Here is a 72,089-nt window from a genome sequence, read left to right on the forward strand (position 1 = left end):
TCTCAATTTACACGGTAGCATTTTGGTCATGGTATAAATGTTAAGGAAAATTCTACGGAAAATACTTTCATCTAAAGCGGGCCTTGTGCTTCCAATGTTGACAAGCGCCCATATTAAACATTGCTGTACCGACATAAACACAAGTTACTGGTTGTTGTTACAAATGTTTCAGCTACACATCTCAACCTGGTGGTGATAATTTGAACCATTTTCTTTTTCAACAGAATTATCTTTCCCATTGTCTTCATAGCTTCTATACCAAGTTTCAGTGCAATCCGTTGCATCGATCATGCTCTAGAACGCTCTGAGCCTAAAATGACATTTTGAAATCTTGCCATCAACTTCAGAAACAATGCTACTTTAAGATTTTCTGTTATTGAAAAGAAAATGAAAAGAAAATAATTTTAACTAATTTAATTAGTTGTGAGGGATATTATTTTAGAAAACTGTTTAGTTTGCTCATTAAATCACTTCTGACAAATAGTAATGCACACTCCATGGATACCGGGTCAAAATTTTTCATATATGACTCGCTTAAAGCGATTATCTGTTGCCAAACTGCTCTTTGACTCGTCAGCTGATAGTGAGTGCTCTTTTTGTGAGCTTGGAACCTTGAAATGAAAAATTGTAAAGAATTTTCGTAAATACGAACCGTAAATCAACTGATTTATCACAATATAACTATTTCTGTACTCTTTTTTCATATGTGAACACTGCAACACTTCCATGCAAGTTTTCGGGGGTTAGGTTCACACGATCCCAATTTACGTCATCACATCACATGCCATTTGAGTAAATACGCAGATGACTCATCCTTATATAATTCTAATAAGCTTGACTTGAATTCGTTAAATTCGGCGTTGGAGACTGTGATATTGCTTCTGCAAGGGTTCCCAGGATTCAACAAGAGAAAGAGATCATTTGAAAACATGCAAGCCCTGCTGAATATTTTGGTGTATTTAGTGCAGTTCTTCTACAACATGGCAGAGGCCATTGCGCTGTTCTTTGTGCCAAGGAGCTGCAGATACAAGAGCGTGGAGGGAGATATTGTTCTTGTGACTGGTGGCGGAAGTGGTATAGGGAGGCAGCTGGCGTTCAAATTCTCCAAACTAGGAGCAAAGATTGTGATATGGGATGTCAACGAGGAAGGTAAAGTATGGCTGTACGTACACAGTATAAGAATTAACCCTCACTGTCTCTCTTTCCGGGTGTGTGATTTTAACGTCGTTATTTATCAATGATTGTTTTGTCAACACTCTCCCTCTGTCTAGCTGAGTTTCAAACCTTCCTCTTTTACTTCACGATTATGTTTTCAGTGTTAGTAAGATATTCGAGCCGCTAGGGTGGGTTCTTTGAAGCCCATTGCTGTCTGAATCCATGCGCGACTATAGGCGTACCTAATTTATTAATGAAAATCCGATATGCCGGTCGATGCCCGATTAACTAAGAGTGCCTTTTTATAATTTTATAGAATTTCAATTTTTGTAGTTTTATAGAATCTCAATTGTTGAAGGAAAAATTCTAATCGTAAAAATTGAAGATTTGGTGTTTTAGACCACTAATTTGGCATACTTTTAAAAACCGGTCCGGGCCCGTAGCCAGGCAGGTAGCAGGGGGGCTGAGCGCCCCTAGAACTACCGTCAGCCCCACCCTCTGGCACTGAGGTCAGCCCCCTCGACATTAGGTAAAACTATTTTGTGTAATTTGTTTACAGTGAAAAGTGAAAATGTAGACAGCAGATATTGTTTTCCTCACAACTTTGGTGAAGGATAAATTCAGGGAGCATGAACAGCAGCAGGGACGGCGACAGGGGTGGGCACGGGTGGGCAAGCGCCCACCCAAAAATGCCTGTGCCCACCCGTTTGCCCTCCCAATCAAATTCAATAAGTACATATACTTGGAGATATATGAATGATTCAATAAATGAGTGTATTCTGGTGTTCATAACATGTATATTTTACTTGTGAATATTATCTATGCTGAAATGTTCACATATTATCAACCCATAAAAAGTCAATTTTGTCATTAGAAAGTGAAAGTAATCCCGGCCTGGGTATGGTTAATAAATCTCCAAATAATCAAATAAGAACATCATCTCAGCGTTACTTCCTCCGGAACACAATAAATTATTTCGACTTTTTAATTATTATTAGAATAATTCAATCAAGAAGACTTAGATGGGTAGGCCATGTGACGTGAATGACAGAGGAAAGAATAGTTTACAGGATTCTTGTTGGGAAACCTGATGGTAAGAGACCAGTAGGAAGGCCAAGACGAGGATGGAGGGATAACGTTGAGATGGACCTAAAAGAAATCGGTAAGGATGGGAGAGATTACATTGATGTTGCCCCGGATAGGGACAGATGGAAGGTTTGTGTTGCTGCAGCCATAAACCTTCGGGTTTAAGTATGCTAGATAGTATAATAAAAAAAAGTAATGTAAAGTGATCCCCTGCGGTTTGCACCACGCCATGAAGGCGTATAGGGGGTGTGGAGTTAGGGCCCCATACTTTCTTGATCTCGGCAGAAGCTGAAGGTGATGTGATCAGAGTATAGGAATTAGCTCTGCACTGAAATTCCAGAAGTGTCCCTTTTTTTATTTCATTACAATTTTTATATACCTGTCATCTTGAAATATCAATATGGTATGCGAAATATCAACTTTATATTCGTTCTACTAATAAGTAGGAATCACAATAATCACTACAATACCAAAGTAAATAAATTTTAATAAACCAGTTATGTTTGGAAAAAGCTACAGAATTATTCATTTGCTAATGAGTGGCTTATCCTATTTAGAAATCCTCGTTCCACACATAAATTTTGCCACATGAATCAGCCGAAAATGTCAACAGAATATGTAGATGCAGCTGAAGTAAAGAAAATAAAAGTTATGTCACGAAGCATCGAGAAGACGATTTTGTTAAGTTTGTTTTTAAGCCCACTTTTATGCTCAGATAGGCTAATCGGGACTAAGCCTACAGTTTGATGTGTAGTCCGAACCAGTGTGCATTGTGCTTCCACCAGAGGAGGGGGAGTCGAACACAGGACCTCTTCATTTTTAATGCGACAGTGTTATGCCATTGGGGAATAAATATACAGAAAGAACTCGCACCAAACGTGTCATTTTATCACCACAGAAGATGCGTCCATTTTAAGAGGGTGATTGCCTGAGACAAATATTTGAGACTTTCGAAAAACAATGTCATTGTTCACGTAATTAGCTGCCTTGATCCACTAATGAAACGCTGTGCAATTGAAACTACCACCTCAACTTTCTAAGAGTTATGAACTAATGAAACTCCATTGATTTGTTTTATTTTAAGTCATTTTTTTTGCTAATTTTGATAATAACGACGGTAAGGTGCAATGGTGATTAGATGAAAGTAACGAAGGGGCGAAAACAAACACATGCTGACACTCAAAATAAAAACCCTCATAAATTTTTACTTTGACAGTGGTTCCAGGCGCCAGGGACTAGTTGCCCTGAAAGAATAAAGTTTCCAGGGTATGCTGCATAGGATAGAGGTTGACATTGTAGTGTGTTCGAAATGGTCATGCCATACAACCCAAGACATCTATGAAAAATAGATGAATTATTACTGGTACGGTGATCAACTTCAATGAATTCCTTGTGTCCTAAATCATTTTGTTACCTCAAAAAATATGTTCATGTAACCATACGTGTATTGTTTCTCCCGCATTAGTAACATGACTGTTCAGAAACGAATAGCAACTTAGCTAATAATCTCTTCAATTCTGAACAGATTTTTCAATCTTACTTGTTTATTACTTATGACTGACATTTTGTCAAAATAGCCTTTCATTATCCTAGGAATACTTCATGGACAAGGAACAAAGAATTGGTTTACCGCGTGTGTTTTAAATCATTCCTAGTAAGACGTTTATTTTAATCCAAACATTCAGTGGCGGTGATTAGGAGGCGCGGGAAGTGGGGGATGCAGTTACCCCACCACATTTTGCCCCCGCACTATGGCCTCTTTATGCTAAGCCTTTTCTACCAAGAAAAAGTATATTGTCCTTGCCCCTGAAATGTTGGCACCCAATCGCCGGTACTACAAACATTCATATACATTTGTCAAACCTTGAATACTAAGAAAAGTGACCCCCAAGGAGTAAGAAAACTCTTTTAGTCAAAAACTCATACGATGAAAATACTATGCTCATGAACATGCATTTAAATTATGAGAACCTTCACGATTGTCTACCATCGCACTTTCTATCATTGTCGCCGAATACATAAAATCAAGAATGTGCCTTGTATTTGCAACACAAGCTTAAACCTAATTCACATTTATTTCACTGTATTAACATCCATGAAGGAATGTGATTAGAATGTATGGCTGTGCGTGGGTAAACACTTCCTTGAAATAATTGTGTCCATCAGAGACAAAGCGAAAGGAAATGGAACAAGATGTGACAATAGATTAGAAAAGAATAAAGAGGAAAACAAGAAAAGGAAAGGAAAAAGAAGTAAGAGGAAAATCGGGAGTGTAAGAGAGAGGAGATACATACGTCTTACATACACATACGTAACGTATATACTATATATGGTCTTACATTTATACTGCCCACCCTAATCTATCAATATGGAGCTTCTGCCCACCCGGTCGAAAATTTCTGGCGCCGCCCCTGAACAGCAGCTACGTATTACATTTGTCATCTTATTTATAAGAAGTCTTAAGTAGCAGCAAGTATTTAGGAGATTCTCTTCTCTAGACTTCAGAAAGTTTCTTCACAGGGGAGCTTCTTTATCTGTACCTTCGTTGCCCCTGTTGCAACCTCCCATTTATACAGAAATCTGTGGCTTTGATGTCATTATGCAAATTCCCTCCGCATCTGCGTCAAAGGTTAACAGCTCCCAAGTTTTGGGAACGAAGGGGAGTTTTATTGTTTCGGCCGGGGAGTGGAATGTACGGTAGACCCTATGATTGAATATTGTCCATCTTTTTCTGTGTAATATAAAAATATCTGTATCATCAAACGTAGTATTGAATGTGTATTAAGGGATGATTTCAGTAGCAGCCAATTAACACTTCAAGTGATATTTCAAATGATATAGAAAAATGTAGTATTTGTGTGAAATTTCTAAACTGTATGTAACTTAATGACCCCCTCCCCTCACACACCTAATTTACCTTCATTTAACATTTTTAAACTTTTGAAAAATAGACTTGATGTACAAAGCCCCTTCCCCCAGTAACCCCCCTGGAGTTCAATTCTGGCTACGGGCCTGACCCGGTCTCTGAAACCGTGAGCCACCATTGAAGTAACTTTTCTCGCGAGACGCAAGATGATTTAAGGGGGATGTCGGAGATCCCCCCCACAAAAAAATATCCTCGGCAAAAGGAATTTATTTTTATCTATGCCAGGGATGTTTTTATCCCCCTCGAAGAAAATAAGATTCAAACCATATATTACACCATTTCTTAACTGTGTAACAAAGATAATTGAAAAGCCATTCGTGTCCATTAATGGTTCAGTCATCAAATATTTCCCTGGCGAAAAGTATGCAGCCTTGTGGATTAAAGGAGGACACCATTCTGTAACTGAACAACTCACCGAGCCTGGGACAACAGAGTTCATCGCATTCCTGTAGACTGTAATTCACTTACGTTTTTAGGACATAGTGCTGATACTTTGCATGCATTAAAATGTTTAAAAGAAACTTGTAGATAGGTTTGATGTGCATTAAATTTTAACTTGGCAATATAAATTTGGTTAAATTTGCGGTGTTACCAGTTAGATAGCTCTTTTTGTGTATGAGCAGTGCTCGAAGTGAGGGGGTATGCGGGTACACTGTCATCATGTTAAACCATTGTAGCATCCCCCCCAGCTAAGTACAAGGCTCCATCAAACATCCCCACAGCTAACATTTTCCACTTCAAGCTCTGTGTATGAGTTTGGCTTTTATTAGAATGTAAAAGTGTTTCTAAATTACGTGTAAATGTTATCATAAAAATTTAATTACTTAGATTAGAACAATGTTCTAAGATACGTAGAAGTACGAGACTGATAACATATACAAATTTGCATACCGCCCCAGAAAAACCATACCTCCCGAAATGAAATTACAAATACGCCACTGAGTGGCATCCCCATCAAAGCAAAAACCTTTATTCGCACAGTGGCTGTACATTTGAAGCTAATGCAACTTCTCTGTACACTGCGAGAGATAAATAACACATATTAGAGCTTCGTTTACAGTGCCATGGTGACCAAACGTGCCGTTTTGATCGGGACAGTCCCGGTCGTCCTTTTGATATTATTAAAAAGTCACCATTTGCCACATTTGATTAAAATCTATGGCTTATCTTGAAAACCAAGTCTAAATTTGAGAGATATTTCATGCTAAAAGATATATATATATTGTATTGTTTTGTGTGTGTTCTGTCGTAGAGCAGTGAAGCTAATGGGTGTGTTTTATACAGCGTATATTGATGCAATGTAGGTTGAATTATATCATCTGCAAATATGCTGCATAAAGAAACAAACTGGCGGAGTATTAAGTGAGGTGAGTGTACATGCAGTTTCAATACGGAATTGCAACAACAATTATATTACACATACATTACCGAGGAGAATCCAAACGGCAGCCAATAGGCGACAGCACTGCAGTCACGTGAGCCAGGCTTGTTAAAGGTCCAGGAATTTTAAATAAATTCAATTCCGGTCCAGGAGAGAAAATCGGCAAGCGTAAATGGGTTCTGGACCGTAAAGAACCTTTTTATCTGTAAAGTATTTCAATTCGGTCCAGGAACCTTTTTCTTTTTCGATCATTTTGAATACGGTCCAGGAATCTTCTTTCCAGATGAATTTAAATGCGGTCCAAGAACCTTTTTTCCGAACCAATTTAAATTCGGTCCAAGTTCCGTATTGAAATGAAACAATACGCAACTTGGATGGAATACGGACCTGACGATAAACAATTATCCACTTGTGAGCATGAAAGACTAATCCAGGTGCTGGCTGTCTCGAGAATCTAAGCTACAAGGTAGAAATGTGCGAAACGCAAACGATGCAGTCACGTTTTCCTTCTCCATGTAGCCCCATTCTCTCGCGCGCGTTCCTTGGTTGTAGCAGCACTGCCCTTCCCTGTTGTAATATCTGCTGGGAACACAGCAGCCTCACTTTAACTCAGCAACGGCTCCTATTGGCTGCGGTTCCTGGATCGGATGCCTGAGCAACACGTGACGTGTTTGTTTGAACTCAATGTGACGTCAGACTAATATACTCCATTGCGTTATGTACAGTAACTGTTCGACAAGGGAGTTATTGAACCTGGCCCACGAGAGAACAACATCGTTTTGATTTATTCCCTACGTTTTCTACAACCGCAGTGTGACATGCCAATGTAAAACATACTCGCGGACATTTTTAGAAGACAATTTTTAATCGGTCAACCCTGTTCCAGGAATTGTAAATGAATTCAATCCCCGACTGGGAGAGAAAATCAGCACACCTAAATTAGTTCTAGAGAGTGTATAACCTTTTCTTATCTAAATCATTTCAATTCGGTCCAGAAACCTTTTTTTCCAAATGAATTTAAATACGGTCCAGGAACATTTTTTCCGGATGAGTTTAAATTCGGTCCAGGAACCTTTTTCCCCGAATGAATTTCAATTCGGTCCAGGAACCTTTTTTCCCGCATCAATTTAAATACGGTCCAGGAACTTTTTTAAGGAACAATTAAAATACAGTCCAGGAACCTTTTTTCAATGTAACAATACGCAACTTGGACCGAATTTAAATTGTGCGAGAGAAAAAAGGTTCCGGTCCTGCAGCGGAACCCAATAGAACCCATTAGAATTTATGTATTCCTGGACCTTTAACAACCCTGACGTGAGCGTGCTTAACGCACAGAATTCACAGCGGCAGCATCATTGTTGATGGGCTCAGTCTGGCTCGGCTGAGTTTCGGCTGTGTTCGGAAACGGAATTGCTCGCTTTTCCTTAACAGTTATGCTTAAACACTTATGCTCTGTAAGGTATGTGTAATATATCGACGTATTCTCCGAAATCTCATATCAGGGACGGCGACAGGGGTGGGCACGGGTGGGCAAGCGCCCACCCAAAAATGCCTGTGCCCACCCGTTTGCCCTCCCAATCAAATTCAATAAGTACATATACTTGGAGATATATGAATGATTCAATAAATGAGTGTATTCTGGTGTTCATAACATGTATATTTTACTTGTGAATATTATCTATGCTGAAATGTTCACATATTATCAACCCATAAAAAGTCAATTTTGTCATTAGAAAGTGAAAGTAATCCCGGCCTGGGTATGGTTAATAAATCTCCAAATAATCAAATAAGAACATCATCTCAGCGTTACTTCCTCCGGAACACAATAAATTATTTCGACTTTTTAATTATTATTAGAATAATTCAATCAAGAAGACTTAGATGGGTAGGCCATGTGACGTGAATGACAGAGGAAAGAATAGTTTACAGGATTCTTGTTGGGAAACCTGATGGTAAGAGACCAGTAGGAAGGCCAAGACGAGGATGGAGGGATAACGTTGAGATGGACCTAAAAGAAATCGGTAAGGATGGGAGAGATTACATTGATGTTGCCCCGGATAGGGACAGATGGAAGGTTTGTGTTGCTGCAGCCATAAACCTTCGGGTTTAAGTATGCTAGATAGTATAATAAAAAAAAGTAATGTAAAGTGATCCCCTGCGGTTTGCACCACGCCATGAAGGCGTATAGGGGGTGTGGAGTTAGGGCCCCATACTTTCTTGATCTCGGCAGAAGCTGAAGGTGATGTGATCAGAGTATAGGAATTAGCTCTGCACTGAAATTCCAGAAGTGTCCCTTTTTTTATTTCATTACAATTTTTATATACCTGTCATCTTGAAATATCAATATGGTATGCGAAATATCAACTTTATATTCGTTCTACTAATAAGTAGGAATCACAATAATCACTACAATACCAAAGTAAATAAATTTTAATAAACCAGTTATGTTTGGAAAAAGCTACAGAATTATTCATTTGCTAATGAGTGGCTTATCCTATTTAGAAATCCTCGTTCCACACATAAATTTTGCCACATGAATCAGCCGAAAATGTCAACAGAATATGTAGATGCAGCTGAAGTAAAGAAAATAAAAGTTATGTCACGAAGCATCGAGAAGACGATTTTGTTAAGTTTGTTTTTAAGCCCACTTTTATGCTCAGATAGGCTAATCGGGACTAAGCCTACAGTTTGATGTGTAGTCCGAACCAGTGTGCATTGTGCTTCCACCAGAGGAGGGGGAGTCGAACACAGGACCTCTTCATTTTTAATGCGACAGTGTTATGCCATTGGGGAATAAATATACAGAAAGAACTCGCACCAAACGTGTCATTTTATCACCACAGAAGATGCGTCCATTTTAAGAGGGTGATTGCCTGAGACAAATATTTGAGACTTTCGAAAAACAATGTCATTGTTCACGTAATTAGCTGCCTTGATCCACTAATGAAACGCTGTGCAATTGAAACTACCACCTCAACTTTCTAAGAGTTATGAACTAATGAAACTCCATTGATTTGTTTTATTTTAAGTCATTTTTTTTGCTAATTTTGATAATAACGACGGTAAGGTGCAATGGTGATTAGATGAAAGTAACGAAGGGGCGAAAACAAACACATGCTGACACTCAAAATAAAAACCCTCATAAATTTTTACTTTGACAGTGGTTCCAGGCGCCAGGGACTAGTTGCCCTGAAAGAATAAAGTTTCCAGGGTATGCTGCATAGGATAGAGGTTGACATTGTAGTGTGTTCGAAATGGTCATGCCATACAACCCAAGACATCTATGAAAAATAGATGAATTATTACTGGTACGGTGATCAACTTCAATGAATTCCTTGTGTCCTAAATCATTTTGTTACCTCAAAAAATATGTTCATGTAACCATACGTGTATTGTTTCTCCCGCATTAGTAACATGACTGTTCAGAAACGAATAGCAACTTAGCTAATAATCTCTTCAATTCTGAACAGATTTTTCAATCTTACTTGTTTATTACTTATGACTGACATTTTGTCAAAATAGCCTTTCATTATCCTAGGAATACTTCATGGACAAGGAACAAAGAATTGGTTTACCGCGTGTGTTTTAAATCATTCCTAGTAAGACGTTTATTTTAATCCAAACATTCAGTGGCGGTGATTAGGAGGCGCGGGAAGTGGGGGATGCAGTTACCCCACCACATTTTGCCCCCGCACTATGGCCTCTTTATGCTAAGCCTTTTCTACCAAGAAAAAGTATATTGTCCTTGCCCCTGAAATGTTGGCACCCAATCGCCGGTACTACAAACATTCATATACATTTGTCAAACCTTGAATACTAAGAAAAGTGACCCCCAAGGAGTAAGAAAACTCTTTTAGTCAAAAACTCATACGATGAAAATACTATGCTCATGAACATGCATTTAAATTATGAGAACCTTCACGATTGTCTACCATCGCACTTTCTATCATTGTCGCCGAATACATAAAATCAAGAATGTGCCTTGTATTTGCAACACAAGCTTAAACCTAATTCACATTTATTTCACTGTATTAACATCCATGAAGGAATGTGATTAGAATGTATGGCTGTGCGTGGGTAAACACTTCCTTGAAATAATTGTGTCCATCAGAGACAAAGCGAAAGGAAATGGAACAAGATGTGACAATAGATTAGAAAAGAATAAAGAGGAAAACAAGAAAAGGAAAGGAAAAAGAAGTAAGAGGAAAATCGGGAGTGTAAGAGAGAGGAGATACATACGTCTTACATACACATACGTAACGTATATACTATATATGGTCTTACATTTATACTGCCCACCCTAATCTATCAATATGGAGCTTCTGCCCACCCGGTCGAAAATTTCTGGCGCCGCCCCTGTCTCATATTGACATGGATGTACGATACACATCACAGTTTTGTTTCATAACTGCTGTCACAATACTTAAAGCTACACCATGAGATGGAAAATTGAATGATAATTCATCAATCATCATTCAATGGTATCATTTATTCTCTCCTATCATCATTCGATGATATCATTGAATAATGACAGGAGAAAACTATGTGTCCTTTTGTTTGGACTCAAATCATGCTCAGTCGTCTGCTGTGACATCACCACTAATATAGTCAATTGAACGTCTTCATCCAATCCATCTGTTTGACATATCTTGTCAAGTACCACTCACAAAACTCCAATCTCTGGTAAGGCTCATCTGCATTGAGAACGTGGATTCTTCTTGGAATTAAACTATTCCAATGAGTAGTGGGATTGGTGCTATTATAAACTCAATTTTAAGTGTAGAAAAGAAGGGGCTATTTGATTGAACAATCAGATTTGCTTACACTTAAAACAAAGCCAAGAGGGGCCTATACCCCAATTTTTCAGGTGTGATATGCTCTGATTTTTAAGAAATTCTGAATTTCTAGTGTAGAAAAGATGAGGGCTCAACAGATAGATTTACCCATACTTAAGACAATGGCAAGAGGGGCCTATACCCCAATTTTTCAGGTGTGGAGGTTCGGGTTTAAGTCCTCATAAAATGTGAAGCCTCCCCTGATGGCAAAATGATAATATTGTTGCCTTGTAAACAAAAGGCTCGGGGTTCGAGTCCTGACAAAATATTTAAGATTGAAATACATGTGGCAAAATAATATGTCTACAAGTGAGATTTTGAGAATAATTACTGCTAGTTGATAGCCCCCAGATCTGAAAACCTGGTAAAAAATGTTTTACAACAATATATTGTACAAAAACTGAATTTCTCAATTTTCTTATTTTCTCATGTTTTATAACCACTCGCTCAATACAATAGAAGAATAGCGGGTAGGCATAATTAATTGCCTCCATGCCTTGCCGGCACGCAAGAGATAAAATCTACACGCTAGAACGGAGCATTAATGGATTTTTCTGTGCAATTCACTGAAGGGGCCATTAATTGTTCTGTGTGACAAGGGAAAATATAACAAAAATTATCTCAATAATCTTTGTTACACATTTTCTGTGCAACAGGGGCCATTAATTTTTCTGGGCGACAGGGAAAAGTGTAACAAAGATTGAGACAAAGATACATATTTTCTGACCCAGTGGCAATGAACTGCCCCTCTTCATGTTGAAAGCAATTCTGTTCTGATAATATAAGCCTAGGCAAAGACTTGGAAAATATTATGACAGAAACAAAATCCAATTTTGTCTGTATGGGGGTTTCAGAATCTAGTAAGAAATATATTCCACATATATATGGAGACGTGTTAATATTGTGGCCTTGTAATCAGGGGCTCTGGGTTCGAGTCCTGATAAAATGTGTAATACATACAACTGCCCACATATGAGATATTCACTGCTAGCTGATATACAGTTGAGATTTGAAACCTGGCAAGCATAATAGAACAAATATCTTCTAGAATTGCTCTGTGACCCTCTCATTTCTTACATCATAAACATATGATTTTTCTCCTATGAGAATAACACTACATATGGTGTCATCAGGTAATGCCTCATGGAATTCACAGTTAATTTTATTGTTTGTTCTGTCATTCACCACAACCTGTTTTCTTTTTGAAGTGTTAATTACAAACATGGGTCTCTGTGCTTTGAATTCATCTGGTGTGTAATACATGTCAGTATTGCCTGTAGTGACCCTCTTGAAAGCCGAAAATGCCTCATATAATTTAAGAAAATCATTCTTGGACATGTCTAAATTGTAATTTTCTCTGGGAAAGACCTCATTTCTGCCATTTTTAAGATATATGTTCTTGATGTTGCAGTTATCAAATTTACTTGAATTTTTTTCCTGATTGTTGTGTCTTCCAGTCTGAAACAATACCACTACAAAATCAGGCATGTCATATTGTATGCTGGAGAATGAGTTTGTAGCATCAAACTCATAATAGGTACCAGTTGCGGGCTTCTGTACACATTGATATGTATAAAATTGTAATAGAATCTGTGGATTTTTTATTATATCAGCTTTGTATTTAAGAGCATAACTGGCCTCGTATTCAACAACAGGGATTCTTAACTCCATAGTCTGAATAATGCATTTGCCTGCATCTGGTAGGGTATTGGGCAGAGCTTCCCCTGCAGGGTTTATTGCACTGTACCTCATCAAGGCATTATTATCATTGGCAGCTCTTCTAAATGTAATTCTTAACCCACCCTTCCACATAATATCTTTGAAATCCGAGAAAAATCCAGGCAATAGGCGCATAGGGAACAGCACTGTGTGGTTTTTAGATAATATCTTATCACCAGCCTCAAATCCACCTATTTTGAAGTATGAGGCCTCGGTTTTGGATAATTTTAATGTGGCCAAAGCTGTGGAGGTAATGCCGGGATAATCCACTCTGTTTATAACAACGCCATGCTTTCTGATCTCAATTTCAGAGAATAGATGTGGCACAAAATTGTCTACAAGTCTTATATTTGAATTTGCCGGATAATCTGTTCCATCGAGCTTTACAACATCAAATTTGATGTATAAATCTGCTCTGTGGGGGTGTATAAATCCATCCCCTACATCAAGATCAATCTCAATCTCTGTGTTGGGTTGATTTAAATTTGCAAATGTCCTCCTGTTTGGGGGGAATGATTGTAGCTCATAACTCTCAATATTTTCCATTTTCTTCTTGTATGTATTTTTATTTAAATGTTAATCTCTATGATTGCAGTTCTTGTGGCTCCAGCAAAATCAACTAATTCTTCTTTTTCATTAGTGACCATCAATTCAATATAATCTATTCTGTTATGACACACAGGAAAATATAATGTTGGGGATGGATTGTAGATGATGGGCTCCATGAATTCAGAATTAGGTTTGAATGTTGCAATGATGCCTGTTTGTTTGTGAGTGCCTATACCATTTGATTTGGTGATCATACCCTCAGCCACATTACAGTGAATATTCAGAGTCTCTATAGCTAAGAATTTAGGTATATTAATAGCAGTGTGTTTGATGCCTGGTTCAAGTTTTGTGTTGTTCTCAAAGCCTAACAGCTCTCCTATAGTACCCAGATCCACTGTTTCTGTAGCAGATACAATTTCTACTCTGTGAGTGACAGAATTTTGACTTAACACTACACCTCTGGGTAATTGAGCATTTAGAGTGGATAGATTATATTGCCCTGGAGTGATGACAATTTTTTCATCCCCTACTGCAATTGTGTTGTTGTGGTGTGTAATATTAGGGATTAGGTACATGCCATAAAATGCTCTGAGAGCTATTGTTTTGGGATACACTATGTCATCATGCAATTTGAGTTTCAATATTGAATTTTGGCTGGTGAGATGGAATACCCCCATGATGTTTCAGATACCACAAGGCTTTTTGAAAATCTTCAATTGATGGTTTATTTATTTGAGACATGTATCTAAGAACAGATAAGCACAAATGTCCGCAATTAACATCTTTGAAGTTTTGAACACGGGCATTATTGTAATAAAGATTAGTTGATTTTAGATATTTTATTAAATTTTCAGGTGGAACACCTCCAAATGAATCAAATACAAATGCCTCATCTTTTAAATATTTAAGATAACAGATCCAGTGAGTGCCCTGATTTTTGTACTTATCCAAATTAACAATGCCACACTCTTTGTTGAGTGGTTGCTCTGGCAAAGAATCAGACATGTACACACCTCTAAAATGTTTGATGCCCAGTGGCTTGATTAAAGCTTCAATATCTTGGTTTGTAAGCGGCTCTTGTTTTTTTAAACTTATTCATGGCTCTTTTAACACCTTTGCCCTGTTTCTCCATTGCCAGGTTATGGCGCCTCTGCTCATCTAATTCTGCCCTATTTTTCTTGGCATCTATTACTGTTTTTGCTATTGCGGCTGATCCCCCAGCCAAGCTCCCAACAGCCCCGAGAGCAGCTAAGATGGCAGGGATGGTAAATATAAATCCCCCTACATGTGATTTTTTTCTTGATTGCTGTAATTTTTTTAATTGGGGGGTACTAAGCAACAATTTCATACCATGACCCTTTGCAATACAAGAATTTTTTTTCTTGCGCTGCTTTTTGGTCAAAAGACTGTCAATAGTTTTAAGAGATTTGAGACCTGCATAAGGTATTTGATACATAACACCCTTGGCCTTCATTGTAGGTTTATTATATACATATTCACAACCCCCACCCCAATTTTTGTTTGGTGCTCATAGCTATGGTGGTTCCCAATGCTGCTATTTTTTCACTCAAAGATGCATCTTTGCTTACAAATCTGCCAAATGCAGCCTCTTCTAATTTCTTATCTGCAACATGTCTCTTGTCAAGATCAGAATGTGTGTTGTATGCAATATCATGGTCTCTACAAGCAGCATCTAAGGGATTAACACCAGGATCACCTCTGTTTAATCTATGGTCCAATTTTGTACCGGGACCACAATATTGATAGCCTGGAATATGTAGTTCAAATGGCAGTTTGTTTATAATGTCATTAACAAGGCCCCGACCCTCAGAAATATTCCAAAATTTGGGGGGTAGAGTATTAATAATTTTTATGAGATATCCAATCCCCTTAGTGTCATTCACTATAAAATTAGACAATTTTGTGCTTATCATGTCCATAATTCCAACCTTTTCATTGTAAAAATTGTGGTTCCCAGCATTTTCCTCCCCAGCTATCACCAATAACCTATCTACAAGTTTCCTGACATCATCAACCCACACAAATTCTTTAGGCAGGGTGTTGTATTGTTTGATTCCACTGCCAGTCTTGATTTGTGACCATATGGGCTTGATTAAATTGTTGTATTTTGCCCCACTGCTCGACTTAACCCTATTTTGTGTGGGATCATTGTTCTGGTATAGAGCATCTGATTTTATTAATATTTCTTTGTAATCCTCATAATCTTGATCTGTATAGCTGCCAGGCCTTTTCCTAGTCATCAGTTCCCACAATCCAGGCGTGCCGGTGTACTTAACAAAAGCACCTTTTTCTCCAAGTCGAGATTCTGAATATATAATTATATCATCTCCCATAAATGTTACTCTGAAATTGCCAATTCTATGTATGATGCTGCCATCAAGCTCTGTGTCAGCATATAAGCCAAAAACCTCATCTTTATTGTCTTTAGGTGTGGTTAAATATTTTTGAGCAAGAAGACCCAATTCAATAGGATCCTGACTAGCCTCAATTCTTCTAGGAGCAATAGGACTAGGTGTATGAATACTTGAAAGTGGGGTGAATGGATAATCTAATATGTTCCTAGCAGCTACAGGTACAAGCTCTGTGAGCAAATTTTGATTTTGCTCTGTAACAGTTTTGATATTCTTACCTAAATTATTAATAGCATCAATTACAGGCTGTTCTGTTTGTTTGTGTTTTTCATAAATTCCACGGTTCTCTGATTTCCATCCCTTAAATCTTTTTACAAGATAATCTCTTAATTTAAGATCATCAATAATTGGCCTTTTCATGGTTATTTATTTATGTTTCAATGTCTAGAAAATTGTTGATTTTATTTCTGTATTTGCCACTATTGGGTGTTCTTGTCATATCAATTGTGACAAACCCATAACTGTCCTGGCTCCAGCACTTGCTGCAAAACTTGGAAAAATCATTGTAGCTCAGGTCCCCACCTACATATTCATCATGTATGTGTTTGAGGTTGGTATGGTCTTGATGAAACACACATATAAAATTGCTGTTGTCCCGGATCAGTTGCTTGGGTATTTTTGAAAAAGTCTGTGCCAGGTAGAAGCAATCAATATTTTTGTGCCGGCCCTGTGTAAAGAAATTTCTAACCTTGTTTTGATTATCCAATATAATGTCATCAAACACAACAACAGAATTATCGAGACATTCATCAAGTGGCTTAACATCTGGTTCAAAAGTGGCAATATCCAATCCATCATATAGCTTCATCAGCTGCTGATATTTTAATTGTTCCAAGCTCTTAGAGAAGATATACAAGTGCCTGTTTTTCCAGTCTAACCAGTTGGGTGCCAATAAAAAATTATCAACCATTAGTGTAGTTTTACCACAAGCAGATGGCCCAACAATAAGACACCTAATATTATCAGGTAGCAATTTGCCATTTCTCTTATTCTGTTGTTCAGGTTCTGGGAGCCTTTTTATAACATCCCAGGTGCTCATATTATTATTTTGTTTGCATCGATCCAGCTGTGTTCTGGAAGTCCTAGCCATTTGACAAGTAACTTTTTGCCTTTTCTGCGGATGATTTTTTCTATGAGATATGTGTCAGGCTGTTTAGTTTTGCTGAGCTCTTGTTCATAGAACCTGCCTTTGAGAATTTCTCCTCGGTGATCCTTTATTATATATGTGTTAAGGGTCCCGGGTTTAACCTGAACCACTGTAAATAATTCAGTGCTCCAGTTTCTTGTAAAGCCTCTCTTGAATAAGTGCTTATATTTGCTGATTCTTACTTGATCCCCTACCTTGTATTTGGCCTTTCATGTTGTTGGCTGATATTTAGGATAATAAACAGTGCTGATCAATTTTTGCTCATCAGATGAAGTTACTTCAGAGGGTTTCATGTTGATTGTGGAATGGACAGAATTGTTATATTTTTGTAGAAGTTCTGGAAGAATATTAATCCATTTATAATTACCTTGAAGTGTAAATTGTTTATACATAAGATTTTTTAAGGTTCTGTTGAATCTCTCTACAATTGAGGCTTTGAGGTCACTGTAACTCGAATAATGTTTTATTGCCTGGCTTTTAATAAATTGTTGAAACACTGAATTATAAAATTCTTTGCCATTATCTGTTTGCAAATAGCGCGGGGATCTTCCACTCTGATTGATGATTGTCCTGATGGCTTCTGTAACACATTTTCCAGTCTTGGATTTGAGTGGCACAGCCCAGGCAAATTTTGAAAATGTGTCTATAACAGTGAGTAGATACTTGTAGCCCTTGTTGATTTTGTCTAAGTTTTTCAACTGTCCACTTGCCATTTCAATCAAGTCGCTTTGCCATAAATCATCTATGCCCTTTGTGACTACTGGGAGTCTCTTAAAATTATGTCGGGCTTGTCTGTGTAATTCATCAACAATAATTTGTCTAGACATAATATGTAAACAAGAATATTGCAACTATGGGGTGTTCAGCAGCTGAGACTGCAGGATTTTCTAAATATAATTTGTCCCCTATTTGTATTTTAAATTCCAGAGAGCCATCATCTTCAGTATAGGCTGTTTCTAATGTATTGGGATCTGTAAAATCCTCCAATTCTACACTGGTGATTTTCACTTTGTTATCAGCATTTGTTATTGATAAGGTGGGGTAGTGGTGTGCCTGTGGCTGTAGCCAATATTTGATCTTGATTGGTCTCAATGTGCCCCCAACAAAAAATTGATAATAAAATTGTGCAGGGGACAGCATATATATTTTGCCACCTGGTGTAAATGGAGAATCATATTCTTTGTTGGGGATACTGTACAATTCAAGAATTACTGTATGTTTTGGATTCTCGATTATGCCTGTTATTTCCTTTTCTGCTGTGAGCAATCTGCTTGTTACAGATTCAAGGTGCTCATTGATGGTTCTAACAACATCATCATGGCCTGGTTTGATTTTTATGTCCACAGCAAGTCTCTTGTATTGTTGCATAATTTCTTGTAGCTGGGTGGCAAAAACAGACAGAGCATTTGCTTGATTGGATTCCATGGTTCCTAGCTGTTGCTTGATATTAGCTACAATTTGTTGCAAATTTTCAACAACTGCCAATTTTGAATTTTGAGCTGTAAGATCATGGATTTGTCTTCTGATATCCTCAAACAGGGCATGCAGTTCATTAATATGTTGATTGGTTGGAAGAGTGGCCACTGTCTGAGTGAGATGTTTGATCTCTGCTTGGATATTCTTGATATCTTCTGATTTCAATATCCTATTCACTGCTCTCTTAATATTTTTAAGTTCCTGTGATGTAGGCAAATTTGATACTGTATTTTGCAAAGATTCAAGTGCCAATTTTACATTGTGTAATTCAGAAGCATCAGCCACATTTTGCATAGCATTTTGGAGCAGGGCTATATCTGCCTGAGAGGGTGTTGATTGTTGTAAAATTTCAAGTTTTGTTTGGATATCATCTATCAAGTGATGAAAATGAGATAGTTCAGATTCAGTGTTGAGGTTTTCAAGCTTTGTGATTTGTTGCTGGACACTGATGAGTGTGTCTACAATCCCAGGCAATCTGGATTCTAGTACATTTGCCAAATCACTTTGCACTGCTGCTATTGTACCTTCAAGATGGGTTATGGAACTTTGAATTTTTCCAAAATCTTCATATGTTTCAAGTTGCAGCTTAATATTTGCTACACTCCGAGTTATTGCATTCAAAGCATCAGAAGATGGCAAATTGTTCATAAAATTTTCAAGTGTCTCAATTTTTTCTTTAACCTCGGCTATGGCATTGTTCAGAGGATCCAGATTTGGTATCTCCAGTGACTGAATCTGTTCTTTTAGAGTGGAAATCACTAGATCAAAATCTTCTTGTGATTTTATGCTTTTGACAATTGTTTGGAGTTGTGCCTGGACATTATTTATCTGCTCTTCCAATTGCTGTTTCAATTGCTCAGAATTGGTGGCCTGGGTCTTAAATTTGGCTTGAAGAGCTGCTACAGCTTCTTCTAAACTTTGAAAATTATCTAATGTGGCCAAATCAGTATATTTCTGAAGCAACAATTTGAGTTCAGAATCAATTTTAAGAAGAGGGTCCATGCATTGTGATTGCAAATTTGTAATTTCTAATTGAAGACTGGCATTGAGTGTAGTTTGTAAACCTTGTAAATCACTTCTTAATTTCTTGACTCTGACATCAAGCATCAAAATCTCATCACTGTGATCTTCATGTCTTGTATGGCCAAAAATATCATTAGGCATTTTGTTTAGTAGTTATTTATTATAGAGTATCTGATTCTTAATTCTATAAAAAAGGGTATAAGCTTATCATAAGATCCAGGGACTTCAATATATAAGCAGTCACCAGCAGAAACAGTATATACAGTGCCAGAAACCATGTTTGAGTGCTTAATTCTGTAAATATTTCTCCCTACTGAAATTTTAACATCACCCTCAGGGGTTGTAATAAATTGCAATTGCCCACCTACAGGTAATTGGTAATAATTTAAATTATTGTTAAATATGTACAATATTTTGCCTGTCTCATCATCAATATCTGTAAATATGCTGTTCAGATGAATAATTAACAAGCCACTCAGTTTAGACTGCATATCAGGAGAGGCTTGTGGTGTTGGCAGCTCCATAATAGCCTGTTTTTTGAACCCTAACAAGTTCATAGGCATGTTTATTTATTTCAAATCATGCTCTGTGCTTGTGCATTGTTTGCCATTTTTCAAATCACAATGACCCCATGGTAAAGTATGAATGCCACATGATAAAATGCATCTCTTATCATCATGTGGGTCCAGAGCCACTTTTCTTACAATATTGCTAGTCAATAAGTGATCCACACTCTGAATTCTGGATTCTGATGTTTTGATTAAATTCTGGGATTTGAGACAATTTTTATAATCTTCAAATTTAAGCTCTTTTTCCACAGCTACTTTGCCAATGCCCTTGGCTTTTTTAGCAGCAACACCACTACATGTTTTAAAACTGTACATCTTGGCACCTAACCCAGCAAATTCCACAATAACATCACCAAGTGTCTCATCTTTTAACTTGCCAGGAACTTTTTTGTTGTGGGGTTGAATGTTCAAATGGCCTGGCAATTCACTGGTGTCAAAATATTTAAACAATTCAGGCTGTGCCATATCTTGATAAACATCTTCTGTTTTAATATCAAGAATAAAACTATCCGTGTCCATGTACATCAATTTTATATTATCACCATAAAAAGGTTTCAACACATCATAATACAATGTTAACATATGTGATTTGGCCAATTCCAATATTGCAGCCCCTACATAAATAGGTTTATCAAACTTAATTTTTGTTTTTTTCATGTTGAAAAGTGCCATATTTTCATCATAAATTCTTCTGTAATTGAAATTAGGCTTTGCAACCAATTTTTTGCTCAGGCTGGGGTCAGTAATTATTTTAACATCGGTATGTTTTCTGACATTTTCAATAGTTTTGCCATACACAGAATTAACCATCAATTTAAACAAGGCCTTATCAAATTGGCTTTTTGCAGATGTTCGAAGCTCTGTATTTGTATCAATGTATGGTTTCAACCATTTTGAGTGTCTGAACCTCAAAACTTTGCCAATTTTGGTCACTTGGACACCATGTTTCATCAGGAACTGGAGGTTCTTGTAATATATGACATAGCCCTGTTTTGCCTCCAGTGTCATCATGAGCTTCTTCTGTTTAGAGCCAGGTGAGCACTGAACCTCAGGAATTGGGGGCAGATCAGAAAATTTGTTGTGGAAATTTTTTGGAATTATCAGATCAACCTCTAAGAAGAGGCCATGTTCACGGTCATTAAAGTCCTGAAGATCCTCAATATTGAAATCTTCAACCCATTCAAGCCCTGCATATGGCAGTTTTTGCATCATCGCATGACCATAGAGGCTGTTGGCATCTACATACACTATATAATTTGATGACAATTCTGGATTATAATTGGGAATATGCTTGTTATTTGCTCTGGCATATCTCTGAGAACATTGCACTATGCCTCCTCTTATACCTTGCTCCATAAACAGATACATGTTCTGATCTTGGATCAGATCCAATGGCATTTTAGTGTTTAAAAACATTGCATCCCATGCTAGGCCCGGGGCACTGTAAAAATACACTGGGTCCAGTCCATAATTTTGCATCGAAGATTTTCTGAATGCCTGCATTATATCAGCTAAGAGGGTCACATCAAGTTTCAAATATGCCATGTGATAATCACCAAATGTCCGGCATTTTAAATTGTTCCACATCAATTGGGCATGGTGATAATCATCATCAGTGATTCCAGATCCTCTGATTTTGCTGTAAAACTCTTGTTGTGGTGGCAGGGAACATTCATCAAATTTAGAAAAATCTGTAACATAATCATATGGATATACACCCTTCCGCCTAATTAATTTCAGGTCCTGATTTGGAAACAATGCACGTGTGATTTTGAATTGATCATCAGATAATTGAGTGGCCAGTGTGGCCAGGCTAGCAGATAAAATTCTGTAAGAATCAAGAAATCTTATGTGAATAGGAACACCATTAACTTTAATTATTTTGCTAATAGATATATATTTCTCATCGTTTTCAGCTAAAATATTTAAATTCTGCTTGTCAAACCCCTCATATCTGATCAAATGATGGAAATCATAATTGGATGCTCCATGGCAAAATATGGGGACAAATCTTGGTCTCTTGATCTGAATATTACAGCTATTACACAGGGCCATTTTGAATTTACCATCTGTATGAGAATGGTGTTTCACCTTGATATTTGTATCTGAAAATTCAGAATCACATACCGGGCATTTTTCTGCATTGTTGAAATCTTCAATCTGTTTCTCTGTTAAAGGCAACATGGGTTTTGATTTTAATAAAATATTAGATGCTATGTCACGGCACTCATTTTCTATTCTATGTGCAAATATTTTGATGGCATCTGGCCCCATGTATGAATATTCTTTACTAACAACACCATCCTGTACAACCACATAACAAAAGCTGGAAGGTTCATGTAGCTGGTATGGTGTAATTGAAGATTCTTCAGGATCTGGATTGCAGGATGCAAGAGATTTGAGAATTGATTCAAAATCACAGACAATATATGCTGGGTGTTCCAACAAGGCTTCAAACTTTTTGAATTTGCAATTCTCACTTGGCATTGGCATCACCATATGAACAGGTTTATGGTTGCCACAGTATTTCAGATGCTCAATTAACTTGTTTTTGGCAATTTCTGCATTTACTTCCCGAACCCTATTTACCATTTTCCTGCCATCAAATACAGCTAAGCATCTTCTGCACAACTTGAATATTATATTGGATTTGTCTAGTTGTGTTCTCACTAAAGCTTCAAGATTATGTATCAGAGTGTAATGATATGTGCCATCCCCTTCAATTAAGAGCAAATCAATCGGAATAGCAGATTCATCATCAATTGTACTGATTCTGAGAGGTTCTATCGGGCAATTGCCAGTGGAACAAATAAATACATTAATAGATAATTGTTTGCCATTGATATGCCTGGCCTTTTTTTCAAATTTATCAATATTCTGAACAGATATTGGATATTCTAAGCCCTTCATTGCATCGTCAAAAAGATGTTCATGTTGTTTATAATAAGTTATTCTCTCAGGATTTCTTAAAACTGGAAACAAAGCAGCTAATATACACCACAAAAAGCATTTCTGGTCGGTATTTTCAATATTAACCACGGCTCTTCTGTTTTTAATATTATCAGGTAATGGCAGATATGTAGATCCTTGTAATGGGCTGAATTCAGAAATATTAACATATAACTTGTGTGGAGAACCGCATAGGCTCCATCCAGACTCTTTTGCTGCAAATTCAGTGTGTTTAATATTCAATTGATCCATCAAACTGCTTATTATTTTGTCCGAATTTGCATTTGAATATACAGGTACAGTTTCTGTTATGTGGGGCTGTGTAAATTTTGTGCCATTTGGTTTCTTATATTGAGTATACAATTTGAGGGACAGCTTATAAGAGCCATTTTGTGCATTTAGAATTGCCTGTATATCAGGTTTTTTACTGTTCAAAAAATTCTTAATGCCACATCTTGGCTCTGATACAAACCGATAATCCCTAAGTTGGGCATTAAAACTGCTATGGATGGGTGGTTCATAGCGTGGCTGCTTTGCAGGTCCAGCATTAACAGGTGCTTCATGCTTCCTTTTCAGACCAGATGAGGATGGTTGTGAGGGCAATGCTGATGACTGTACATAAGAATTACACTTATGCCATTTGTAATATGCCTTGCTTAATATTTTATGGCATCTTGGACACATTTTTGTGGCCTTTCTGCATTTCTTAGAGTTACAAATACGGCAATGCCTAGCCCAATTAGAACTAGATATATTTTTATTACACTGATTGCAATATTTTTGTTTTGGCATTTTTTCTTGTTGTTTATTATATAAGATTTTCTGGGCTTCAATTCAAAATTTTATACTTAATAAAAAATATCAGTTGGGTTCAGCAGTTAATGGCTGAGCTGGTGCTTTTATACCCAAACAACAGCAGTAACTAGGTTTTGGTGATAGTTTTGCTGATGTACAACACACTTCACCAGGTTTAAAACCTCATCTCTATATCAACTAAATACAATTCAAAATTGGATTTTGAACTGTGTAATAAATATTCTGTAAGTCTCACTTGTGTTTATATTAACAGAACAAGACAAAACCAGAATTGTATTCAGGATTGCATGTTTTCATACAAAAAAGCCATATTTTTGACAAGTTTATAAACAACAATCATACAGACACACACATGGCCGAATCTGTCTGAGCAGAGGAGAAAAAAGGTTTTCAGATCTGGGGGCTATCAACTAGCAGTAATTATTCTCAAAATCTCACTTGTAGACATATTATTTTGCCACATGTATTTCAATCTTAAATATTTTGTCAGGACTCGAACCCCGAGCCTTTTGTTTACAAGGCAACAATATTATCATTTTGCCATCAGGGGAGGCTTCACATTTTATGAGGACTTAAACCCGAACCTCCACACCTGAAAAATTGGGGTATAGGCCCCTCTTGCCATTGTCTTAAGTATGGGTAAATCTATCTGTTGAGCCCTCGTCTTTTCTACACTAGAAATTCAGAATTTCTTAAAAATCAGAGCATATCACACCTGAAAAATTGGGGTATAGGCCCCTCTTGGCTTTGTTTTAAGTGTAAGCAAATCTGATTGTTCAATCAAATAGCCTCTTCTTTTCTACACTTAAAATTGAGTTTATAATAGCACCAATCCCACTACTCCAATGCTTCCAAACTTCAAAATCCAATGGACGCTTGATTTTGAAATTCTTATCTCACGACCCATTTGCCGCACAGACTTTCTTGAACGTTTCCATAAAAAAAAATTTATTTCATGTTCGCGGTCTTCCGGAACGTTTCCTGAACAGTTCCATCTGCTTTAATTCGAGTGATGTACGTATGTCGCGTAGGTGGATTTGAAATTCTTAGTAAACTGTCATTGCACTTCAACTTCATTTTCAAACTTCCAGTACGACTTTAGGATAAATTTCATTTGTTCACAGCTTACTCTGGCTTCACCCCTTATTTCAAATTGATTAAACATGAAAAGGTCAGAAAATTATATGAGTAATCAGCTGTTAAAATGAGTGTAAAATGATTTGGGACACCCTATATATTGCAATAAACTGTTATATGGTAGATCTGTCGGCGCACCAATATTTATTTAAACCCGAAATCATTGAGTAACACACACACACCCATACATACTTGCATATACAGGGTGTTTTCGTGACCTTGTTCGAAACTAGCAGGGTGGATGGTGATGGAAACTGACCCAAGTACCAATATGAGATAAGGAACCTCGGTCCGGAAATGCACCATTAAAAAGTTATGAGACAAAACTATTTGGGGACGTCCTATGTCAGTGGAATAAGACAAGTGAAAGATGCTGCTTGTGGATTTAATACGGACGTTACTGCAGTGTATCGTAGCACATAATGACGAAAACGTTACAGTAGGTGTTCAAAATGGCGGTGCAAGTGCACTGCTGTATTACTGAAAATATCAAACCCGTTCCGTTATTGATCTGTACGTACTCTCATGTCACGTGATGTTTGTCTCGAGGACAAACAGATGTTTTTATAAAAATAAAAAGTACAAATATGCTATTTTCTTATAAATTTCAGGAGCACAGGAAACGGTTCAAACGATAAGAAAGAATGGCGGAATAGCATATAATTATGTTTGTGATATTTCTAATAGAGAGGAGGTTTATAAGCAAGCCACAAAAGTCAAGGCTGAAGTTGGTAAGGTGAGTTAAATTTTATTGATTTATTTCTTTTCATAACATTAAATATAGGACACATATTAAGCTTTCATTTGAAAAAAACATCGTTGGTATCGGACCGTTGATTTCAGAACCAACATGGTTTCAGAATCACATGCAGAACCGGCAATCGATGTGTGCGGACGAGGGCGATCAGATTGCTCTGACCCTAACATAGAAAGAGCGGCAATTGAGTTTCAATTTTTTTAAATTTTCAACATACTCCCCTGCAACTCCAATGCACTTCTCCCATCGGTGCTCTAACGCCTGGATACCTTGCAAAAAAATTCTTCCGACTGGTCCTCCAACCATGAGTCCACAGCCCTTATCACCTCAGAATCATCAGAAAATTTTTGCCCACAAATGTCATTCTTCAAATGTTTGAACAAATGGAAATCACTGGGGGCCAAATCTGGGGAATAGGGTGGATGGGGCAGCAATTCGAACGATGCATCTGCGACAGCGGCCCTCGCAATGCGTGAGGTGTTGACAGGTGCATTGTCCTGGTGAAGGAGCACACCACGGGTCAACATCCCACGCCTCTTTTTCTTGAAGGAATCGCGTAATTTCTTGATTAGGTCACTGTAGTATGTGCCAGTGATGGTTTGGCCTCTTTGTAGCTAGTCCACAAGAAGGACACCCTTGCAGTCCCAGAAAATTGAGGCCATCACCTTCTTGGCTGACGTTTGCACCTTGAACTTCTTCGTTGGTGGAGAATGTGGGTGTTTCCACTCCACGCTTTGTCATTTTGTTTCTGGGTCGAAGTGATGGACCCATGTTTCATCCATAGTTACAAATCTGGCAAGTAAATCGTCTATATCAGCACGAAACTTGTCAAGACGTTCTTGAATGATGAGCACTCGGGTGCGTTTCTGATCTCGGATGAGGTTTCGAGGGACCCATCTTGCAGCATTTTTTTTATTTGCAATTCCTGGGTAATTACGTTTTGCACAGTGTCATATGACAGGCCACACATCTCAGCAACATGACGGATAGTGACTCGACGATCCTTCAGCACGATGTCGTTGACTTTGTTAATGTTTTCAGCAGGCGCGTCGCCTGATAATGTTCGCATGAGTACGTAAACACTCATGTATATATCTTAAATTACGTACATATTAAATGCACACACGTAATCGAAAAAATACTATGTTTGATGTACGAGTATATACACATAATTTACTCTGAAAAGTATTATTTCATGTCTGATAACTTTTCTAGATAGTTGGTAACACTGACTCTCACGGTGTTCTACGGAGGGCGTTGAACACAATTGCTATGCGTGTTGCATAGAGCTGACAGCTAAGGGGCTGTTGGCCACTATACTCCGAAGATGTTCACTTCGCTGTGCGAACACTGATGCAAGCGGCAATACTTCTTACATTCGGCACCAGAGTGCAGCATATACAAGGCATGTCTAGGGGGACTCGAAAAGATCTGTGCTACATAGTTGCAAACTTTAGCGACAATTCGCTAAACCTGGCGGATTTTAAGGGGGCGAGGGACAATTTCCCCTAGGTCATTCTTGTATTACTTCAAATATAGCGTGATTTTTGGGGGAAAATTGTTGAAAAATAAATTGAACTGTTATTCTCGCTTTTTCAATTGAAGATGAAGTTACAAGGGAGAGGAGTAAATCTGCATTCAGTACAGTTCGCACTCGTATGCGAACCGTACGCGACGCCACTGGTTTTCGGTTTTTGGTGCTCCACCTGCATGTTCATCCTCACACGACTCTCTCCCACAATTAAACTCACGACACCATCACTTCACCATACTGTTTGAAGGAGCAGTGTCCCCTAGTGTCCACCAAGTCCTCATGAATTTTGGATACCGTCCACTTCTTCACAAAATATGTAATCACCGCTCTCACCTCAGTTTTCTCCATTCTGGCAGATTGACACAACTTCACGCAGTTAAACCCCTGTAAAAAGAAAACTGTACATTACTCACACTTGCAATTTAGCATGAAAGCATATAAAAATCACTAAACAATAACAAAATAAAAAAATCAATCATAACGTCATTCCTTTTATGTTAGGGTCGGAGGAACCTGATCGCCCCTCGTATATTGGATTGAATTTTTGTTATTTAGCGTCACTTTCCTTCCAAATTTGGCTACTTTCGATGATGAAGATAAGTGATAATATGATGAAATTGATGAAGGTGCACCCACAGAGAACGTCCATGTCCAGGCTGGGCCTCGAACCCGGAACCCTGGTGGTATAGTTTAATGCATTCACATTCAACTTATCACTGTAGAACTCAATGAGGAAAATATATTGAAGCTGCCATGCATTTCTTAAAACCAGAAATTGTGAGGAACTACAATTTTTGATTTTTCCGTTTCTAACTCTTCATATCCAATTACTAAATAGAACTAGCATACGTTCATACGTTACCTATGAAAGCTACAAATTAAGGAAATAGTTTATGTTCTGGATATAATACGGTCTATTAAATCAAGATTTAAATCAAGTGATTTATTTTAAAAAAATCACTTTAAATAAATAATTTATAGAATAATGTACGTACATAAGTATTTTGTAGATCACTTTTAGTGAAAGCACATTAATCTCGTTATCATTCATTGTTGTTTATTACGCTCTAAGAGGAAGAGAAACGATACAAAGCTCATACGAAAGGAAATGTAATATGTAAACTGCTAAACACACTTACATTTCTCTGAATTTAAAATTCAATAATTTTATAGGCAAAAATAGCAAACATTTTATGTAGAATAATATACAAAATATTAATAATGTTAAACTGTAAATAGTGTCATTATCATTCAATTGTAAATAAACATGGCAGCTGATATTATGCAAACTATCATTACAAAAATGCCTAAATTCAGCTACGAAGACTATACAAAATATTTTAAGTTACAATTATATACAGAGCATTCACTGACATACGCTACGAGACTCAGCGGCAAGCGGCCCGGCATCAGCGCTTGTCTTTCCCGGTGAACGGGTCCGCGACAGGTAGAGTCGGCAATTAAAATTACAGTTTTCATATTGTGTACTAACCTTGACTACAGAAGGTGTTGAAAATGATGTCCCTCTGCTGCAACACATTCCTGGCATCTTCGAAGGAAATTGGCATTTACACGTGCAAGTTCGTCTACTGTAATTCTCGTACAATAGTCTCTTTTAACTCACGAATGGTGTACGGATTGTCTTTGTATACTTTATTTTTTAGATTTCCCATTTTTCTTTCGAGGTTTAATATAGTGGTCCTATGTGGAACGGGAACACCAGGAAATTTCGTTGCAAAACGTCGTCGCACTTCTCCACAATTCCTCTTTCCGAAGTAACACTCGACAAGATAAATCCTTTGTTGTAATATAAACTTTTGTGGTGCCCTATTAAGCCACAATCTTCAACACAACTTCTGAGGGATGATTATACTGGCGTCAGTCTGCAACGTCAACAGAAAGGGAAAGAGAGCGAAGGCAGGGAGAGCGAAAAAAACAGACCGTAGCGTGCGACTGTCGCGGACCCGTTCGCCGGGAGAGACAAGCTCTGATGCCAGACCGCTTGCCGCCGAGTCTCGTAGCGAATGTCAGGGAATGCTCTAGTACATTCAGAATGTTTTATTTTCACTGGAAGAAAAGATGCTGAAAGTATTATAGTATCATTAACACACTCAAACATTTTCATAGTAGGTTCATATGTACAATATCAGAAGCAGAAGAATATATATTTACATATAATTTTATATTTGCTATAATCAAACTTTTCAAATATTTTACAGGGCGTTTTATCAGAAAAAAAGCCTTTCTATATTAAAAAAACATACCTATATGTATGGTGCCAGAAACCATACATGCAATTTTAATCCTGTTTTAAAAGAATCGATTTAAATTAAAAAAATCATCAAAAATGTTTTTTTTAAAATAAAAATCCTGATTTATTTCCACCCTGATTGTAATATTAATTAGATTGATTTGGCAATATATTTTTCTAGGTGTCTATGCTCATCAACAATGCTGGAATTGTGTCTGGAAAGTCGTTTCTGGAAACTCCTGATGCTTTGGTGCAAAAGACATTTGAAGTAAACGCGCTTGCACACTTCTGGGTAAGTAATACTTTTCTTGTAATCATCTACAATAACAACTATAAATTGTGATTCAAGGTGAAGAAATAAACGTGACATGAGAGAGATTTGGAAGAAAGCGAAGTAACATTACTTAAATAGGAACAGAGATTAAAATGGTAATTATTAGTCGTTGTTAATATATTTAGACATTTTAACAAATTTCAACCTATAAATGACATGAATAAGAGTGAACATAAAATATAGGAAAACATGCATTTATTGGATATTTTTATTGGAATGCTATGTGTTTACATTCGAATAGAAGGAAGAAAAGAAAGTAAACATACGGTATATTAGATATATAGCTGCATTTTTATCAGTATTGTAAATTGTACTATGAACTTATTATTATTATTATTATTATTATTATTATTATTATTATTTGATGGTCGTTTCAGTGTGAAATGCTCTTTCTACTGTAAATTACGGAGAAACCCTGTGTGTTATGCATATACCAGAGGTAATAATAATGCATTATTAATATAAGGTAAACCGGGGTATTAAGGACCACGGGGTATTAAGGACCGTGTGCTAGAATTTCGTAAAAAGCGCAAAGAAATGTGAAGCGGCTGGTGCACAGCCTGTGATCCTTTTTTGTTTGTGTAAATAGTACCCTGCACACAAATGGCGCGTAACCTAACCTAACCTAACCTAACCAGCCAAAAGGCAGACGCGCGAAAACGCCATAAAGAACTGCTGAGCTGCTGTATGAAGTTAAAAGCGCATCCTGGAACGTCGTCTGCACTAACAGCTGCAGAAGAATCACAATTAGAGGAGTGCTTCATTCTATTTCCTCAGTGGGGTTTTGGAATGAACATACAAGACTTGTGTGGCGTAGTTCAAGATTATTGTGTTTCGAAAGAGAAGGACGTACCATTCAAAAGCGGACCGGTCCTTGATACCCCATTGGCTGGTCCTTATTACCCAACAAAGGGGCAATTGGGACCATACAACCTACCTTTCAATTCATTGTTGTTTTGGCCTTTCCATTATATTCCCACTCGTTTGTATTGACATTAATGTAAACTAGAAAATATACATTCCAGAATGCATCCTGTTTGTGTTTTCTTGAACAGCTCCTGATGAATTTCTTCAATTTAATAGTAATTTGGTGGTCCTTAATACACCGGTTTACCTGACTGCATTTTCAAGTTTCAAAATATAAGGCCCTGAAAGTGGCCCCTGTATTAAAACAGTTTCCTGTTACCTGTTACAAAATAACTGTTCCCTGATATTATTGGGAGTGAAGTATAAAATGGCACAGATTTAAATGATGGGATTCAATAAGCCCAATATATTTTATTTTTATTTTTAGTTGTTGTTGTTATTTAATGTGTTCCTTAAATGATAGGATATGATACATAGGACGTTGTCAATGTCAAACTAGAAATGAAGTAAAATGAATGGCCTTTTTGACGAAAAGTGTGACAGACGTGACCTTGACCGGATATGATGTCATATTGTACTCAAACACGAGGCAGAAAATAATATAATGGCCTTCTCTGGAAGACAAATGTACGGATATTTCTGAAGATTTTGTGGTGACTTAAAATTGCTTATCAGCATAACAACATCAAGTTGACAAGTGTGCATCATTTTAGGTAAAACGGAAATTCCCATTTTGCGTAATCCAATTTAAAGGAAAATATTTTAAATGAGGGAAATCCTAGTCAGTAACAGGGGAATATTTTCTTAGTTTTATAATAAGAGCGTCTTATTATAATTGATTATTGTTTATCTTTTTATATGTCTGACATACTGTATGTATGAAAATCATAAGTGTTGTAAACATTCCAGACAAAAGATTTCAGGGCCTCCCCGATGGTGCAGTAGTAGTGTCGACGCCTTGTAATCAACGAGTCCCGGGTTCGATACCCGGTGGAGGTACATAGTGGTTCGGATCCCACTTTAAACTGTAGGTCCAGTTCCGATTAGCCTTGCCGTGCAAGAAGTGGACTTAAAACACCAAATCAATTAAAAGATTTCAGTTTCCCCTACAAAATATTGTCATTTGCTTGTACAAGTTACTTCCAATATTCTATTGGTTGAGTGGAAGATTGATTGAGTTGCTGTTTCAAGTCCGCTTTATGCACAGTAAGGCTAATCGGTACTGGACCTACAGTTTAAATGGCACTATGTGCCTCAACCGGGTACCGAACCCGGGATATATTGATTACAAGGCGACAACGCTACCACTACGCCATCGGTGAGACCCTAGCTGAGTGGAAGAGAAGGCATTAATGCCTTAACTTCGCCATGTGAACAAAGTCGGAAATAAATAAAAAAGATTAATCTTCTAGACATGAATGGCATATACCACTCTCCGCTGATATTCGTACTGAAGCTGGAATCTGATGCTTGTAGTATCTTATGTCTTGTGCAAACTACAAGGTCATGGGATATGTATAATTACCTTATTCTCTAAGCAGTGAGTCCTCTGTTGGGACAATTGATTTCTGAAAACAAGAAGGTCTTTACTCCATTTTACCAAAAATGTAAAGCTGACCTCCGTGGCGGATTGGTTAGCACAGCGTGCTGAGACACCAGGCGTCCCGGGTTCGGTTTGGCCATTGGTGTCCTTTGTAAGTGTCCCTTCATCAAATTCATCATTTCATCACTCATTCACATCGTCGCGATTAGCCAAAAGGGGCAGAAAAGCGACGCTAAGTAACCAAACGTAATTCAACAAAAACGCGGAATATGGCCTTCTTATTTAACCCCTGCAATTCTAACGATTCTGCGCTGATGGTGTGATTATGTGAACATCAAAAGGAATCAGCTATTCATGAATAATTGAATTGAATTGGTGTTTTAAGTTCACTTTATGCACAGTAAAGATAATCGAGACTGGACCTACAGTTTAAAGTTGAATCCGAACCACTATGTGCCTCCACCTTCAACCGGGTATCGAACCCGGGACCCCTTGATTACCAGGCGACGTTGCTACCACTGCGCCATCAGGGAAGGCAAATAATTGATTGAAGACTCCGGTGCAAGAAGCAGACAGCTCCACAGATTTGTTGCGTAGTAGGAATGGAAAAGGAGTTGTGTTTCTGCCGGCACATCATCGCAGACAGCTCCTGGAGCAGTCTGGTTCTTGCAGCGGCTATAGTTCAGTGTTCGGCCACTCGGAGGCGTGCAGCAGTTGCTATCGAGATCGCACACTTCAATATGTATGTTACCGTTGCTTCTAGCTATTGCACGTGAATACCCCTTACTTCTTTGGCATTTCATTCCTTTATTCAGTTTTTCGTGTCTCCTGAAAACTTTTATAATTTGGATTTGTCTGGTTATTGCACCGGTGTCTTCAATTTCCACCATGCACCCATATCTTGCCATCCTGTAAAGACGAAGACATGAATCATACCATTGGAAATAGGCTTGCGATTATATTATTGACTGAAACTTCTATTATGCCCATAGGAGTGCGCAGTCTAAAATATTTGGGGGTGCCTTAAGGGGAGTTTTAATTGCTTATCTGGACAATGTTAGTATAATTGTCGTAACCTCAAGCTCCTTTTTCACAGGAACTATTAGGTGTCTGAAGATGAAATTTTGTCATTATAGTCGTTATCATATCGCCTTAGCACAGTTTTTATCACTTTGACAATATTTATATTATTATAATAAGAAAGTAAACAATTTAAAATCAATATTGGTACAGATACAGCATGTGGAAAGCTAGGATGAGATGAATCTTTCTCATTAAATATCTCTGTAGATTGCTTTCCCACATTTTATATTGAGCATTTCTTCATACAATGTAATGTTACGCCTGGTCACTTGATAGGCGTAACTTGGCGGACACTTCCTGGTCCCCCAAAATTTCAGGTTTTACAAAGTTTACAAGTTAATGGCACTTTTTAAACCTCTTAGGACCTGAGGAACAAAGTAGTATAGAGTATTTTTTGTGATTTAGAAAAATGCAACGGTGATGGTTATAAAGGAAAATAGTTCTAGATGTGATGTAAACTTTCCGATTTTGCCCCTCCCCCCTGAAGTTAGGCCCAAAGTTACTTCCATAACTCTGTACGATTTATAAAATGAAACTATCTTATTTACTACGTGATAACTGATTGTTATAGCAAGAAATATCACATTGTTTAAGAGAGAGAGAGAGTGTGTGTGTGTGAGAGAGAGAGAGAGAGAGAAAGAGAGATAGAGAGAAAGAAAGACGATCATTTCAAATGAAACTAAATGCCTTACAATTTTAACACGAATATTATTTTCATTATTTTAATGGCATTTTAACATTTCTTTTATCTTTTGAGAACACATTTGGAAGTGCCCAAGCACCCCTGGCACCACTTGTCTGCACGTCAATGATTATGCACAAGAAAACATAACACTACACTATATGCTTCACAAATTTATACCTATTTATGTTCAATTTTTGGTTAAAGGCCTTGAACTTTAAAAACTGCACCTAAATGTAAATACAGTAGAGCGTCGATTATCCGAACGTCGGTCAACCGAACGACCGCTTAACCGAACTGTGTACTCGCTTACTTTCAGATATCTGTAATGAAAAAAGTACGTGACTTAGCTGCTCGTAAGCGTGTAGGCTTGCTTAGACAGACCAAAATAAAGGATTTTTTTAAACGTTAATTTTGTGTACTGTGTGTATTGTTCATGCAAAATGCGTATGTAATATGTACATATTTTTGTTTAATAAACTGTACCACATACTATATATTCCTACTAAAGTTGCCTTTGTACGTTACTTTGTAATACATACTTAAAGAGATGCCTGTTTTTATGAATAAATTTACTGTACAGTACTTCTTTTTGGCAAATAAACATGTACAGTTCGATTATCCGAACAAACCAGTTTTCCGAATACCCATGTCCCCCAATTACTTCGGATAATCGACGCTCTACTGTAACTCAATATTTCTTCATTTTCAGACTACAAAGGCTTTTCTTCAAGACATGATAGAGCAAAAGCGTGGTCACATTGTCACAGTAAGCAGTCTGCTTGGACTAATAGGTTGCCCTTTTCTCGTGGATTACACTGCCTCAAAATTTGCGGCTGCTGGATTTGATGAAGCTCTTTATTTGGAATTACAGGTGAAGTTACAATATTAGCTATTCTGAGTTGTTAATTTGTTAATTGAAGCATTCCACCGAATAACGTTGCAGTGAATGCGAGAACAACGGATAAAACCTGTAGTATGTTACTGTACTACAATAGAAAGAAACATAAAACCTTATGCAAACACAGTAGCAATCTTTGGGCAACATCCGACCGTATGGCTGGCCAGCTTGTAGCCTGTAGAAGCAGGGCCGCAGCATGATTTTACTGGTATAGTCGACGCGCTAGCTACGTTAACGAGCGGCTGGCTTTGGAGTCGACGGAGCGCGCCCACCAGCTCCAACAATACATTCCCCGCACGGTTCAGACTCCACGTGGACTAGACGAGCAAAATGACAGCTGCGCCAGTTGGCTGAAGGACTCCATGTGGAGTAGACGAGCAGAATGGCAGCTGCGTCCACTGGCTGAAGGTTGAGTGTGATTGGAAGAAAACAACTCGCCCACTGTTTATCCCCACCCACGTTCGTGGCGGCATCTCGCTTCAGATCTTACACGTTAAACAAGTACACGCGTCAACTATAACTCAGCACATTCCCAAAAGTGGCATACAGCGTTATTCGGTTGAATGCTTGAATTAAAATAAAGGAATATGGCGAATTTAGAGTAATGTTTACAAAACTACTACACAAAAAATTAAATATTAACTATTGAAATGTTCTCTTTCATAAGCAATTTCCCTAGCAACTAACTAACTCTCTAGCCTTCTTGAACCCGAAGGTTCATGGCTGCAGCAACACAGGCCATCCATCTGTCCCTATCCTGAGCAAGATCTATATACACTTTTCCATCCCTACCAATTCCCTTTAGGTCCATCTCAACATTATCCCTCCATCTTCGTCTTGGTCTTCCTACAGGTCTCTTAGGTTTCCCAACAAGAATCCTGTGAACTCCTCTTTCCTCTCCCATTCGTGCCACATGGCCTGCCCATCTAAGTCTTCTTGATTTAATCATTCTAATAATATCTGGACATAAATACAAATTATGTACTTCTAAATTATGTAACCTTCTCCACTCACCTGTCTCCTCATCCCTTTTAGGTCCAAATATTTCCCTGAGGATCTTATTTTTAAATACTCTCAATTTATGTTCATCTTTCAATGTAAGGGACCAAGTTTCGCATCCATATAATATTACGGGTAAAATTACTGTTTTGTATATTTTAACTTTTAGTTTCTTAGATATTAAACGAGAAGACAAAAGTTTATGAAGAGAAAAGTAACATGCATTTCCTGAATTAAGCCTGCTTTTAATTTCCTCTTTAATATCATGGCAACACATGTACATTTTCATCTCTGCTAGTTAGAGATGATATTATCCTCAGTACCCTAACAATATAATCAATCTTTCCTTTATTATTGTTGAGTTTCGTTTGAGCCCACGTTTACGCACAGATAGGCTCATTGGAAATAGACTTATAGCTTAAGGTGGGATCCGAACCACTATGTGCCTCCACCGGGTATCGAATTCGGGACCCATTGGTTATCTATTATTATTATTATTATTATTATTATTATTATTATTATTATTATTATTATTATTAAAGTCACTGATGTAATTGACTTTAGAAACTACAACAGCTGGAGTCATGATGCAGAGTGAAGTCTCATTAACTATTAAAATAGAAACAGGGGTGAGACAAGGGGATGCGCTGTCCACTTCAATTTTCATTCTTGTGCTACATGATACTATCGGTCCACTGCAAAAACGAGGGAGCATGTTCTACAAAACAACTCAGATACTCGCTTATGCTGATGATATTGTGATAATATCACGGGCCCTTGCAGATCTTAAAGGCACTTTCTTAAAGATAGATAGCAAATCTAGAGAAACTGGACTCTTAATTAATTAAACCAAAACAAGATGAGAATGTCCAGATCGCCAACCAGATGAAATCCCGTGGTTCTGAATGTAGGCACATACTGTATTCAAGGAGTTTCCACTTTTACCTACCTTGCAGCCCTTCTACATAACAATATAGAAGAAGAAGAGACAGAATCCACAGAATCCAGGCTGGAAACATACAATATTATGCACATGTAGAATTATTCAAGTCCAAAAGCCTCTCCAAAAACACAAGATGAAGACTATATAGGACACTCATCAGACCGGTGATAGCTTATGATGTAGAATCCTGGACACTTGCATCCAAAAGCAGAAAGCAAGATAATGTGCTTTGAAAGGAAAATCTTACGAAAAAATTTGGCCCCATTAAGAATGAAGATGGATCCTATAGAATTATGAATAACATGGAGTTGATCCAACATGAGCATGTGGGGAGATACATCAAATCACAACGTTTAAGATGGACAGGACATCTGATGAGATTGGAGGAGGACAGGTTACCACGATTGGTATTAAACCAGAAACTATGGGGAACAAGGCCGAAAGGAAGACCGAGGGGAAGATGGATCGATGCGGTTGGGAATGATTTGAAAAGGATGAATGTGCTTAATTGGAAGAATGAAGCTCGAGACAGAACGAGGTGGAGGAAGATTGTTTTGTATGCCAGAGCTCACCAACGGCTGTAGTGCAATAAAGAAGAAGAAGATGTAGTAGTTGAGTAACGTACCAAGGAAAACAGAAAAATATTATATGATAGGAAGGGATTATAATGTATTTTTAATTTAAAATAATTCTGGGAATAGAGAAAATTATAATCACAAACACAACCATCCCATTCACTTGGGCACATTAATGAAAATTTTGTATTGAGTAATTCTTAAGAATAAAATAATAATAATACCTTTTCTTTATTATGCGGGCGAGGTTAAGCCTAGGGCTGTTCTGCTACCTAACCCTTGTCAACAACACTACAATGCTTGTATTATCAACCCCTTTTTCTATTTTCAGGCTTGTGGTCACACTGAGATTTTCACAACCTTAGTTTGCCCTTTTGCTATCAATACTGGCATGTTTGATGGTATTACAACAAAGTAAGTATAATCGGCTATATTATTACTTTATCTCTATCATTCTTACGTTTCGATAATGTCCACATAATCAAGAAACAGAGGGAGAATTCCCATGCAGTACATACACTCTTTTCCTTCATACGTTCCTGTAGACTTTGTTATCTGATGACGGAGATTAATATCTCTTTCAGATTTTGAAATAAATGGCTTCCTTCGTATATCAAATTCATTGTTGTCGATATTCATAACGAATTTGGTGCAGCGGTTGCTGATGTCTCCAAATTAGGTTAAGGGCAACTAGGAAGAAAATGGAGTACTCGTAATAGAGAGAAAATTTGATCAGTAGTTACACATACTTATTGGAAACCCCCATTTTCTAACAAGTATGTATAACTATTGATCTAATTTTCCCTATAACCCTATTTTTTCGTACTAGCTCTTCACCTAATTCAGATCCACCAGTCGCCGTGTTATCACTAGCAGTCATTTTTCATATTCACGTCCTTGATACAATATAATGTCAAGATTATCCTGCTTGTTTATATTCTAAGTTACCCTAGTTTGGTTCATACTTAGTTATAAGAAAATAATTTCAACGCTACTTACTCTCAAATTCCAATCCTGTGTTTTTCAATGTTTTAATTCTATATGATTGCCCATATCTCATTTCTTAATTCACTTTTCCATCATCATTTCATCAATCTCAATACTTTGAATAATTGAACTGTGATTAAAATACCATTGTGTGTTAAATTTTTGTTCAGTATAAAATTTTAATGTCTAATAATTTTACATATTATACATTAACTCTTTATAATTATATTTTAAGACTAACAAAAATCTCATCATCCTCTGTATAATCCATAAACGTGTGAAGATGATTCCTGGAATTGTGAGCAATGTTGAATGTTTATTCATTTTATCTTATGCCAGTGACATGGTCATGAATGGTTGTAGTATTACACATTTTTTCATTGTTAGTAACACATTTTTGCAACTTATACGGTTACTCAACGAATCTTGACATACATATTGGACAATATTGATGTAAATTGGCGATGTTCATTTTCCCCGTCAATTCATATATGTGCAAATCCTTTGGATTCAATCACTCTCTTCCATTGGTAACACGATTAAACTTTGTTTCCATGACAGAAAAAAAACTCTTCATATGCTGACCAAGACAGTCTATAATTCAGTTTTAAAAAAACACTTAACGAGATTTTTAGTTTGGTTTCAAGTTTCAGGAAGACCCTGATAGAAGGTTGAAACGTCACGTTGTTAATTGTTTAACTTTTTTGCTGAAATATAGACTGTCTTCGTCAGCATATGTGGTGTTTTTCTCTCTCCCATTTCTTTCTGTCCAGCGTAAACATTTTTAATTTTCAGTTTCCTAATTTTCTCAGGCTCTTTTCTGTCCCATGTAGTCATTCTCTCGCCTCGATCCTTATTTAGTGGGAGCCTGTAATTTCACCTTTCATTTTAATTTTCTTCTCTCCATTTTAATTTTAAAGCTTTAACTGCAATCGTTACATTTGCTTCAGTAAAGTTTTCATACAGTTATTTTTACATCTTACGTAATTCATTGTCCATCTCGAATCTTAGCTAGGACCACATTTCTTCCTCACTTCAGGACATTTTCCCAGATTTCTTTAGAATTTATTATTTACTCTTTGTTAGCACCTAGGTCTCACTCGCATCACTTAATCATTAAAATACTTCTTGCAGTTTTCATTTACTCCCTAGAGAGGTGACGAGATTCCAGTTGTTTATTCAGTCTCTGAATATATCATTATTACTAGCTAGATTTAATTCAGATATCTAACTTATTTTACTACCAAATTGGATATTCTAACTTGAATATGGGTTAATTGTAATGTATTTCTTATAATTTTCGTAAATTAAGCTTTACCCAGGTGTATATAGAAGCTAATATTTTTAATGTTCTCATAGGGTCTGAAAAAAATTATAAATAGGCTATAGCTATTGTACTGTATCTCTTGCTATATGTGTCATTGTCATCAGCATATGTCATTATTTATATTAAATAATTTTATGGTTCCTTTGTATCTAACCTGATTCTGATTGCCTAGTTACCTTCTACAGAACTCTATTAAAGAAAGTGCAATGTGGTGAATCGCCTTGCCACTATCCAACAGTTATTTATATGTTGTGCCAGAGAACATTATTGTTATATTATTGTTAACATCGTTCATGAGAATCTTTCCTTCCCCTCCAAAATAAAAAGAATCTACAAGGCGATGCTACTGCTTAAAGGTCTCAAAGGAATACACTTCATATATTCCTAAATCTTCAGTTGAGACACTAAAATATGAACTTATGAACATTAAAATGTATACACTTGGTTAAGCTGGAAGAATTGAGGGCTAAAAGTGGTAAAGGTTGTAAGTGCCAAAAGCGAAAGTGTTGGGAAATCGCATCGTTCCGCACATCAGCCCGTAAGAACGTTCACACTAGTGACCTCTTTACACGCCCTTTGAACTACTTAGAGGGCTACCAGCCACATTTCACGTTTACCACATTATAAAGCATGGCACATTTCACAGTTTAACGTGGAAAACGGTGTTTGAATTATTGTGGCACTTACAGCGTTTACCAATTTTAGTATTCAATTACCATTCCATTCTCTCTCTACCCTTTATTTCCATTTGCATTCTAAATTGTAATATGTTCTCTTCATAATTGTTATATCTATCACATGTTTACCAATCAAAATTGGAAATAGCCCCTAAATACAATGCCAAAACGTGTTTCACATCCATATTAATAGTTAACATCAAAGAAGATAATTAAAAATAAGTGGCAGACTAAGAATAGACAGCAGCTATTTTTCTCAGTACAGCATCGTTATGAGAAATTTAATTATACACGTTCACAACAGTCATGGTGTGTTGTACATCTCATATGTATAGGCCTACTTACTATTTTTCAATGGCAACCAAAATTTAATATTTTCATTTTTAGGATTCTGCCAATGATGGAACCTGAAGATGTCGCAGAGGCAATCGTTTCGTCTGTTCTGTGCAACGAAAAATATGCAATCATTCCTCGCTACCTGAGATTAAGTCTTCCCCTAAAATTGTATGTATAAATTATACATTATAGATTATATAATAGTTTTTCTTGTATGTACGCATTGCTTGCATTGTAGAATTATTTTCCTGTAGTTTACGGTTATTACGAGCATAAGAAAACAGTTTTTCGTTGTGACGTTTCAGGAGAACACACGCTCCTTTCATCAGACATTTATTTTCATTTTGACTAAAGATACAGTTATAACAATGGTTAGCAATTTTTTAAACAAAAAGAATCCGTTATATAATAGATAATATATAAAGGATTTTAGTATATTTAGTAGTATTTAGTTTAACGGATATTTATTTTCACAGTTAAGTTGCTATATTACAACAATGTAACATTGACAACATCCATTATATAACTGATTATGTTTGTTAAAAAATTGCTAACCATTGTTATAACTGTATCTTTAGTCAAAATGAAAATAAATATCTGATAAAGGGAGCGTGTGTTCTCTTGAAACGTCACAACGAAAAACTGTTTTCTTATGCTTGTAATAACCGTAAACTACAGGAAAATGATTATATAATAACTGCAAAGGCAGAAAATTTGAAGATGTTAAGAAATGTAGTTGTATTTTCTTATTTTCTTTAGTTGTTCAATCTCTTCAAGTAAATCGCACACATTATTCAGAGAGATCAAACCTATCATCACAATTTCCACGTCACATAACATCATTACAGTTTAAGCCAGTACTTGATAAATACTTAATAAATTAAATGGCGTTTCTGCAAGAGAAAAGTTGAAGAGCTTTGTTTCTAATTCTATGCTGAAGATCAGAAAGGGATTTCCCCCTTATTTCAAAAATATTTCTCAGTGAGGATAAAAATCAATGGTATGTCATAAATTTCCAAGAATTACAGATGGCGCTTTCTTACTTTATGTCCAGTCTAAACACACCTGCCTACTTATCGTACAATTTTCTCTGTATATAAGAAAAAAAACTGTCCCGTAGGCATTAAACTAAAATTAGTAAATTATCATAAATTACTTACAGGGATATCAAAGTGTCCTGTTGCAAGTATTGTGTTGCTTTTTATGTTGTTTTTGTAAGTTGATACATGAAACTTTCTATAGTTTAATAAATTACAATTACCTGAACTTATATTAACTAGATGCGTGTACATTTAATTACACTTATGATAATGAATAACTAAGGAACACAAAAGTACAGGGTGTCCGGAGTGGGACTGACAGATTTTAAAAGTGTGTTATTTTAATATGGTAAGGAGTAGCTAGAATCAAAAACATACATTTTGAAGGCAAACTCACCAAGTTTTATTGGTACCACCGACAGTTGTACATGTATGAAAATTTGCTGAACCAAACTCACAAATGCCGGTCCCCGTGGCAGAGTGGTTAGCACTTCGCGCTACGACGCCAGGGATCCCGGGTTCGAATCCCGGCCTAGGCATGAATGTTTGTGAATGTCCATTCATGAATTTCATCATATCATTACTAGACATCGGATTGTTAGGTTCTAAACAGTGTGGTTTTAGGTTCTTAAAATAGACTAGAAATCTTAAAATAGGTTCGAAAAACCCTAAAATAGGTCCTCAAAATCCTAAAATAGGTTCTAAAAATCTTGTTAGGCTCGAAAAATCCTAAAGTAGGTTCAAAAAACTTTATATAGTTCAAAATTCCTGAAAAATGCTGATTAGGTATAATCACCGGCAATGAAAATGGGACACCTATATCCTAAAATACGCACTATCTTGCATAACGTTATGTGCGTTGCCTAACCCTACGGCGATGGCAGAACTTACCATTAGAAATTTGGTATTAAAATCCTCTCTTCGCCGCAACAATCTTTTTTCATGTTATTCACAGTCAAATTCCGCAATTTTGTCTGTGAGGATCATCTTATATGACGAAAACAATATTTCAACAAAAACATAGTGAGTGGTGCAAACTTCAATGCTGAAATGTCAGTTTGTAAGGCGTGAATGCCACAAAGTACCGAAGTGACGAGAAAGTGAGCAAGACCACACAGATCAGAAGATTGCATTTTGGACTGTACAAGTAACAGTGCCACCAGCCATTTTGCTTTGTTTAGAGCTTTGAAAAATTCCCATTGGCTTGGAGGAAGGGAAATCAACAGAGAGTATGTTTCAAACACGTTGGTCATTGAATTTTTTCGTGACCAAAGCAAATGCCTCTGCGTGACATAAAAATCCTGTAAAACCTTTAAAATATATACAAACCCCCAAAAAAGGCTTGACTTCGGTGCATAAACCTAAAATAGGTTCTAGGAAGCAAAATTGTTTTTCTTAGGCACTATAAAAATTCATCAGTTGTTGCATCTTTTAACGAAACGCTGACATAACTCATTATTTCTTACATACCTGTAAAGGAAAAAATAGGTTAAAGACAATGCTATGTTAACAAAAAGCTCGGTTTGTTGAAATATAATAAATATTTAAAAACTGTAAGTTACAATCCGGACAGCCTGTATAATTGCATCTTATAAGAAATGTGTCACCGTAGAATCTACAGCAGATGTAACGTTATTCGGTCCCATAAAACGCATGCTTGTATAGTATACGCTGAGGTATATAACACTGCTAAGTATGGGATGAAATATGAGTAACCCCCCCCACCTCCGACCCCACCCCCGAAAGTTTTTTTTCTTCTACATTGTCCACATGTTATATAACACAAACAGCTTTCCATAGTGGTTCGGATCGTAGTTCAAATTGTACGTCCAGTCCCGATTAACCTATCTGTGCATAAAGTGAATTATAGTAAAAGTTAAATCAAACAGCTTTCATGAGATTCGGGTAGAAATCCATCTTCAAGAAAAATTTATTTTGTGAAATATATTGATATTAATATGTAACTTTTGCACACCCTTTCTTTATGACTTTTTAAATGCACTTTTCGCGACTTCTTAGCTTAGATAAAAAGGTGTTACATGTGTTTGGAATAAGGAGTATAGGGAAGACCACAGAAAAGATATGCAAAGTGCTTAGAAAAGCGGGCATTAAAACTTACAGGAAGGGAGGGAGAAGCATCTTAAGAATAGCGAAGAATGCAAAGAAGAAAAAAAAAACGGAAGAGGAAGGGATTATCTACGAAGTGAAATGTAAAGAATGTCAGAATGTGTACATAGGAGAAACGAAAAAAAGGCCGAAAGACAGGTTGAAACAACATAGGGATGATGTACAACTTAAGAGAGAGAGAAATGCGATATTTAAACACACGAGAGAAACAGGACATGACAGAGTGGGATGAGGCTAAGCAGATAGGAAGGGAGAAGAGAATGCTAGTGAGAAAATGGAAAGAGGCCAAGGAAATTGAGAAGAAAGGTGAAGCAGACACAATGAACTGGAATGGGGGACTGATGATAAACAAAGAATGGAAGAAGGTGTTAGAAAGAGTGGAAAGGACAAGAGAGAAAGAGGAGAGAAGAAGGAAGAAGAATGAAGGAAAAAGAGCGTGAGATAAAGAGTCCATCCACATTCTATATGGAAGTTAATATGTTTAGCCTTTTAGGTGAAAGTACAGTTGACAAGGGAAAGCCACCTGCTAGAATGTTCCAGAACAACATTCTAATAGTCTGGAGAGGAGTAATGTTTGTGTATATAAATCGTCCTGTTTTTGTATCTTGTTACATTTCTACTTGGTGCAGAGTCTGAAGAAGACCTTGCTAGAAGGTTGAAACGTTACGTTTACTGTAGTTTATGTTTTATAATAAAATTACATTACTACCTTGGACAGCATATTGAATTTTTATGTGTGTGTGTTCAGTAATATATGACGAATGAAGATTGATCGTTTCGTATATTTTTAACCGGCTTTTTCTTTCCAGTCTGCTTCCAATTAAAACCAGTGTAACATTAATGAACAACGTATTTGGAGCAGCAACCGCAATGAGCACATTCAAAGGAAGAAGTAAGAATATTCTAAAGAAACAAGAAAAGGAAAACTAACATACCTTTCCCATGACACTATTTGGTGTATTTGTTAATAATAATAAGTAAATTGTTTTCTTTTGGGTAACAATTAGAGCAATTTCTTAATGTTATGGTATGTGATATATCGCAATGTAATTCTATGAATGAAAATATAACGAATAAGAATGTAACGAAATTGTCATTTAAATATCTAATTTAGAGTAAAAATCTTCCTATACTCTGTCCCGGAAATCTCTGGAGGCTCCACCAGTGAACAGTGAGAGGGGATGGAATTGCTTGGAGGGGGCAAAGCGACTGCAGCAGCGTGTACTGTTTCGCTCTGCCCACTCGATTCCCCCCTTCTGGCCTTCCAGTAGAGATACTGAGCGAAGCATTGGACGCTGCTGCGAAGGCTGGTAACTGTAGGCTCTTTCCCTTCTCCACGCAATCCCATTCCCTCTCACGCGTTCATTGGTGGAGCCGTCTCGCGCAGAGACGACTTGTTTTCGTTCGTTTCCTTCAGAGATATCTGATATGGACATTACGGATATCCAATGGATATCCCTTGGAGATTTGTGCTTTACGTTGTGGATATCCAGAATTGGACGTGTTTTGGATATCCCGTTTTGGACAAGATATAGATATGTTTTGGACATCCATAATTGGATGTGTTTTGGGTATCCCATTTTGGACAAGATCTAGATATGTTTTGGATATCCAGAATTGGACGTGTTTTGGATATCCCGTTTTGGACAAGATATGTTGTGATATCCAGAATTGGACGTGTTTTGGATATCCAATAGACGTCCAATCGATATCCAATGGATATTCATACTATCCATGGATCTGATCTGGAAATTGTGGATATCCAATGGATATCCCTTGGAGATTTGTACTGTATCGGTAGATGGGAAAAAGTAGATGTAAAGGGTGGCTGGATAGTAACTCCCTAGTGAAAAATACTTATAATTCTTGTAAATAGCTCCGCATTCGCATGAAAGAAAATGTATTGTAATCCCTGAAGTGGTAGAATTTAATAGATAATTTTCACAAGATTCATATGAAAATTCTAGCGCTACTAATAAGGAATACAATAAAATAAATTAAAATGCAGATCGATATATACCTACATATCACAATATATTCATTCGGTCAATAAAATTAAACACTTGAGTCCTGGAACACTTAGATGAAGATAAGATATCAAGAGGAAAATAAATATAGTCGCTTACTACAAATGATCCCCTCAAGAACAAGTGTAGAACCAAAATAGATCCGAGGGCTTTTCACAGGAAAACAATATTCGAGATAAAAGTTACCTTCTAACAAACGTCATCGTGATTCAGTAAGTGAATTTTAGAATTGTGCCTTTCGCGTACAATTTGAACTGCACTTAATAATCAGTTAAATTTACTGCCTAAACTCCGTACCAGCTAACTGTAGACCAGGCGAAAGAGAACAAGTCTCTGCGCAAGAAGTGACGCGAGACGGCTCCACCAATGAACAGAGAGAAACGGGATTGTGTAATGGGCGACGGGAATTACCCAATTTCCTCATCGTCTCTGTAAGTGTTGCAAACTTTTGAAAATGATACCGAACGCACATGGCAAACGGACCGTATTTTTGTCTCCAGGTCCGTACGATTGGTTTAAGAATTTCTTAGGGAAATATTAGGGATAAAACTGCAAGAGCAAATTTTGACAAGCCGTGCACTTAGCGTACGGACTAAGGTCTGGACCGTACGCCCGTACATGCCATGAAATTTCGTACATGTACGGTCAGTACCGCATGGATGGAAACGATGCACTTTCACCACTCCATTTTCCTCCTCCTCTGCCGATATGCGCGTCCCTGCTCTACAGTTAGCTAGGACAGGGTATAGATGGCCGAGGGCCATCAGTGGTTGCCTCACGATTTGGTCACTGAAGCTTCCGAGATTCAGTCTCAACCTTGTGTTTCTTGCTTTGTGACTGTTCTTTCAACAGGACAGTTCGACCCGACCCAAATTGTCAAAGATTCCCACCGACACCTCCAGGCTGAAGAAAGAAGGAGATACCAAATACGGAACACCTAATTATACTGGATAGTCCATCATTCCAGTACCCATATAACCTATTATTATATTCCTACATAAATGTATAATATATATATATATATATATATATATATATATATATATATATATATATATATATATTTGCTTATGTTTGTTTATCATCTAATTGTATTTTATATATACTCTTTCTCTTATTATATTATATATACTCAACAAACTTGTAAAGAACCAACACGAAAGTTCATACGTCTTGGTTTTCATAAAGGTACCAAGACTCAAGTTTCATTTATACTCGTCTTTTGCTATTCTCAATCATATTTCAAGAGGAGACAACAGTGGAATCCTTCTAACCCACTCCTTAAGTAATATCCTTTCTTACCAGGACACGAACGTCAAAGAAAGAAGATCTAAGCAAAGAAGAAAGAAGGCACTGAGTGAGAGGGTGAATAAAAAGCGAGTGGTGAGTGGAGGCGGAGGATCCCACCTTCGTGCCCCTTCCTATTCTTTCAACACCTCATAATTAGGTAGAGTGGCGGGTTACAAAACTGGGGTGGGGGTAGTTGCCAAAACTGGGGGCAAGGACAGCCCCTTACGCCCCCCTAATCGCCGCCACGGTTCATCCTCATAGCCTCGCATAATCTAAAAGTGACAGAAAAGCACTGGAAAATGTTTATTTTTAATTTTACAAAGAATTTGAAATACAGCATTAGCCGTTTTACATTGGAATGTAATAACAATAAGTAGTGTAATTGGGGCGTTTCAAAGTAATACTTGGTACGAGGCCTTTTTTAGCCTCTTTTTTTATCAGTTAAATATCAGTTTTTGACATATTTTGACAATTTTTTGTCGATGTTTTAGCGTTTAGCGATGTTTTAGTGAAATTTCCCTTTTTTTCCCTTTTTTCCCACTCATACTTGGTACGAATGCCACGATCTTACGTGATATAACTTAACCTATCCTTTTTTATTACGTGCTAAACTACACGAGAGCCTCTACTAGTAGTGGTTATGGACGGGTTCACAAACATCAAGTGGGGTTCAAAAAAACCTCAAAAACTCACTTTCTCTCCACGTTCCGCGACTTATTTATTGCGCTGACGATGTTTCGCAGCGAAGAAAACAGCACCAAAACATCAAAAACTCACTTTACTCATTTGAGGATCACCAAAACCTCAAAAACTCACTTTCTCTCATTTATTGCGCTGATGATGTTTCACAGCGTGTTTATATATCGTGACCTTTGTAAACCTCTCTCGGGAACGATGTGTAGTGGACTTTAGAGAGTTCTGCGCCCTTAAGTGAGGTTCAGTGTTACCAACCCCCCAAAGAAAAGTGGACAGAAAAAGCTCTGGCATCACTTTTTAAGCTATTTTTTACCTCCTGCTCTTATGCTAACTCGTCCTTTGACCTACACACTTTTGAAATGACTTACGACATTTTCCTATAAGTCTGCTGTCTCCTCTTACTGTAAGGTCCCTCAGTGTAATCTACTACGACCTTGTGCTCTCAGCGTAATCTGCTACGATGTTGTTGTTTTTTTTAAAAAAAAAACCTCATGTGTGATCTTCTGCGGTGTGTGTGTGTGTGTGTGTGTGTGTGTTTGTGTGTGTGTGTGTGATAATCAAAATTATTTTTGTTAAGGCCCTCAAAAAAAGAAAAAAAATATCCCGCCAGAGAGTGGGTGCGTGGTGCCCAACACCAGTTCTAAATGGTCATGGCTATCAAAAGCCATGCCTCTGTAGAGTTTCACGAGTTATTATTTTTTTTTTATTTGCGCACCGAACTAACTTACATTGGATCCCGATCGTGGTGTGCAGCGTTAATTTGATCGGAGGTGCCTTATCGGCTGGATCGTCGTCGTTCTGCAGCACCGTCGAGGTGAAGTCTAAATCGTACACGCGCTTGCCGAAATGCTTTCGTATGCGCGGAAGTGTGTGCTCGGACCAGTGTGGAAATTTATTTTTTGCACCACCGAGGTTGGTCGTGGAAGTCTTCGTACTCGAAGTGTGCGAGGGGCTAGTGGTCGAAGATGCGTCCGTCGTGCTGGCGATGCTCGTCATCGCAAGTTGGTGTCCTTTTAATTCGTCGTTGGTCGCGACACTAAGCCTTCGATCAAAAACGGATTCAAAACGATCCTGTCGGGCTGGCGCAAATCCAAAACTAATCCACTAGGGTGATGAATTAATTGTAAATTTGCAGCATCGACGTCGGACGACGACCTAAACCAAGCGCGGCATTTTTGGCATACTCTGTAATTGTTCGTGATGGGTTGCAACGAGGAAGGTTCGGCGCCTACGAGTATAACTTTCAAATCCGAAGAAATGAGCGTCGGGGTTGTGTTGGTCAGCGTCTGCAGGAAACACATCGTGTGGCAAAATTCGCAGCACGAGTCCGGTACGTCGCAGCAGGAGAATTCGATGCGAATGCCCCAGGGATGAAATGGAGCAGGCAGCACGCTTCGTTCTCCTGCTGGTCGATCTGGTCGAGGATCAAGCTGAATCCCAACTTCGGAGAAACGACCGCTTTCACGGTATTGTTGTTTGCCTCGGTTCCAAATAATTGCCTGGTTCCGAAATTGCGATCTTTCATGTGAAAATAAGAAAAAAGCGTTCGCACGACGTCGACCCACGGCGAGGGAACCTTTACCCAGTTCACGCGCTCGATACGCTCCCGAACGAACGCGGAATCCTTTTTGGGGAAGTAGCGTTCTTTGCTCGCGTCCAGGTTGAGAGAATCGATGTACGTGGCCCAAGACCACACGTTGTGCTGGTGGTGCTGCTGCTGCTCGCTGCTCCCCTCTACGATCTGGTGGAAACGAAAATTATCGGGCAGGATGGTCCGTTCGAAGGTTTTGTACTGGGTCGATATTTTCTTCTCCGTCCTCAGGAGACGTAGAAATTGAGTTTTGAACGCGTCAGTTTCGGTCACGTCCTGGTACAAATCTTTCAGGACGTTCAACTTGTTTTCCAGAACCGTATAATGCAACACCAGGTAATTGATGTTGCAGTGTATGATGAAGAATGTCGGTATGATGCAGCAGAATCGATAGATCAGACCCCAGCCGAGAAAGTATAATGCGTGTGGAAACGATGCTGGGTCGTCCACGTGAATTCGTTGAGAACGTGGCTGTCGCAGACGGTGTTCGGAAAAATCGTTCGCAAGTACATGGCCGGATCCTTTCCGAAAACCTTCTCGAAAAAACGTGTCGCCAAGCCAGAGCGTTGATGCAATCGCTCTTGAAACTGGCCAGCTGTGGGGGCGGACAGATCGAGCTTCCTCAACAGATCGAATTGAGTGGCGTGCCTTTCCACGAACTCCAAGTAAGCCTTCGCCGTGGGCCACACGATGCTCGTGACGATCTGATCTTTGTATTCCCCCCGAGAAATTCTATATAAAATAACATACCTGAAATTCTATTCACAGTATAGATTGAATATTTTTTTTTGAGTTTTGTAATCACCCCAAGAAATTCTATATAAAATAACATACTTGAAAATTGTATTCACAGTATAGATTGAATTTTTTTGAGTTTTGTAATCACCCCGAGAAATTCCATATAAAATAACATACCTGGAAATTATTTTTTTTTGGTTTGTGTGATCTGAGAAAGCATAATGGAATCCACCAGTTTGATAGAATGTGTTACTTGCGAAAAATTAATATCTACAACTAATATTAGCAAGCACAGGGCAAGATGTAGCGAAACAGGTTCGAGAATTAATCGTTCCTTACCTTCTAAGCCTTGTGCTCGATGCGGAAAAATGATCAGCATTGCATATTTAAGTAAACACCTCAAAATTTGCAAACCATCGACCGGACAAGCATCGAAAAGAAAAATCGATAATGCAGAAACGGAAGCTTCCACTTCGAAGCAAATTAAATTATCTAATGAACGCAAACCAATTAGATCTGCATTCAACGACCAACTCCAGGATTTTTCAATTAAGTCAGAACCAAGTCGTGACATCCTTAGTTTCTTGGACGAAACGAAAACATCTGTACTAAATATTTTGAAAGATAAACTTGAAAACAACTCTATAAAAGTATACGTTGTTCTGTTTTCTGAATACGAGAAAGTTGATGGCACAACGAGTATTTTTTATCATCGTACAAAAAACCAGACTCTTTATTTTGCTGACGTCGAAAATTTAGACAACTTCTATTATAAAGTTACCAACGAGCTGGTTAAGAAACACGACGATTTCGAGGCTAAAGGGTCGGGATGGTCTCTGTGTGGAAGTCCTCACACGTTAACTGTTTACGTGAACCGATTCTCGCCTCTTCGCGCTTCCAGCTACGTTCCTCTTCCACCGAACATTCAACACAAGAGGGCTGTGTTAAATATACAGAACGGCGATAAAAAATGTTTCCTTTGGTGTGTGTTGGCTGCACTGCATCCTGTTCATTGTTCAAATAATCCAGAACAGGTTTCTCATTACAAGCAATACGAGACCGACTTTCAAAGTGTAATGTCTGACATCGAATACCCGGTGACATTGTCGGATATAACAAAGTTCGAAAATCGTGCAGGAAAACGCATCGCTATTAATGTATATTCCTTCACGTCAGATAAATATCTCGTGCATCCCGTCAGGATAAGCGATATCGACGATGACGATGCTCGTGTAATAAATCTCCTTCTCATTTCCAACGAGTATGTTCATCATTACACGCTAATTCGTTCTCTATCACGTTTGGTCAAAAGCCAAACAACCAAGCATGAACATTGCATCGAAGTTTGCCCGAGATGCCTAACCACGTTCGACGATCGTGACCGACGTGATCATCAAAATCTTCATAGTCGTCAAATTGCTATCGATAAACTTGTCGAACATAAAATTTATTGCGGTGACAACAGACCGGCTAGAATGTTGATGCCCGAAACGAACGAAGTCGAAGAATTCAAAATGCACAAGGCATTGTCGGAACATCCGGCCATCATCGTCGCAGATTTCGAGTCTTTCCTCAAACCACTCTCCTACTGCGAACCGGATCCTGAAATTTCCTCCACAACGCCGTACCAGCTTCATCAACCTAATAGTTTCGGCTATGTTGTTGTGCGACGTGATAAAATAAATGAAGCATATATATACCGCGGACCAAATGTAATCGAACACTTCCTGGAAAAAATGGTGGAGGAGGTTGAGGTAATTGGTAGCGTACTGCTTACATCAAAACCGATGGCACCTTTAACTGAAAATGAACTTCAAAATTACAATTCCACAGAGGTGTGTCCGGTATGTGATCAAAGTTTCACTGATGAGAACAAAAAAATATTCCACCACGATCATTTCAGCGGAAACTACATAGGTGGAATTTGCAACACGTGCAATCTTAAAATCCAGAAACCTAAATTCATCCCCATATTCTTTCACAACGGAAGCGGATATGATTTTCACCACCTGGTGAGACATCTTGGCTACGATCCGAAACGTATAGGTGTCTTGGCCGAGAATGAAGAACGCTAAATTAGTCTCAGCAAGCAAGTGTCGATTCCGGGAACGAAAAATACAATCGAGATGCGCTTCCTGGATTCGTATAGATTTCTCTCTGCAAGTCTGGATGCTTTAGCGAATAGATTTAAGTTCACAACTAATATTGCTTCTCAAAACAATGATAGGTGCTAATGAATGAGAACAAAACCAAACATTTTTCACAATTTTCGTTTTCACACACTTGTATATTTGAAATAATAAACAACACTTTCATTTTAATACAATTACAAACGTGGAAAATTTATTACCTTCTGTTACTTGAACGTCTTCTGTATTTACGCCAATCACAAATACTTCTTCATTAGCCGTCATCTCACAAGATGGAAACACAAAGAGATACATTCTGTGCCTTAAACCTGTGGCGAGCAAGGTTCAAGATCGCTCAGGGAGCAATTGAGCAGCTCTTGCCGAGCAATGCTTATTTGGCCATCAAGTAGCTGAGCGATCACGTTGCTCGCTGAGCGCTCAGATACTTGACGTGCTCCTGATGAATATGTTCACTCACCTAGCAAGCTCCTCGGACAGTCACCGGACAATTAAGATGAGTTGTCTTGGGCGACCAGATGGACAGGCGTCGGCTCGGCTGGACAGCTCCGCAGGATCGGGCCAACGGTGGCGATGTTCCGGAGCGGACGTGGCCAAGGGAATGTATGCAACGACGGTGGACAGCTGGAAGACAGCAACGGCGTCGATGTGGAATAGTTAGGGGCATGCATATTTCGTTTTTGACGAAAAAACGAAATTTGAAAAAACACATTGTAGTGTTAATTTTTCATGTTTTTGAAAGGTGTGAGATGCATTTTGTGAACATGTTTTGTCACGAAATAATGCGAAATGAACTGCAAAAAGCGAAATTAACTCTTAAACACGAAATTTACCATTTATATACCGACGCGACACTTTCTGAAGTCTGAAATATCCTGTGAGTTATGCAATTCCCGGAAATCTGCTGTTAATATTGGAGAAGCAAAAATGGACTCCTTTACACAGAAATAAACTTAATACTCTTATAACTACATAAATGTGCTATTAGAAGTGAAATGTTAATTCTGTGGAATAAGTGTAGTTTTTAATCAAATTTAGGATTATATTCACAATTTTAAAACCAAAATGTCTTTTTATATACCACTTTTCATCCAATTTTTCACCACTATAACACCGATATTTCATTTTATTTACCGCTTTTGAACCCGAAATTGACTCTGTTTTTGTACCGAAATTTTGCTTTTTTATTTACCAAAAATATGTGCCTCTAGGAATCGTTAACCAGAGCGACCGGCGACGCTGAGAGGCTTCTCTCAGAGTGATGCTTATGCTGGACGGTTGATGGCTCTTGACAGGTTGCTCGGTCAGCCAGACGGACTTCTCAGCTTAGGCCATGCTGTCCACCTCGTGAGTAGTCTTCTCAGGGCTTCAGCTCACCGGCGAATTCACTCGGTATTCATATGTGAATATCTATGGAAAGCCTCTGTGCGTATCTCCTTGAATTCCTTAGTTATTACTTATCATCATAGAACGGATTTTAAGGTGCAACACCTTTCTAAAAATATAGCTGATTTCACACCGATCGTTTGAGATATGTATTTTATTACATGAAATCAAGTAAAATGAACACACTTTGTTGCACCTTTTGGCACCTTTTCGTGAGATTAGCACATATATCCCCTTTTTACCTCTCTTTGATGCTTCAGCACCTTCTTCCTTCTTTTTCTTTCACTTTTTGTTTAAAAAATGGACAGAAAAATAAATAATTTTCACTCTTCTTGAGCAGCTACATAAAAACATGTAGTCTCATTTTGAAGAGCAGAACGCAAGCTATAAAACGGTGTAATATAATCATAATAATCATATAATCCCATGATAATGTAGCAAAGATAATGTAAGTCGCTGAGCTCAAAGCGTCAGCGGTTAGTATTGGAAATCATAGAAATGTTGAGCGTAATCCAGTATAAGAAGTTGATTGAAACCCAGCAACATGGACGTCCGCAGGATTTTTTCCAGGGAGGGGCAAGGAAGGTATTTTTTTCCGGGGGGGGGGCCAACATGACATATTTTCCCAGAAAATAGTGTGCATCCTTCAAAAAACATTGCTAAATTTGAATTTATCATGTTCGTGCAATAATGAACACACATTATTGAGGCTGAAATTAAATTATATGTGTGAAATATGTAATTTTTAATTGACTTTCGTTTTCCAGGAGGGGCCACGGCCCCCCCTTGCCCCCCCCTTCCGGACGCCCATGCCCAGCAAATGCTACGTTAACTTCCTAGTTACTTTATGTAACTAACTATGTATGTAACTCCTTATGTTATATGCTACGGGTTAAGACCTAAATAAAGGTATTTTTCAGCACCTTTTTCTGCATCTTTTTAGAAACATTTTCAGAAACTTTTTTTGCCTTTTCCGACCATAATTTTGCACCTTAAAATCCGTTCTCTACTTATCACATAGGTAACCAGTGTTACATTTAAGGAATCTATAACGTCTTCAAATAAGATCACATGGATTTCGTTCGGTCTGTCGTTGACCAAAATAGAATAATTTCGGAAATTTATTTTATGATAGTTATAGTAACCAGGCAAGTTACTTCATATCCATGGGCCTCGCACACTTAGAAATTTAATTTCATATTATTAGTCCTGGCATGGTTAACAACTTTAGTAGTTTTAACTATAATTGTTTTTTTAGTTACAAGCCGAAAATTCTTTCGGACGCAATGAACAACTACAATTCAGTGTCAGTCAACAATAAAACCTAGTACATTCCAAGACTTTCAATATTAACATAACTTGTACTTTTAACTTACAGACATGGGCGTCGGCAAGGGGGTCGAACCGGAAATTTGCATCTACTTTTTTTTTCAATTTATGGCAATTTATAAACGAAACACTTTATTTCACCTCATTTTGCGTCATTGTTTGAAAATGGTCTTGAGATATCGAATTTGGTACAAAACTTTCATAATTTGCAACACTGAAACTCTGTTAATTTGTAACTTTCACACGTTTTGAAGCTTCTTTGCTGCTGCTACTGCTACTAATGTTAGAAGTAACTATTATGTAATGTTGGTTGTAAAAAGTACTATATTATTCATATAATACACTTATTAGATGCTAAAATAAGCTAATAACTAAACTAAAACTGCTACTGCTACTACTGCTGCTACTACTGCTACTAGTAATAATAATAATAATAACAACAACATAATTTAAAATACCGATAATGCTATAATTTTAAAAAATTAACCCCTCTTTGACAAACTTCTGCATATGCCACTGGTCTGTATCAGAATATTTTTGAGGGGAGGGGGTGTCCTTCATATCTTCGATTCGCCCCCCTTAGGAAAATTTCTGGCGACGCCCATGCTTACAGAGGATATTCCAACTAACAAAGTGACGTTAATATTGTAAATTCTTCGTCGGAGAGGGTGCACGGTTACCCCTCTCTTGGCTATGGACTATAGTGGATTGAATGGTAATTTGCTTTCCATATGTTGCAGGCTACAGTTGATAACATACGTAAAGAAATGAGAGACTCTCAGCTTGAAATATTTTGAAATTTGTAAGCACTTGAAATGAAATGACAATTATCTTTATCACAGACAGGAATGTATTTACCATCTCTTTGGAGTGTTTTCTACCCAATATACCGTACACAGAAAACTCAGGAATTAACATTACAAAACATGTTTATTAAAAACATTCTGCGTTCTACAGAAAATGTCTTACAAAACATATTATTGCAGTCCTTTTTCCATGACATTATCAATGCAAGCCCCATTGTGTGATCCAGAGCCATTCTTCAAATAGCACTCGAAAGATAAGAAATACATAAACAATAATTTTTTACACATATCCACTTATAACGTATCAATGTGTACTGGCACTTTTTTTGCTACTAGTCAATTTTATCAAAATAGCCTATCTATAACAATGTTTACTTAATACACATTTAGAGAGGTGACAATTGTTCTTTCTTCAAACGCAAACATAAATAATGTGTTTGTACCTGTTGACCAAAAGGTCGCAAGGTATATCTCTCCTTCATTTTCATACATCTCTGCTCCTACGAATATATTTATTATGTGGATGGAACTCACTGTTCAGAACCAAATGGGACATCTGTATTTGAAATTTTACTTCGATCTATTGGCAATTAGATAAACAAGAATATTGCACTATAATATTTATTTGTTTGAGAACAATGGGAACGATATTTAATTTTACTTCAATACATTCTGATGCAATATTTTTTTCCTTCGGTTGCTGTTTAAGTTCTCACAGAATATTTCTTATAGGGATCCCTCACGCGTGCCGCGTGCCAATTAATGATGTCGCTCGGACTGGACAATTTCCTCAATGGCGTACACTCCGGCCTGTTGTTCGCGCATGTGCAATGAATACTTACTTATAAGGAGCTTTCACACAGAAGCGGCACGCGACGCGCATTGCTTAAGGATTTCACCAATCAAACAAAGGGTTTATGCAGTCTGCCATGCCGCTACGATGTGAAACGTTGCTGCACGACTGGCTCGTTCTTAAGCGGAAAGTGGTAGCGTCATCGCCTTGTAATCAAGGGGCCCCGGGTTCGATACCCGGTGGAGGCACCTAGTGGTTCGGATCCCACTTTAAACTGTAGGTCCAGTCCCGATTAGCCATACTGTGCATAAAGTGTGCTTAAAACACCAAATCATTCTCCTCACTATCTCAACCAAGCTGAAAGTGAAGCGTGTCGCTTGGGTGTGAATTCTCCCATAAACTGAAGAGACCTGTGTAGGTTGTCGCATTGGAATACAAACCACGCGTCGCTTGTCGCTTCAATCTGAAGTCTTCCATAAGCAGTGGCCGCAGGGATTACGAAACAGCAGAGCTAAACTACTGTCTGTCAACTACGTATACAAAGGCTAGAATTACGACTTGTTGAAATCAAGGATTTGCGATACTGATTGCAATGCATTTAATCATAAGAAACATGTCCTGTTAAGTGGCAATTTGTTCATTAAGTACGAGTGTGTGCGTTAGAAAAACGTCGCTAAATTTTACATTTTAATTCAGAAAAGTTATTTCGACGCTTAATATTGATCGCCTTTCATTTAGTTCAATCATTGCTCTAAGTTGGGGAAGGGGATGTGGGGGGGGGGGGGGGGTGCTATCACCCCAGTTGAGAAAATTTTCATAAAGCATCCCCAGCTAGCATAACTTCCTGTTCTTCCCATATTGATCCATGCAAGCAACCTTCCCTCTACTTATCCCAAAATACACAAACATAGCCCAGCTAGGAATTTTCACATCGAGCACTGAATTCAATCACTATGACTTTAAGGCTAATGTTGACGTTTTTCCATCCCACGGATGACGCCTTAACGGGGGAGAGGCAATGTGATTTCCTCGTCAAGGCTTAACTGGAATTTTCTATCTTGGGCGTGAAAGGGCAAATATACAGTCAAAATGTGAGTCTTCCTGAAAATTCTAGGCTGTGTTGAGAACATTTTGAGGGGTGTTGGGGTTGTGTGGATAATAAACTTCTCGGACCCACTTAATCATTTCCTGCAGAAGACAATGAAATTTTATAGTTAGCACAAACATACGGATACAACGAATGTGACTCTCCCTTTCAAGAATTCCTGCTTCCAAACTGAAACAACCACTTCAAACTTTCTGCATTTCTCCCTTCTCATACTAACTAAGCCCATACCCCACTAACTAAGTAACTCTATAGCCTTCTCAAACCCGAAGGTTTATGACTGCAGCAACACAAGCCTTCCATCTGTCCCTATCCTGGGCAAGATCAATCCAATCTTTCCCATCCTTACAGATTTTCTTTAAGTCCATCTCAACGTTATACCTCCATTCCGTATAGGTCTCTTACCATCAGGTTTTCCAATAAGAATCCTGCCTCCCCTTGAAATCAAGGGGTCCTGGGTTCGATACGCGATGGAGGCACATAGTGGTTTCGATCCCGCTTTAAACTGAAGGTCCAATCCCAATTAGTCTTACTGTGCATAAAGGGGAGTTAAAGCATCAACTCAACCCAACTTATAAAGAATCCTGTAAACTCTTCTTTCCTCTCCCATTCGTGTCACATGGCCTTTCTAGCTACGTCTTGTTGATTTAATTATTCTAATAATATCTGGGCATGAGTACAAATTGTGCAGTTCTAAATTATGCAACCTTCTCCACTCACCTGTCTCCTCATCCCTTTTAGGTCCAAATATTTTCCTAAGGATCCATCCATACTTTTCAAGGTCCCTTTTTGTTTCAAATACTTTTAATTTATTTTTCTCTTTTAATGTACGGGACCAAGTTTCACAGCCATATAATACTAAAGGTAAAATTACTGTTTTGTATATTTTAACATTCCTTACTCATTCCCATGTAAAATTCACCAATAAACGCTAGATTCGGAGTTCTAGCTCCATTCTTAACGGTGGTGGCTCTTTTGTGAGTACTTTATTCATTGATTTATTTTACATTTCTGTAAAAGCCACTTTTGGCTAATTGCGGATATGAAGATGATTGATTTATTGATTGATTTGGTTTATTTTTCTTCGCTTTTCTCCCACTTTTGGCTAATCGCGAAGATGAGGATGGGTGGTGATATGATAATATTGATGAAAGAACACTCACAAACACCCATGACTGGATTCGAAACCGGGACCTCTGATGAGTGATGATGTGATGAAATTGATTGTCAATGTCATCTAATCATCGGATAACCGACTTGACATTATTACCTTCCATTACCTGCCTATCGACCTGTTTACAGAGCATCTACTTCTGAAGTGAACGTGATACGGCGGCTGGGAAGACAACACAATGGTTCAAGGACATTGTCCGCGGCAGTGATTGGAGATATAAGCTTCGGAAGACAGGAGTGGCCTTGAGTAGCTCTCTACCATTCTTACGAAACAGTTCACACACGCGCACCGGTCAGCCAAGCAGTCACTTCCGATCTATCAAACTCGCTACGAGAGCAAGACGTGCACAAATTCTTCCAACAAGCTTTATATCCGTGAGAATCACATAGAAGACTTCGAAATGAATTTACAAGACGTGCTGGACCTCGTATTGTACTGTGTCCACCTTGTCTATTGCATCGTGGAGACCCTTGTTCTGACCCTCGCACCTAAACGCCTGAGATACAAAAGCGTGGAAGGGGAGATTGTTTTGGTCACAGGAGGTGCAGGTGGCCTTGGGAGGGGCCTCGCAGTGAAATTCGCTAAACTTGGAGCAAAAGTCGTCGTCTGGGATGTGGACAAGGAAGGTAAGTGAAATCTAATAATCACATTATGTCGTGCGGTGCAGTGCATACTACCTTTTTTTTTTTTTTTTTTACATAACGCCCCTTTTCTACCTTTTTAGGACAATGCAGTGACTGATACACACAGCCCAACATCCAACTAAATTTTCTGCAACACCCTCTTCACAAAAGCCCACTGTATGGTCTTGGAAGATAGAAATGTATCTTTACATTTCATAAAAACCGCTTGCACAAAAAATTCTGGATAAATGCCTGAGTCAATGGATGACCGTCAAAGATTTTGGTGAATCACATCTTGAAATGCAAACGAATGCTGTTATTCAGATTATTACGGGATTTATCACGAAATTATTCGGGTATATTTCTCGTATCGGACAAACGGCTGAAATTCCCTAGTTCATTTAATTTGAATATTCGTACTTACGTATTCTGCATTGAGAAACATTGCTGAAGGTGGCATTTCGCTTATTTCACGGAAGTAAGCTCTATTTGCGACATATCGAGTAAGTTTTCTTCGTTTCTTTTTGCCTTTGGTAACACGCAAAATGGCGGTCACAGGTTCACCAAACACGTGTTTGGAAACACTGACTGGGATTGACCGGGATTACGTCATCACACATAGGCTACATCTACCTGGAAGTAAATGGATGCAAGAGCTTTCGTGCATCGGTCACACATTTATATCGAAAAATAGATGATTTACCGGCAAAATTCAATAAACGATGCGAGAAAACACTTCCCCGAACTTCCACAAGTATAAAGAAACTGCATTCGGTAAGTAATTTCTCCTGTAAATTTGAAGAAATCCGTTTGTCCGATACGAGAAATTTACCATTATTTGCCTATTACATTTCGACAGGGTGGTCAGTCTGATTTTGGGGGGCCTCTGACCCGACCTTGTCGCCATCTCAAGTAAATTTTATCGATTTCTCGTTCCATAATAAATTTAACTTTTCCCATTGAGCTAACATTTAAATTAAATTGACATTTGTTTGGTCTTCCCAAAGGCGTACTGGTAACGCGGTAGCGGGCTCGATATTCCGTGCAGACACATTGCACTGTTCTGAACCCACTTTGAACTGCAAGTTTTGTCTCAATCGATTTTTATGTAGTATTGCTAGAACTGAAAACAAAGATTCAAATATTAACTGATATATCGCGAAGCCTAAAGAAATTAGAAAATTCCAAAGGGAAAAAAGTAACAATTGCATTGGCATTATTTCAACTGATTGATAACAATCGAAAAAAGAAAGGACAACAGTGTAAATGAATAGTGATAAAAGCCAGCACGAGTAGATCCAGAGAACTTAACATGAAAAAGTACAGTCGACTGATATCGCTATCTATGTTGTGGGAGAGATATCAATCACTACTTTTTTGTTCAGCTTGTTACTATAATTTCATTCATTCAACAAGACAAACCTCCCCGATAACGTCAAATTAATTCAGAAATGTCCACGATGACTGTCTGTAGATATATTTGCTTTGAGGTCATCCAGATCTCTTGACTTTTCCGCATACACTTCCATTTTGACATATCCCCACAGCCAAAAGTCACACGGATTCAGGTCTAGCGACCTTGGGGACCATGATGTGGGTCCTCTGCGGCCATTCCACCTGCCTCCAAATACCTGATCCAGAACTGCAAGAGCGAAATAGAGAGAGACCCACTTCCGTCTTACTGCAAGTTCAGTTCATCCTTGATACCAAGGACCTGCTGGAGAAGGAGGAACGTCTTCAGCATGTTGAGGTAGGTGGCACGCACCGCTCACGGTATCTTCCTCGAGGATTAGGTGATCCATCGGCACAGCGCGTAACTCATACCACTACACCCGGGAGCCATTTTGTGATACACGCTGTTGAACTTTCGACGCACCAGAACGCACGATTTCAGTGGGGAAACACCAGCGAAAGCTATGACTATCAAATTACACTTTGCATATTGTGAGATCCAAATTTTTCTCAGTACATCCCTAGCCAATAGTATGTTCATTGCTATACCGGGTGGGGCACGTAAAAGTGCCACAGCGAATAGTTCTTAAACGCGAAGGTTTACGGCAGTTCTGACGTCACTATATCTTTTGTTAAACTTTTCCACTCGATTCACCTGATGAATGAATATCCGCCACAACTCTTTTTCATTATTATTATTTTTAACATGAAAATTGTTAGGAAAAAGGATCTTACTTGCCTCTAGCCTGGATGAAGGTTATTTCCACAGATCGTAATTTCAATCATCTCAGTTGTCACCACATGTCTGACCCCTTGTCAGAATTCACTCTCCTTACTCCTTTGCTCTCATCATCCCCGATCCTGTCACAATCTTGTTCACTCGCCAACTGTCCCTCTCTCTCGATTCCACAGAAGTCTCCCCAGTCAGTCACCTCACGTTTGAGTAATTACTTAATAAGCATTCCTTTCTCTGTTTCCTGATATGTTAAGGATAATAGCAGACATGTCACTTTTCCCCAACGCCTTAGGTACGATACGATACATTTTTTTTTATTTATTTATTACTTTTCACTCATATAATAAGTTGTTGATCTTATATAAAACATATGTATCTTTGATTTTAAACATATTTATGATATTTATTTATTATAGCAATAAGGTTCCGAAAATGTAAAGGATAAGTTTAGAAAACATTTTTCATCGTCTTCATTGCAAACATAGTACTTGAAATGACATTTACTGATAAACAACATGACAAGGCAATTGCAATGGGAATTTCCTGCTTTTTTTGCCAGATAAGTTTGTTTACATGCACGAACACTGTAATAATGAATTGGAGATTCTTGTGATATTTCAGTGACGTATTAATGACTACTGTCTATCAACTGGATCACATCTTATCTCATTTCAATTGAATGGAACTCTCCTGGTCCTCGAAAGTGAAGCTGGTGCACTTTGTTGCAGTGATGTGTAAACAGTGTGTGAATTAAGCCGTTTCCTTTGTGGGGATGAGCTCTTGTGCTGAATTTAGGCGTAAACAGGAAATGTAATCCACATCCCATAGCTTGAATGTAAATCCAGTCTCCTCTGGATGTTTAAATTCATATTATCATTCATTATTATGCATTGTTTTGTTGCTAATCATAGTTGACACCTTTGCATCAAAATCTCAATTGTTTCATTAATGCTATACTCTGTCCCAGCTACCTCTGGAGCAAGGCCGCATTCTTACTGTGCCCCTCAAGCAGTACACGCTGCTGGAAGGCTGGTAACTGCAGTCGCTTCCCTCTCGCGTGTTCATTGGTGGGGCCGTCATGCGTCACTACTTGCGCAGAGTCTTGTTTTCGTTCGCCTGCTCCGGGGATACCCGGGACAGAATATAGAAGAGCGGGAGGGTCAATTTTACTGGCGGTCAAGTGGGGCAGTCTGGACTTTGTTTTGTTCAACATTATTACAATGTCAATCCGTATCTCCGTCCTTATTTGTACTTGCATCATGTAACGCAGCCCCTTCCATTTCAAAACATGTCCCTTCAATCGGGACATTAGACTTTCCGATAATTGTCGGCACCCTGAATACGCATGATACTTTTGTGACCCGCATTCTGCTTGTTGTTTGTGCGAAAACCGCGTATCAATGGCACTTCTCGCTTCTTATTCGAGGTGATCTCCCTGAATTTGGTCCATATCTTCTTGTGATGTCTGTGGCAAATCTGGATGCTGGGCATTGCGGACGCCCACACTCACGCTGAGGCCACCACTCAGCAGCACCATTTCTATGAGATCTTGACGAGTTTGTGACATGCTGGTTGTTACTTGCCTGGACCCCCACACTTACCTCCCCACTCGAGTTTCGGTGCACTTCGTACTCGGCTCTGATTTGTCTAGGGGTATCTTTCTTTGTACGACAATGCACGTGGGTTGCTACAAGTCAGCATAATTATATAATTAACTACAAGAGAAACCTTATTGCTATAGGGGGATAAATTACTTTGTCCAGCATTTGTGAAATTAAAAACGGAATTTTTTTGTATTTTCTATAGTTTAATTAACGTAAAATTTGAAGTATATACATGTCGTATCCGAACGTTCATTTCTCTAATTATCGGGCAAGAACTCTAATTTTGATGTTGGAATCTCTATTGTTTGTGCCTGGATGCTTTACATTTCATGAATTACATCGGGAGTACGCTTGTCACAAGGTAGACTCGCGTTACTCCAAGAAACGTCTTAACAGGCGCGAGGTCGCCCGACGTGTACATTTCTCAACGCTGCACAGTGACAAGACACTAGGCTGTCCGGCGCACCGTAATTACATCAAAATAACATCCAGTACAAACTACCTTTTTACCGGTAAACTGGACACCAAGGCACTAGCTTGCCCGGCAATCCAATCTCTTACAGCATCCATTGCGGAAGATCTGTCCTCCGGTCCTAGCTGACCGAAGCAAAAACAGCCTCTCCCTTCCAGGTCTCAGTTAAAACAGCCGACCTCCCCCACTCTCATCTGGGAGTTTATATACGTTTTGTTGGCGTCTGTTGCCAACCGCCCTTCTTTCAATTTTTTTAATCTTTAACAGCTAAACTGCCCGCCTTTTCCTTGAACGTTCGAAACACGAAGAAATAACAGAGCTACATGGTTTTTATACATGGAATATATACAAACCTAAAAATGCATAATAAATTGAGATACACTTATCACATATACATATTTTTATACACATAATTACCTAATTAATTAACACATTAATAAATATTTCAATAAGGAAAAATCAGTGTTGCCCTGACACGGGCATGGTTCAACCTGGAACAAGGATAACAACCTGCCATTACTTACATTGCTGACAATCCTACTTCGGTCAATACCAACTTCCTTCAGAATCAAGTTATGTACAAAACAACTTCGTGTATCACATGACCCTTTCCCATGAACATGAGCTGAATCCAAGATGGCGGACTTCAAGATGGCGACTAGAGACCAGACATGCTCTGTCCACTGGGCTCCTTGACCACATTTACATCGGTGACGTCAGAACTGCCGTAAACCTTTGCGTTTCAGAACTATTCGCTGTGGTACTTTTACGTGCCCCACCCGGTATAGCAATGAGCATACTATTGACTAGGGATGTACTGAGAAAAATTTGGATCTCATCTCAGTCTTGTCTCAAAATTGATGATGAATTCTTGACTGAGAACCTGAACTACTGTATTCGCTTACATACTTGCTACCACTTTTTCCAGTCACTTCCTTCTTCAGTCATCTCCTAGCCACTGTGACTGTAGTACTTGCCTTATTATAGTTGTCTGTCTGGCAATGGACTAGCCAATGACTATTTGGCTGTACACTCAATTTACTCAAATACTGTCAGTGGGGAAACACCAGTGAAGGCTATGGCTAATAAATTGCATGTCACTTTGCATATCGTGCATCTCATAGTCATGGACATTGTTAATAATTTTTGTAGGGGTGTCAGACTTTTGATAAAACTTAAATAACAACAATAATAATTATCATCATCATCAAGGATATCATTATTAGGCCTACTATACAATAATAGTTAATATAACCTGTAAAAAGAAACCAATTTCATTCTTAATAATAATAGTAATTACTACTACTATATCTTTTGGGAAACTTTTCCACTCGATTCACCAGAGGAGTGAATATCCGCCACAACTCTTTTTCATTATTATTATTTTTCACATTTTCTTGAACAAAATATGAAGTGATTAATAAATGATTCTAAAACTTATGAGACGGAAAAGAGGAATAAACAACATAGTCATTGCATTCCACATGTTAGGGCTGCTTTTGAGGCACATTTTGATTTCTGTTCTTTCTGACAGTTGCATGAGAGTTCACTCAGTATTTAAATGTCCTCGGAAAGCTTGAATTTGCTTTCAAAGATCCTTGATTGAATATACAATGCCAATCAAACACTGCAAATCTACACTCTGATGAGTCACTTCAAGTGTTGTGCTACTTCTGGTGGCTTCGTTAAATGAAATGGAACAGCTTATGAATGAGTTAAAATTCTTCGTGATCTTTACATTTTTCGATCACAGTTTTACAATTTTTGAATTCTTAAATAAGAAATGCCATGTTCGTTTTTGTTACTTGATTTTTATTTTACAACAAATTTATGAAACAGAACAAGCAATTTAAACCCATAAATGTCATGAACTACATGTAAACTATTTGTAGAATGTGCATTTGAAACTAAAGTAATGTCCTTTCAACCAGGGGTGTCCACAGGGGGGTTTCATGATGCACCTGCATCATGGAAATTTTGGCGGGGGACAACATTTTATACCAATTCTATATATCTTCACACAAAAATGGAGGGGGGATCGTTTCATTTGATTGGCTTGTTAATTATTTTTTGTTTTGGTTATTATGTACAGTTTTTCTACCTTACGGTGGGTGATCGCGGCGATAGGATTGAAATAAAACACCACCTCTTATGCCTTTAGAATCGGTTTGGAAGGGGGGGACATGCTGTTCATATTAATACAAGGTTAGTCAAGCAGACAAACTGCTAAGAATAAGGTTCAGTACACTAACAATGGCAGTGAGCATGAGCAGTTTTGTACGTTATATGTTAGCAAACATGAAAGTGAGCCTAAGGTAAACATATATTGCTTAAATATGTCTGTATTATATTGTTCCGCAAATTTTGTCTGACCAAACTAATTTAAATAAATAATTCGGCATAAAGAAGAGCGGATTTCTACCTTTTTTGGGGGGAGTGCATCATAGGCCTTGAGGGCATAGGCACCCCTGCTTTCAACTAGATCTTATAGTGGTCAGTGATAGTATCTGGTTAAAGAGACTGCTGTTCAATAGGTATTTGGTGTCAATTGAAGAGTTGAACCTTGCTAACTTTCTTTGCTGCTAATGCTAAACACCTGCCTGAGAAGAATGTGAATCATAATAATATGAACCTACAGTTTATGTGCACTTAATTACCTTCCTAATAAGATTACCCATCTATAAATGATCACTGTCTTCAAATGTGCAAAATTCAGAAAGGTTTATTATTGCATGGAATGTTTGATTTCTATAGCCTATTTATATTTTGCATTCTAACCTTAAAACTTACATTGCAAAAAAGACACTTAGCAAATCGCTAAAAAAAATCAGGTTCATATACACACCAACACCATATAGCACTTCAGTAAAATGGAAACAGTTAATAAACAAATGCTACTAGGGGTGGCCATTCCATCTTTATCTAAAATCTTTACATAAATTATTTTGTACATTACATGGTACCATAATATTAAATTAAAGCACATGCACTGTGAACATGGACATCCGCAGGATTTTTTCCAGGGAGGGGCAAGGAAGGTATTTTTTCCAGGGGGGCCAACATGGCATATTTTCTCCAATAATAGTGTTCATACCTCAAAAAAACATTGCTTAAATGTGAATTTTTCATGTTTATGCAATAATTAACACACATTATTGTGGCTGAAATTAAAATATATGTGTGAAATATGTAATTTTTTGTTGACTTTCATTTCCCAGGGGGGGGCCATGCCCCCCCCTTGCCCCCCCTTCCGGACGCCCATGACTGTGAATATTTAGTACCATAAAATAAAGTCTAGTTTAGAAAAAATTACTTGAGTTTTGCCTCTTAAGGTTCTTGTAGCCGCATACTGTGAATTTTACTTCTTTCTCATGACCTTGAACAGAAATTTCATAAAGGAGTGATATGATCCCCTATGGCTTCCTTTTAAATATCAAACATTTAACATTGTTTCACACACACACATCACCCACCAGCAGCACTACTCATACTTGTGCATACCACTGTTCTTGTTACAAAGTATTGTATGGAATTTCAAAATAATTTATGCAACTTTGTTTTGTCCTCAGGAGCAGATGAAACAGTTGCAATGATTACAAAGGATGGAGGAAAAGCATATGGCTACCAGTGTGATCTTTCCAATAGGGAAGAAATATACCAACAAGCAAAGAAAGTTCAGGAAGAAGTAGGGAAGGTGTGTACAGCATATGATCTTCATTTAATACAATTTGTTCTGTTTCATCTTTTCTTTAATTATAGATGTAGAGCACATGTATCTATTTTGTCATCAACAATGGTAACCAAAAAACTGATATTGTGTATAAAAATCATGATTATGTAGCGTTTAAAATGTTATACTGTCCCAATCATTGCTTATATTAAACATAAATAGTTCTTATATTTCAAAACTTTTTATAACTCCTTGCAGTATATTTGTAGTTTGCAAAAGGTACATGTGTTGATTTCCACTTCAATAAGTAAGATTGCATCTGAGTTGCATGGTAAGGAATTTAGATAAATGTTTCTTTTTTAGAATGCAAACTCACACCATTCCGTAAAACTAAACTAGTGGAAGTTTCACAAAATTTTTAGAGAATGATTCAAGAAGACCTGGAATGAGATTTAAAGTATCACAGAAATAGGCCTTAAAAACAAATATCATAATGAAGCAGAAACTCAGTATATTCACCAAATACATTAAAAGTAAGTAAAAGAATGGGGGACCACAAGTGATATTATGTTCACAAATTGAATTCTGAAGAAATTTATGTTTACAATCCCAGAGAATTGAGAATTTCATTCATGTAGATGATTTTCTTTAAGTGGGCTCTGCTTCTTTGGTTAGGACTTCTAAAAATCTAGCCATATATCTCTCATAGAAAAAAAAATTGAAGTGGATCATTTGGCTCTAATATAGAACTGGATTTATTTTTTCAGTGTTCATTAACAAAAAAAAATGAATATTTGCCAATTGAATAGATGTCTGTGGTACAGTTGAGAAAATACCCTTTCTTACAAACACAAACACAGCTTTTTTTATATTTTAAAATGTAGTTATCACAAGGAAGAGAAAAATTTCAATTTCCTGCTGAATACAATTAATTTCTTGTTCTAATCTTATTTATATACATATGGGAGAACCAGTGGCGTGACCAGGATTTTTGAAAAGGAGGGGTTAATTGTACTTTTTTTTTAGAAGTTAGCCCCCATTTTTGCCATCTTTTCCTGCCAAAGGGGGGTTATAACCCCCACCAACCCCCTCCCATTGAGCACGCCATATCCTGCTGAATGAAGATATTATTATTATTATTATTATTATTATTATTATTATTATTATAAAATAAAAATAATGTACATAGTAGTCATAGTATTCACCCAGCAGAGAACGGTTTTGCAGCAGATATCAATAACATCAACATCATGTTGTTACTACTAACAGTGGCAGCGATTAGGGGGGTTATGGGGGCAGCTGGCCCGCACTTTTTACCACTTTTGCCCCTGAACTATGCTAAACCTTATCTACCAAGGGAAAGTAACTGTCTTTGCCTCCTCAGTTTTGGAACCCAATCGCCACCACTGACTACTAATAAAACTGTAACCCAAGTAATCTTCAATTAAATGTTTACCCAGTGAAAATTGCTGACTCAGAATATGATTGCTCTTCTGAAATAGAAATTGATACATTTTTTCCCCCTTTAGCAATTACATTTTTTAGGGATTAACTGTTAGTGTTAAATTTTTGTTACCATCCATTAATAGTCAAAACAATTTCAACTGACCCAATGATGCTGGGTCAGGACTGGAAGTTTTGAAGCTCACACTGAGAATTGAACCATTTGGCAGTGAAGGAAACATCTTATTACTAATCATCATCATCGACACATAAACTTCATATTTTTCATCAATAAGTCAGGTTTTGTCTATCACTGATTGGCTACTATTTTATGAAATTCACAGTATGGTATTTTGATCAAACTATAATCCCAGTTATTGAAATTAAGATAATTTTATAATCAAGTCTTCATATTTCAATATTAATGATTCACAAGACATCATACTGTATGAATTATGTTGGTATTATTAGTATTAGTTTATAAGTGCACTATATAATTAAATCAAATATTTAGTTATTTGTTAACTCAATTTTGTTTACCAATACAGGTGAATATACTGATCAACAATGCAGGAATTTGCAGCAGACAGCTATTTTTAGACATTCCTGATGAATCTATTATGAAGACATTTGAAGTTAACACACTTGCACATTTCTGGGTATGCTGCTATTTTATCTTTAACTAGTTTTTAATGACATATTGCAAGTAACAAGTCTTCACTTTGTAGTAAATGTTAATTCATAAGTGGAAATACTAAAGGCTACATACAGATGTTAACAGAGAAAATTTTAAAGAATTTGTTATACTGTTACTGCAATTATTCATTAAAATTAATTTATTTAGTTGTTTTTTAAGTTGTAAATAAAGCAATGGTACATCTGTCAGCAAACTTAGATTTATTATTGATTCTTATAACCCAAGTAACCAAAAGTGGTTGGCCTAACGTTTGGCGAACCGTACTGAAAATGATTGGCGAAACTTAAGAACATACCGTTGGGCAATGGTAATTTTGGATGTGGTTCTAACGTTGGCCAAATGTGTGGTTTTTATGTTGTGCCATCATTTGGTTTTATGTTGGACCAACGTACTGAAACTAAAGAATAGACAGGTTTGTGTTCTGATATATACATAATTTATTGTGAGGCCAAATATAAACAATAGTACAAATTATTTATGAAAATAAAGAAACTCACAGAATTTTCTCAGTCACATGGTATCATTGTTTTCAAGGCACTGTACCTTCAAGTGGTAGCTTTACATAGTTTTTCATGGAATTTAGCCTGCACATAACATTGTTTAACCATCTTCACTCACAATAATACCTGTAAGAATGTTCTTGTTCTACAACAGCTAAAGAGACAAACAATAAGCAATTCCCAACACATCTTTCATCAATGGCAGCTGACAAATGACTGGTGAGTGACTGCAAGTTCAAAATAGCTTTTACTTTCATTAACAAAATATTATATTTCCAGTATGTGCTGTTACTGAAATATTTGAAGAGAAACACTGTTACATGTCATTTATTTTACACTCTAGAATTTACAGCATACTCTTAAAAGTTGTCTCAGCATGATAAAGTAGTTTTTATTAATGATTTTGACTAAATTTTCCATGGTTGGGCAAACTTTGGTAACCACCGTTGACCCAGCGTAAGACCAATGTCAATTTGCCAACCAACGTAAAGCCAACTTTTCCCACATAAGGCTTTGGCCCAAAAGTTGTGGTTACTTGAAATTATGCTGTTTACATGTTGACAAAGTCTATTCTAATAAGCTGTAAGTGATGGTTACTTTGGCCTTCAGTAAGTCTGTAGGGTGGCAATGCATTATCATCCTTTGCTTTAGAAGGTTAGTACCTGTTACTGCTCCTGGCATTCAGTGGTCTTTCATCCACTGGAAGACCTTGGCAGCAATCATGTGAGTACTTCAACCACCCACGAGGAGCGCTGGAGAAAACACATGCTTTCCAATATCCAAAAGTGGTTAGCCCAACGTTGGGCCAACCATACTTAAAATGTGGCCAAACATATGAACATACAGTTGGGCAATGGTTAGGCTATGCTTCCAATGGTACTGAGAACTAAAGTATAGATAAGTTTTTGTTAATTATATATATAAAATAAAAACTTTATACATATTACTACCTTCAAGTGGTAGCACAAAACACCTTTCATGGAATTTAGTCTGCACATAACATTGTTTATTTTATACATATAGATCATGAACCACTTTCTCAAGAATACCTGTAAGAATTTTCTTGTTCTGTTGCAGCTAAACAGACAAACCATATAAATTTCCAACACATAAATATCTTTCATTCATGATCGCTGACAAAGAACAAGTTAGGAATACCTTCTACTTTCATTAACAAAATCTTATATTTTCAGTATGTGCTGTGACTGAAACATTTGTTACCTTTTTACACAACACTGTTACTTCTTAGTTTCTTACAGCATAATTGTCCCAACTTAAGACCAACTTCAATTTGCCAACTAACATAAACCTAAACTTTCCCACATAAAAACTCTAGTTGGCCAAACAGTTCTGGTTACTTAGGGTTGTTCTGCCAGTGAGAACTCACTCTTCCCATCATGGAGGAATTTGAACACTTGGTTGCCATATTCACAGTGAAGGGGAAAGAAAGCAACTGACACAGGGATGGTGAATGGAAAAGAATTTGCCTTTGAAGGGTTTGATATCACTTGCTTTCCCTCTTGAAGGACTCATGTCACAACATGGTCAGTCTCCATATTTGCACAAAACATACATTTGGCAACAATGGCTCTTATCAGGGGGGAGGGGTATTATTGTTCTTTACTAGTTGCTAAGTCTGCTTTAATT

The 72,089-nt window shown here is 37.7% G+C and overlaps 2 protein-coding genes across 2 annotated transcripts in view; both read left to right on the top strand.

Moving 5' to 3' along the window:
• Positions 1-749: 749 nt before the first annotated feature.
• On the top strand, positions 750-45,253 carry LOC145981786 (short-chain dehydrogenase/reductase family 16C member 6-like). The gene is made up of 7 exons (XM_083115204.1): positions 750-1,149; positions 25,812-25,936; positions 29,924-30,034; positions 34,964-35,125; positions 38,001-38,083; positions 41,048-41,164; positions 44,973-45,253. The coding sequence occupies exons 1-7, from the start codon at positions 930-932 to the stop codon at positions 45,091-45,093; spliced, it is 939 nt and encodes a 312-aa protein (XP_082971330.1). The 5' UTR covers positions 750-929; the 3' UTR covers positions 45,094-45,253.
• A 14,261-nt stretch (positions 45,254-59,514) lies between these two features.
• Positions 59,515-72,089, top strand: part of LOC145981958 (estradiol 17-beta-dehydrogenase 11-like) — a 34,699-nt gene continuing 22,124 nt past the window's right edge. The window contains exons 1-3 of the mRNA XM_083115453.1: positions 59,515-59,871; positions 67,702-67,826; positions 69,794-69,904. Of these exons, the coding sequence (XP_082971579.1) occupies positions 59,646-59,871; positions 67,702-67,826; positions 69,794-69,904 (462 nt within the window). The 5' untranslated portion in view covers positions 59,515-59,645. The remainder of the gene's footprint in view (positions 59,872-67,701; positions 67,827-69,793; positions 69,905-72,089) is intronic.

The sequence above is a fragment of the Lepisma saccharinum genome, chromosome 30 (assembly GCF_977018435.1).
Source record: "Lepisma saccharinum chromosome 30, izLepSacc3.1, whole genome shotgun sequence".
NCBI lineage: Eukaryota > Metazoa > Arthropoda > Insecta > Zygentoma > Lepismatidae > Lepisma > Lepisma saccharinum.

What these genes read in the sequence shown, in the direction of transcription:
- LOC145981786 (XM_083115204.1), top strand. Translation starts at nt 930, where the DNA reads ATGCAAGCCCTGCTGAATATTTTGGTGTATTTAGTGCAGTTCTTCTAC. An exon ending in ATGGGATGTCAACGAGGAAG is followed by an intron (nt 1,150 to 25,811) that starts GTAAAGTATGGC and finishes TATAAATTTCAG; the next exon opens with GAGCACAGGAAACGGTTCAA. An exon ending in TCAAGGCTGAAGTTGGTAAG is followed by an intron (nt 25,937 to 29,923) that starts GTGAGTTAAATT and finishes ATATTTTTCTAG; the next exon opens with GTGTCTATGCTCATCAACAA.